Consider the following 72,089-nt stretch of genomic DNA (forward strand, 5'->3'; position numbering starts at 1 on the left):
CCCGAGCCCAGGTGACTAGCCACCAATGGGCTCCTTCCTATGCCCAGAGTCCCTCCCCTCTCTGCTCCTGCACCACTGGGATATTCCTCCCCCCCTCCCACTCCAGCCAGGGACAGACGCTATCGTACCTGCACATTTATCTGGTGGGAGTACCGTTGATCTGTCCCCCGGAAATGGGATGTATGTGGTGCATGCAGCTAACTGAGTTCTAGTCCACACTCCATCCTTACCCGGGAGTGGAATACCACACCTCTGGTTCGAGGTGCAATACCCCTGTAGCAGCCGAGCCCTCGGGGTGCTACATTTGTATCTGCATAAGGCGTAGAATGTCCCTCATTGTACTGCCAGCAGGCCCCTAGTCTACGTACTACCACTGAATTTTGGCCTGCTGTTGTCTGTTGTCCTGTAGCCGTTGTTGGAAAGGGATGGTGTTTCTGTGACAGCATTAATCGCAACCATACGTCTGTAGCTTTTACCCCCCAGCCTAGCTGTGGTTGCAGGGCCAACCGCCTCCGGAACTCTTCATCGTAGCGCCACCATGCTGAACCGTCGTGGGCTTTGTACAAGTTATACACCGTATCCTGGTATATGAATAGTTCCGAGTAGCGTTCCGGATGCTTTTGGCCCATGATGCAACCCAGCACAGAAAACGCCTGTAACCAGTTACTCATCGTCATTGCAACCTTTTGTCTGTTTCTGTCGAATGGTCTGTCGGCTATCCTTTTCTCTTTGTCTATAGTATGTTGGTCAGCAGTTACAAGTGACCAAATGTCGATGTAGTCATTATTCCATATTTTAATTCTGGTTTCCTCGTCTATGTGTGAGCCCAATGGGCTTATCCCTCAAAAGAATGCGTCCTTGTGTACGCTGGCTAATGGTGGAGTTGTTTTAGTAGAATTATGTATAGCGCCTGGTGGCACGGATAGTTGTTTGACTATGGCCTTAAGGGCCGCTATTAAGTTGGTGTTACTATTTCCCATTTCAGTTATACTTATATTACACACACCCATTCCTGCGGCTGGAGGAGGGACTCCGATGTGTGGAGGGACTCTGACACCTGTCTCGCTCGGGGTGAGCGGCGTGCCTCTGCTCGTAGACCTGCGTGAAATCGTTGTATCGTGCAGACTGTAAGCTCTGGAGGGTGCCATTGTATCGTTTCTGTCCCTCGGAGGACGGGATCGGTGCAAGCGGCTGTTGGGGCTCGACGATGCGCTCGACATCTCTGATGCAGAGGATGGTGAGCGCCACCTTGAGGACTGCGACCTGTGACCCCTCCTGTGGGATGCCGATCTCCGCTTTGCTTGTGACGACCGCTTCCTTCGCCGGTGACTTGTGTGCGATGGCATAGATCTGTCGTCGGAGGAACTACAGCGACTTCGCCTAGAGTGAGTACGCCTGGAGTCTCTGTGTCCCTGAGGGTGTATGGGGGGGTTCTGCGCAGTTTACATGTGTCCCGCCGGGACATGTCGGTGCTATTTGTGGCCAGGGCGATGCTATAGCAGTGTCAAGCGCGTGCGTCGCTGCGCTATTATAGGGGTATATGGGGAGGCGAGGATGGTCGCTGAAGTGTTTAGGGTCCGTATCGTGTCCATCAGGGGGGTATTGATACTGTGACTGTGCGCTGGATGGGCTGCGGTGATTACAGGGCCGCAATGTCCCCTGGATGTGTAGTGTCACGTGTTCTGTTTTGGGAACTTTTTCTTTTATTTTTAATAGGAGTTTTTCTGTGGGGGATTGTTGGAGGGGAGGCAGAGCACAGCCCCCGGCAGAGGATTCCTATCCGGAGCTCTGCTCTGCCACAGCCCCTGCTGTGTGTTGAGGGGGCGGGGAATGGTTACTAAGTGGCCCGCAGCTTCTTCTGTGAGGCTGCGGGGTGCTGTGCCTAAAGCGCTCTGGAGGACGGGAGTGCCTGCTGGACCTCCGCCCTCCAGGGCGCTCCTCGGCAGGATGCGGGACGGGAGTGTTAACAGGGGTGGGGAACAACAGGCTCTATGCTGTCTCCAGCGCCGGCGGCAGGCAGGAGACCTGAATCCCCTCTGAGCCCGCCGCCGACATGGAAGACAGCCGGCATTCATTTATTAGTGCAGCGGAGCCCTGCGCCCGCTGTGAGTGAGGCGCAGGGTCCACCGCAGCACTAGCTTCAGCTTCCTGCTCCGCCCCGCAGCTTTCTGGACTGGGGTGCGTGACCTGCGGGGTCACGTGGGGCGGACATGCGCCCCGCACATGCGCATCGAGCGCTTCCTGCCCTCCAGCTCCGCCTCCCCCAACATGCCTCTCCGGCCTAGTGGAGTCGCGCCCGCAGCACTACCGCAGCCACCTGCCGTCCCGCGCCGGGTTGAGTGGCCCGATGAACACTGTAAAGTTGTGCAGATGCGGCGGTCGGGTGAGGACGGGGATCGGGACCAGGCCGCGGAAGTAATGCAGCCCCCCGTTCCAGATGACCCGACCGCCGTGGAGGGGACCGTTGTATCGTGGGCAATTGGAGTGGGTGAGTATGCCCAAGTGGTGAGGGGACTGGGACTGGGGAATATGATGTTCCCATAAGGGGTTGAGGGCCAGGGGCAGGGTGATCTGGGGATTTAGAGCTTGGGCCAGGGGGATGAGCGCTGAGCCCCGATATGAGAGCCTGTAACCAGCGCTCGCCCCCCTGTGCAAACCCAGCCTGGAGGGCCTCAGCAATCTGACCTGATCCTGAAATCTCCATGAAGTTCGACTCCGGGACCAGCAAAGAAAGGAAGTAACGTGGGATGTCCCGGTGTTTATGTATCCATGGGACGGCTTGTAGCAGCCGTCCCTTTCGCTTCATTGGATCCTTCTGGGGGCTTCAGGATCACTGGTCAGTAAGGGGCAGCGAAGGGGGGGTCACCAATCGCCACGGCCCAGGGAGGGGCCACCACAGTCAGTGACTCCCTCCTTATTTAGTATGGAGTCTACCATTATGTCATCAAGATGGGTTTGTTGTGATCTACCTGCCAGATGAGTAAAAATGGGAGCATTAGTCAACCCAAATGCCATCACAAGGTTTTCATAGTGCCCCTCAGGAGTATTTAAGGCCGTCTTCCACTCATCTCCTCAATGTGAATGAGATTATAAGCCCCCCTGAGGTCTAGTTTCATCAAATTGTAGGAGCCAAATGGTTTTCTAAAGAGGTCTGGGATGAGAGGGAGAGGATATGCATCCCAGACCGTAATCTGATTAAACTCGCAAAAATCAAGGCAGGGGCGCAACCCCTAGTTTGTTTGTTTTTTGACAAAGAAAAACCCCACTGCAATGGGAGATGAAGAACGTCTTATATGGCCCTTTGGTAGACTTTCAGTGATCTAATTTTTCATGGCCTGCCTCTCTGAACCAGAGATATTATATAACCTGCTTTTTTGGCAGCTTGGCCCCAGGAATAATATTACCGATGCAATCATAAGGATGATGGGGAGGAAGTTCTTGACACCCCTGTTCAGAAAACACATTCCTGAAATCAGACCCACCGTGGCTATCCGAGTGACCAAGCAGTGTTCTTGGCAATACTCGCTCCATTTTACCACCTCCCGAGTCTGCCAGTCTACGGCTAAGTGCCCACGATGCAGAAGTGCTCCGGATTTTTCCTGAGCGTTTCTGCATCTCCCTGGCAGAAAAAAATGCATGCGGATTTTACATGTGTTTTTCCTGCCAGGGACAAGCGTAAGTGAAGTGTTTTTTCACATGCATTTCCGCATGCGGGTTGTCAAGCGCTTTCTAAGCGATTTTAGCATCACTTGGAAAGTGCTTGACAACTTGGTCACACTATATAAATACGTGCAACCGGCATGGATTTATATAGTGTGACCAAGTTAATAGTTGAAGAAAAAAGATTAAAAATGGTAAAAAAAAAACAAAAAACAAAAACATTTTACTTACCTTCTGATGGCCCCTGGTCTCTTGTATGGCTCACGGTGGTGTGAAAGGACCTTCCATGACGTCATTTAGTCATGTGACAGGTCACGCGACCGCCGACGAGCCGTACAAGAGACTGGACGCAGCGGAGAAAAGACCGGGGGCCATCAGAAGGTAAGAATAATGTATTTTTTTCTTGTCTTTTTTTTTTTTTTTTACAGGTACCATGGTACCCGGGTCTTGAGGAGAGTCTCTTCTTCTCCAGACCCGGGTACCATCCACACGTTGAATCGCTTAATATCCGCATGTGCACATGTAGTCATGCGGATATTAAGCCATTCAATGGAGGCGAAAACGTTGCGATTACGCAAAATAATTGGTAGTGCTGCGGATTTTTCCGCACTGATAATGCGCAGCGGAAATTTCCGCAGCATGTGCACAGCACATGGGGATTATCATTGGGGAACATTGCAGACCTTCTACCAAGCGTTTAAGCGTTTCTGCAATGGAATTGCCGCTGCGGAAACGCTTAAAAGATGCATAGTGGGCACACAACCTACCACAGGATTGTGCAGCGTAAACCAAGGTAGTCCAAGGACCACAGGAGAGGGCAAGCCCTCTAGCACATAACAGTCAATAAATTTAGAGTGCAAGGCCCCTACCTGCAGATGTAGCACACGAGCGACAAGAGTAAAATACCCCTAGCTCAAGGGTGCAGAGTCAATGGCGATTATGGGTGTTGAGCCAGAAAATTTATGAGGTTTGAGGTCCTGATCGAACCTAGCGTCGATCAAAATAAACCCCGCCCCAATGTCCAGAAAGGCAGAAATTACCACCATACTTTTGCCAAGATGGATCTTGGACGGTAAAAAAAAAAATTGTGACCTACCCACAGAGGAAATAAGTACACCCCCGAGTTGCCAATTCACCCCGCAACTCGCGGGCGCCTTAGTTTTCCGGTGGGTGTTTAGGAATTTAGGAAAGACACACACACACACGTGCAACATCCCCCCAGAATACCCAGAACATGCCCCCACCAGCCCCACAGACCACCCAAAGCAAGCAGCATCCCCCAGAGCCCAGCACTGACCTCCTCCTGAAGCTTCACCGTATCACTTTCTGCATGAATCTCTGGCGTCTGGTGCTAAACTAGAACACGCCCATAATGCAGTCAGGACACGCCCCCGCAAACTACGTCATACCTGGAAGGAGCCCATACATTCTAGCGTTTACCAGGGAGGAGGCTGCAGAGCGAGTTGTGGGTGGTGAGGCTGCTGAGTATTGGGGAGACATGGCGGATGACTGCGCGCCCCACACTGAGCTCCCGGGGGGGGCAGTCTCAGTCCGGGGGGGGGGCACCCTGGCTTCCTGTGGATGTGGTTAGTCCCCTGCAGCAATGGTCGGTGACGGGTCAGAGCCGGGGATTACAGGGAGCCGCAGCCTCTCACCTGTCAGCAGTTGGACTATAAACCAGGTTTCCAGTCACTGACAGTATGGCTGGAGCTGCGCCCATTATGCACTGTTAGAACTTGGCGATGTCTGCCATGTTTGGAGGTTCCTGGATTCTGTATTTTTCTGCACAGGGTTTGTCCATGAGAAAAAGGAACACAGAGCGCCAGTCCTGGCCCCAGGTTGTGTCTGGTACTACAGCTCCGGTCTAGTGACGTGACAGGTGCTGAGCTGTAATGCCACACACAGCCTGTACCCAGGGGTGGCGCTGTAATCCAACAGCTCTGGCTTTCTACTCTGGGACAACTTCTGTAAGGCTGAATTCACACATCTGTGCTCCACGGAGCGAGCTCAGATCTGACAACCGCTGGGTCACCAGTGCTGATCTGTGATTACCTCCTAGGAATAGATGTGGCACTGATCAGGTCCGGAGAGCCGGGCCGGGTCCTCGGATCCCACCACGGATGTGTGAATTCCTCCTTAAGTTAATATCTTAGTGTTAGAGTTCTCCTTTAGAATTTGTGTTCACATGAGAGTAATTTATTATAGTTTATTGTGTAACTTTCGAAAAACGTATCGATTACTAATCCTGAGTTACAGCCAGTGATAGTCTAGAGCTGCGTTCAGAGATCTGCAGGCTTCTGAGCTGAAATCTCCCAGCAGTCCTTGCTGAGATTACTATTGTTAGCGTTGCAATGTTAAGGCAGGTGCAGATAGCAGTGTTTTCGGTCGGAGTGCGATCTGACAAAACATTGAATCGCACTGTGACCAGTGTTTGTCCAAGGAGAAAAATCGCACATGTGCACGGCCCCATAGACAGTCTGTCCGAGGACAAAAATCACTATGCTTGAGTTTCATCTAATATTCGGATCACGTTCGGCCATGCAAGTTAATGAGTCCTTCGAAAAGATCGCACTGCACTCAGATGACATCTGAGTGCAGTCCCATTTTTCACGGATTGACGGAACGAAGAAGATGGAGAATTTTTTTTGACCTATGTCTTGTATCTTGTTTTGTGTCACTTTATGTACAGTTCTGGCCAAAAGTCTTGTGACTGATACAAATTTTGGTGTTCACTTCAGTGTTTTTAGATCTTTTAGTCAGATGTTTCTGTGGTTACTGTAGTACAATTATCAGCATTTTATAAGTTTTACACTTTTATTGACAAATACATCAAGTTTATGGAAAGATTCAATATTCAGTGTTGACCCTTATTTTTCAAGACTCGTTCCCTTCGCCTTGGCAGCTGGATATCGGCTGCTGGGCCAAATCCTGACTGACGATGGACAATTTTTGTCTAATCAGTGCTAGGAGCTCACTACATACATTTCTGTTTGTCCACCCGCTTTTTGAGGAGTGACCACAATCGAATTGAGATCTGGAGAGTTTACTGGCCATGAACCCAAAATGTCAATGTTACCCAGACACTTAGTTGTCACTTTTGCCTTGTGACATATTCTCCGTCATGCTGATATATGCATTGTTAATCACCAAAAATGCTCCTGCAGTGTTCTTAGGCAAAATTGTGAGTGAGCCCACTCCCTTTTGATGATGGATAACTCCACACATGACTCGTCTCGGGTGCTTTACTGTTGGCATAACACAGGACTCAAAGTAGCACTCAGCTTTTCTTCTCCGGACATTCATTCTTCCATATGTCCCTAACAGTTTGAAGGGGGCCTTCATCAGGGAAATAACTTTACCCCAGTCCTCTGTAATCCAATCACTGTAGTTTACTGCATTTTATAATCCTGTTCTTCATCTTTTTCATGGAGAAAAGTGGTTTCTTTGCTGCCCTACTTGACACCAGCACAGCCTCCAAAATCCTTCTCCTCACGGTGTGTACAGATGCACTGACGCCCGCCTGCTGCCATTCTTGAGCAAGCTCTGCACTGGTGTTGAACCAACTCCATAGCTGAATCCTATGTAGGAAGTGATACAGGGACTTGCTGGACTTTTTTCGGAGTCCTGAAGTCTCCACAGCAAATTAACCTCCCCCTATTAAGTTATTATTTTTTATAGTGCCATTTATTACATGGAGCTTTACATGTGAAAAGGGATATACATAGCAAAAAACAAGTACAATAATCTTGAACAAAAACGAATCACCGACTGGTACAGGAGTCTACAATGAATGGGTGAGGATACAGTAGGTGAGGGTAGAGCTGGTCGTGCAGTGGTATGATGGAGCGGTGGTTACAGCAGATTGTAGGCTTGTCAGAAGAAGTGGATCTTCAGCTTCCTTTTGAAGGTTTCCACGGTTGGCAACAGTCTGATATATTGGGGTAGAGAGTTCTAGAGTAGGGGGATGCATGGGAGAAATCTTGCGTGCGATTGTGGGAAGAGGAGATAAGAGGGGAGTAGAGAAGGAGATCTTGTGAGGATTGGAGGTTGCGTGCAGGTAAGTACCAGGACACTAAGTCACAGTTATATGGAGGAGACAGGTTGTGGATGGCTTGGTATGTCATGGTTAGGGTTTTCAACTGGAGTCTCTGGATAATGGGGAGCCAGTGAAGGGATTGACAGAGGGGAGAGGCCAGGGAATAGTGGGGGGGACAGGTGGATTAGTCGGGCAGCAGAGTACAGTTATCTGACAGGAGAAAACAAACTCCTTTGCCATGCTTGCCGATGGGGCGAGGGGTGTGGGAAAGGTGGAATCCAACGTATGAAAGTGCAGCTGGAGAGGCCATGTCAGAGGGGGTGAGTCAGGTACCATTGATGCCAAGGAAGGAAAGTTTGTTAGTAATGAAAAGTTTGTTGCAGACGGAGAGAGCATTCCATAGAGCTCCTGTTAGTGGGATTGGGGAAGCTGGGGATGGGCAATGGGTATAGGGTTAGAAATGTTGCGGAAATTTGATAGATTGTGGATGAGAGGTAGAAGTGACTGTGGGGATGTGGTGAGGAGGGCCATGATTTGGAGAGATATCGCCAGCAGTGAGGAGCAGAAGGAGCGAGCGTGAGGTGGCTGTCTGTGTTTAGAGACAGAGGATTGTATGTTGAGGAACAGATCTGAGGAGGAGGTGAGATGGAGGGAGAGATGACCAGTTCATTACTAGGTGTAGGGATTAGAAGGGTTAGTAGAACGTGTAGGACTATAGGGGTGAGAGTGAAAACAAAGAGAAACATTTTTTACTCTGGCTGTGCAGTTACCTTCAGGTATCTTCTGGTTCATTTCTGGTCTAACTCAGTGCAGCACACTGTAAGGTGGCTGCCAGACAGGTCGTGGATGGGAGGTATGTGTCCCCGAAGTACCAAACTTCGGTGATGTAGGACATGGAGAAGCAGGCTCCAGAACACATAGTGCTGGGAGGGAGTTAATGGGCCCGGATTAAAGGGCCGTGTTTTAAGAGCAGCTGAAAGAGTTGGGGGGAAACAGCTGCTCACTCACCTCCAGTCCAGGTCTTGGAAGGCTGATTTAAGACAGCTGCGCCTGTCTCAGTGGTGCTGTGTGTTGTGCAAGGTGAGCAAACCTTGCATGTGCTGCTCAGTCTGCTGGAGGCCGAGAAAAGCACTACATTTAAACGGCTGATGCCGTGCTGTATGGACTGGTTATTTTTAGTTTTGTTCTGTTATAGCAGTGTTTCCCAAACCTCATCCTTACGGACCCCCATAGGTCATGTTTTCAGAATCTCCTTAGTATTACACAGGTGAGAGAATTCCTGATGCCTTGATGATACTTCAGTCACCTGTGTAATACTAAGGAAATCCTGAAAATACGACCTGTGGGGTCTGTGAGGATGGGGTTTGGGAAACACTGCGTTATACCTTTTGTGTATCTGTTGTATGGTGGCAGAAGGTGCCAAGCCCCCCCCCTGCTTTGGGCAGAGGGGGGGTGTGTAAGGTTGCTGCCGGACAGGTCGTGGACGGGAGGTATGTGTCCCCGAAGTGCCAAGCTTTGGTGATGTAGGACCCGGAGAAGCAGGCTCCAGCACACATAGTGTAGTGATAGGGTTTTGTGGTTAAGTAATTTCTTTGGGAAAAAATTAATATGCATTTTTTTTTTTTTTAACAATTCATCTGATCATTCTTCATAACAATCTACAGTTAATGCAAATTGACACTATAAAAACTGAAGCAGCAAACTTTATGAAAGCCAGAATGTGTTTCAGTCTCCAAACTTGACGACTGTGTATTATTGTGTTACCTCTTTTGTATATTATTGTGTCACCTCTTATCTTGTGTATCGCTTCTCTTTTCAGTTTGTTAGCCACATGCTGCCAGGCGAGAGCTTGTGGGCACAATCATGCGGCTGGTGATTCTTGATGACTATGCCCTGGCCAGCGAATGGGCAGCAAAATACCTAAGTAATCGCATCGCCCAGTTCAATCCTGGACCTGACCATTACTTCACACTTGGGCTACCCACAGGTAATGTGCCTTTTATCTATCTTTATCCAGTTTTCCACGAGTTGGTTCAAGCATTTTAGTTGTGGATTGAACTATTTTTGCACATGTGAATTACGAGAAGTCCTCAGGAGTAAGTCAGATGTGTACGGCAAAGCTTCATAGAGGAGGGAGACTCCAAGTTCACTGCTGAACATCTGCTCTCTCCATGTTTCGTTGCGATCTACCAGTGTCTCCGTAAGATTTGGCCATTCTCTACTGTTATATGCAAGAGTGTGCCAATTTTCCAAAGAAACAAGGAGACTGAGTAGCTCAACAGCCTCTTGCCACTGATCGGCAAACAAATTTGGAGAAAATAATTGGACAAAGCCTGAAGGACGCGGTAATGCAGGGTTGTGTTCTGGGGGATCGATGAAGACATAAGAAGCATGATCTGTGCTGAACAGTATGGATGGTAATCCAAAGCCTCCATAACCAAGCTTGGCATGGAAGGCACTCGGGAAATAGGAGTGTGAGTTGGGGGTCTCCCAGTGGTAATACAGTTGGAATCACTGCCTTATTAATACAACGGGGAACTGTTTTTATTTTAATTAACAATTTAAAGGGGTTGTCCGCACCCTACACTGATTTAATCCTAAATCTCTATTTAATTTAATAATCTACCGTATTTTTCAGACTATAAGACGCACTTTTTTCCTCCAAAATTTTGGTGGAAAATGGGGGGTGCATCTTATAGTCCGAATGTTGGGGGGGGGTGTGTATATATATATATATATATATATATATATATATGTGGGGTGTGGGGGTAGCGGTGGAGGAGCGGGGCACAGGAGGCAGCGGCCGCCCGCTGCAGCCTACACTGTCCCCGCTGCTACAGCAAATTAATATTCACTGCTCCCCACGCCCATGGGGCATGGGGAGCACTGAATATTCATGCTCCTTAATAGCAGCACACAGTGTAGCCGCGCTGCGGCTCCTGCTGCTGCCGGAATCGCCTGTGCCCGCTGTTAAAGGGCTTGAATATTCAACCTCTCTCCACGCCCATGGGCGTGGGGAGGGGGTGAATATTCATGTCCTTTAATAAGCGGGCACACGCTATAGCCCGGCAGCAGCAGGAGCCGCAGCGCGGCTAAGCTGTGTGCCGGCTATGAAGGAGAGTGAAGTCACTGCTCCCCGCACACACAGACCCGGCATGGGAGTGACTTCCGGGAGCTGATCTTTCCATGTCAGCCGCGCATGGCAGTGACGTCATGCGCGGCTGTAAAATAATACTCTTTCTGTATTATTTTTTCTACTGAGGACTTCTCAAAGTATCAATATCACGATATTCTTATAAAAAAATGTATCTATTTATTCTTGGATTGTCCATTAAAAAGAATCAGATTGCAGCAGGTACATACAATAATTAGTTATAAAGTAATTGTCCATTTGTCCATAATTAGCTTAATTGTTGAGATTCACCCATCTTTCCTTGGATCCTGGCTGGTAAATCATGTCTTTATCCAGCACGTGTCCAGGCCTACATGTCAGATACTTCTCAGCATGAAGATTCTGTGTCTTGTGGGGTGGGAAGAGCAAGAGAGCCCCCCTTTCTATACCATGGGCTTTTATAGCCAGTCGTATGGACACCTGTTCTACATATGGTGGTGAACCAAAAATACACACACAAATAGCGCATGTCAACTAGACACGATGGCTGAGGCATAGAACTCAGATTTAAGAAAAATGATTATCGATTATTAATTATTTAACATTCCCCCCTTTTTGAGGATAAAAAGGACTGAAAAATCCTCAAAAGAAGACAGGTTTATCATTAGGATAACAATCATTTTTTCTTTCCTTCTTCCTTGGCAATATCATTAAATTTCCATAATAATAATAATAATAATATCAATATCTGATTATTGTTATATAATGATGTGAATTCATGTTATGGTAAGCCGTGACTAATATTCATTTAATATGTATAATTATACTTCCCTATATCTAAATTGAAGTAATCGTGGGTCCAATCGTCATCGTCTGATGTCATCGGGTCGTCGTCTCGTCTTCTTCTTGGTTCTTTTATAACACAGTCTTTAGATGAAAACTCCTTTGAAATAAATTATAGCGTGTAGATATTGTACAGTCCATAATTGTATTCATCATTGTGCAGTCCATAAACTGTACTCTTTATTAGAAAGATCATGTGTGTCAACTGATAAGAAAACAAAGTCTATGGATGAAATGTAGCTTTAATATCTGTGCGATGTCACCTGGACTGACGTTGGATATTCTGGAATCTTCCCCGTGTCATCTGCACTGGTCTCATGTCACTTTTGGAACAGATGTGACATCTTTGGTCAGTAAAGCAAGGGTTAACTTGACACTTCCCTGCTTTATATAGCCCCATAACCAGTACTCAGTCCTTTATATACAGGACACATATGCCAGGTATTACCTGCTCACCAGCTTTCATTGAAGCGTTGCAGGTGATAAGAAACCACTGGAACGTGATGAAACTTGAACACAACACAGTTCATATAGGATCATCGTCCTCTGCCGTCCCGGTGATCAGTGGTGTGAATTGTATCTGACACAGTCTATCATCACTCAGCATTCACACCTGTTACCTTCTGAGACCTCCGGATATCGGTTGCGTCTTCTTGTAACCTCTGAGAGTCTCTTTGATTTATAAATATGAAAAGTCATTATTAAGATAGAATTCATAATTGCGATGTCTTGATTGAAGTCTTCATTCCCTAATCTGATACCAAATCTGGCAACTTTCCTAACCTATAATATCACAGGGTACCATAGCAATCAATGATATCCATCTAATTATTATCAAAACATTAAAATAAATTATGTTTGGAATAATAAACAATAATAGATAATAATTCATTATTAATCAAGTTCTTCATGTGATAGAACATTTTTATGTCATAGGTGTAATTGCCTTTTCCAACCCATAGGTGTCAGTGTGTTTTGAAACAACAAGTGTTTATATCTTTATTAAACCAATAATACCAAAGAATGTATACTGCTGAACTAAAATGAATAAATATATGAATGTAAGAATGAATGAATGAATTGTTGTGTTTACTCAGAAAATGTAAACATTTTTCTTATATTAATTCATATCATCATTATATTTAATGAAGCAATATTCTTTGTACTAGACATTACCCCATTAAATATTAATGTGTTTTCTCAGTTGAAATATTGAACTGAATTAAAATCAAAAATTGAAAATTAAAACTGAAAAATGGAAAAATAAGAAAATAAGTAAGAATAAAAATGTAAAAATGAAAATAAAAATAAGGCCTTCATATGTTAATGACAAATGAAGAGTAATTATATTCTCCATAAAAAATACCTTTATATTTCCATTATCTGGATGATTTCATATTTGTCATAACCTTGTATCACCAAAAAATTATTAAACTATGCAACTTTGCATGTAATACCCTTCTTAATTATACCATTGTACCTTATAACTTTTTGACAGTTAGGGTGATTAATGAGTGGAACAGGCTGCCACGAGAGGTGGTGAGTTCCCCTTCAATGGACGTCTTCAAACAGAGGCTGGACAGACATCTGTCTGAGATGATTTAGTGAATCCTGCTTTGAGCAGGGGGTTGGACCAGATGACCCAGGAGGTCCCTTCCAACTCTACCATTCTATGATTCTATGATTCTATGATTCTATTATTGTTTCTTCTTTATTAAAATGTGTGAAAAAATAAGTATTGATCAAAAGTGATTATGTAATCAGGATCAAAAACACATTTTCCCCTTTAATACCAAAAAATATTATTTTATAAAATGTATGTATATATCAGAACCAAATTAAAAATAATTATTCTTCTATGAACATTTTGCATAAATTTCATATCGATGAGTAGCATAGATTTGTCTACAGAGAGGTGTGCACCTATTTAGGTAACCATTAAAAATAATATCATAGTTATTCAAGAATATTATCATGTGGAAAATTATTCTAAATATAAATTTGCTTTGTAAACCATTTTGATGTGTGGTTGCCCTTATCCACTATTAGTTAAATCAAGAAATAATAATTATTAAAGAAATATAGAAGTATATATATATGTAGATAATACCTAATTATGTATTATAATTTTTTTTCAGAATTAAATATATTTTTGTACCTTCACATAAAGAAACATTTTTTTTTTCCAAACATACAAACGTACGAGGCCTCTGTCACATCAATCACACTTAGCAGCTGCTGATTTACTCATCTGTCACCTTCACTCTGACATTCACAGATCTGTTCAACTCAAACATTCCACATATGAAGTTTTAGATATATATATATATTTAACCCAAAATTGTTGTATCCCAATTTATTAATGCGCATTGTCATATCAATTAAATATCTTAATATTCTTTGAATATTCCCCAAGTACATATTATATAATATGAGAGTAAGTTGCTGAAATTTCAGATACTTGAAAAAAAAACCTCTTGTTTGGCTATGTGCACACGATGCAGAAATGAAGCAGAAAATTTCTGCATCATTTCTGCATCTCCCTGGCAGAAAAAACGCATGCAGAAATGCGTTTTTCCTGCAGAATACATGCGGATCCACATGCAGATTCACATGCGTTTCCGCATGCAGATTGACAAGCGCTTTACTGGTGATTTTAGCATCTCTTGGAAAGTGCTTGACAACTAGGTCACACTATATAAATCCATGCAAACAGCATGGATTTATACAGTGTGACCCTAGAGAGTGTATATACTTACCTCCGATGGCCCGCGCTGTCCTGCTCACTCCGTTCTCCCGGCTGCCGGCAACTTTGAATTGAAAGACCTGCCGACGTCAGCGTCACGTGACCCGTCACATGACTCTGACGTCACCGCAGGTCCTACAACTCACTGCAAGTGCCGGGAAGCAAGCAGGAGCGCTGCGCGGGCCGACAGATGGTAAGTATATATATATTTTTTATTTTATTCTTGTTTTTACAGCTTTTTTAATGGTACCTGGGTGTGGATGAGACTCTCCTCTCCTCCACACCCGGGTACCATCCGCATATTAGAACGCACCAATTACGCAAGTACAGATGCAGTCTTGCGGAATTGGCGCGTTCTAATGCAAGTCAATGGCGGCGAAAACGCCGCGTTTCCGCAAAATTAAATGACATGCTGCGGATTTTTGAGCGCAGCGTTTACGCTGCGGAAAAATCCGCATCATGGGCACAGCACATGCGGATTTCAATTGGGGAACATTGCTTCCCTTCTACCATGCGTTTTTCATGCGTTTCCGCGGCGTTTACGCAACTGCAAAAACGCTGCGGAAACACATGAAATACGCATCGTGTGAACTCAGCCTTATAGATTCTTTTTTCACTGGCTGCCCGGTCTTAAGTTACATCAGCTGAAAATAGAATGAATAGGATCTATACTATTAGCTCAAAGTTCAAAGGCCGCAGCTGTCACACGTCATGCTGTAAAGCTACTTTAATTTGCACGAACACTTCATGCACAGAAAATATTAATTAATTAATGTTACACATAAATCATGCAATTTTCAGCTTCCTGTGTGAATAAAGAAATAAATCCATTTTAGAGTTGTTTGATCAAATCCTGCTTTGGAATGAAAACTCTAAGGAAATATAAGAAAATAAAATTAAATATCAAATTCATACAGAAACAGAATTATTTAAATATCTTATACATATATTGGTTGGTTCTAATGTAATTCAAAATATTGTTACTTAAATTTATATATGAAGTTCTAATTTATTAATTAATATATATATATATTTTATAAACATATATATAAATACAATTATACACAATCTCTACTTAGACAAGTGTATATATATATACATACATGAACTACTACCGTGTTTCCCCGAAAGTAAGGCCCTGTCTTACATTAATTTTACCCCCAAAAGTCCCACCCTGCCTTACTTTCGGGGGAGGCCTTACATTGGGAAAAAAAATGACGACAATTTTTTTTAACAATAAAATTAACATTTATTAACAGTCCGGCAACCCTCCCCATCCTCCCCCCTGCAGCATCCCCATACAGTGGTTCTGCCCCCCACTCTGCCACCACACATACTGACACATACGGTACCGGTACAGCCCCACACGGCACCCACACACATATCGTACCGGTACCGTACACACACTGACACATACAGCCCCATACGGCACCCATACACATACCGTACACATACCGTACACACACACACACACACACAGACACACACACACACACACACACAGAGAGAGTTTCGGAACTTACCGTTACTTTCCTTCTGTTTCGATCTCCTCTGCGGTGCCGGGCTGACGATTCGGATGCCGGGGAAGCTGGACCAATCGGAGCGAGCCTGTAGGCGGTGACGTCGCAGCTGATTCGGCCAATCAGCTGCGAGCTGGCTGACTGGCCAATCACAGCTCGGGCTGGTGGCCAGCAGGGACTACGGTACGGAGCCTGTGACGAACAGGCTGATCGGCCAATCAGCCTTACATTCCCCGCCCCCCCCGCCGCTACCCTGCCTTACAATCGGGGGGTGCCCTACATTGGCGGACCCCCCGAAACCCCCCACCCTGCCTTACTTTCGGGGGGGCCTTACTTTCGGGGAAACACGGTAGAAACTATGTAACTACAATTTTACTGTATAAGATTATAAATAAATATTGAGACATTGTAACACTTCTATGCTACATTATAATTACAGTTTTTCCTTAGCCACTCCCTAAACCAAATCTTCTGTCTCTCTCAAATATCTCCAGGAACGCCCTATTTAGGAAAGACATTTTTCTATCCTTCAAAACCTCAGAGAACTGCCTGTCCTTCTGTCCACATTCCATGACGTCACTGTGAGCCGGTCGTCTCACCTGACTCTGTCCATCAGTTTCGGCCATTTTCCTTTTTAGAGAATCACAGTTCTGACTGAGAATTAACTCATTCTGTGAAGAGATGGACCTTTGCACTGGCTGATATGGCTTATAACAGATATGAAATCTCCTGCGTATTTGATAGAGTTCACTATGGGGATGACTCAGTCTAGGAGAGTTTGATATTGGCTTTTGATAAGATTTTACCTTTCCTGGTTTTATAAAATTAACTTGATTTTTTTCCTTTTCACGATTCTCATGTTTCCTAACAGAATCCAGCAACTGCACACATTTGAATAGGGATTCTTTTTGTGACGCTATAACTCTAGATACTGGATCTAGGAATTTGAATTTTTGTACAAAACTTTTTATCATATGTTGTACTTTTCCATTTTTGATGAGAGCTTTGTACAACCGTTCAAATATGGACATGAATGTATATGTACATTCCTTCCTACCAATCCTTAGTTTCTGCAGATCTTCTATGTTGGGAAAATCCTTTGTGACACAATAAATCAAATATCTTAATCTGTCCGAATCATTTTCCCATCCATTAGGAGAGTCATTTTCACAGGGCATTAAATGTAAACGTCTGGACAATGTCACAGGAATCCATATTTTAAATAATTGATTCCTCTCCTCATTGGATAAATCAAACTTATCAGAGAAGCTCTCAAATGTCTCTGAATTTCTACAGGCATGGATTTTGACATCATATTTTGGCATGATTTTGTATAATTTCAGCAAATTTTTCCTCATTTTAATTTGCAGTTGAGCCTGGGTAATTCCTGAATTCTCTGATATTTTTAGTGGCTCTTGTACGTCCGCTCCTCCTACGTCACTCACGTCTCCTCCCACATCACCTAGTATGTCGGTTTCTCGTATGTCAGTCATGTCTCCTCCCATGTCAGGTTTCTGTATGTCCATCTCTTGGTCAGACCCAAGGTCACCTTCAGTTACAGACACGTGTCTTATTTCTTGTTTATTTTCCACATTACAGTCAGAATCAGTATCACCATCTGACATTTCTACACTATTTTTCTGCTTAGAAATCTCTAACACAAGACTATGAAAAAAATCTACCAAATGTAGAATATTTCTCAATTTCTGTTTGTCTCTATTTACCAATTTAGAAGTGAACTGTAAATTCTGCAATTCACATTCTTTGTATAAACTGAGCCACAAAACTTCTATATCATCTCCTACATTAACTTTGAAATTAATATTACTTTGTTTAGCAAAAGAAGAAATTATATCCATATTTTGCTTACCTTAAGATTCCTTAGCTTCTCTTTATCAGCACATCCTGTCTTCAGTTCGTCTGATTCTTTTCCTGTGTGATTCTGTTCCTTGTTAGTACCTCAGTCTATAGATCCTTTCTGCTTCTCGTGACAAATTAGTGAATTTACTGACACGTGAACAACAGCTGTTCAGCTCGTCAGGACTTGTTCACGGAAGAAATTCACTTAATTAAAAAAAAAACGAAAAACAGGACTGGCTGGCTCACCATTGTAAAATAATACTCTTCTCTGTATTATTTTTTCTACTGAGGACTTCTCAAAGTATCAATATCACGATATTCTTATAAAAAAATGTATCGATTTATTCTTGGATTGTCCATTAAAAAGAATCAGATTGCAGCAGGTACATACAATAATTAGTTATAAAGTAATTGTCCATTTGTCCATAATTAGCTTAATGGTTGAGATTCACCCATCTTTCCTTGGATCCTGGCTGGTAAATCATGTCTTTGTCCAGCACGTGTCCAGGCCTACATGTCATCTGCTTCTCAGCATGAAGATTCTTCTTGTGGGGTGGGCAGAGCAAGAGAGCCCCCCCCTTTCTGTACCATGGGCTTTTATAGCCAGTCGTATGGCACACCTGTTCTACATATGGTAGTGAACCAAAAATACACACACAAATAGCGCATGTCAACTAGACACGATGGCTGAGGCATAGAACTCAGATTTAAGAAAAATGATTATCGATTATTAATTATTTAACATTCCAAATGAATTTCCATAATTAACCATTTAACAATGATAGGGCAGCTTCAGATGGAATGGCTCCCCACAGGTGGAGCAGGCCTCAGGGCAGTGTAGAATAAATGGAGGTGCGCTGGGCGTTGTAGTGCAGGGAGGCAAATGGCACCGGCGAAAGAAAGGAGCGGAGGCAGCTCAGTGCAGTCATCCAAGATTTACTCACAGTTCTTAGACAGTCCACAGGTGCACTGTACTGGTGCAAGCCTCCCGCGTCGCGCCGCGTTCACCGGGCAGGGGTTCCATCTTTCCTCAGGCAGTTTGGGTGTACCTGGCAGAACCCCACTTTCTTATGTACCTCTCTAGACTGACTTCACGCTGGGTCTTACTCCCTCCTGCCCTGCGCTTCCCACTGTGAATCCTGTTCGGGTGGCTGCGAGGTCCGCCCTGTCCGTCGGAGTTGCACAGACCTGCTTGACCTTACTCGGATTGAAGTGGGGGTTTGGCTCCTGGCTATAGAAGTCAGAAGCCTCAGGTTTTTCCAGCCGAGGCCTGAAGCTGCATGACTGGGCCAGGGGCCGGTCCCCTTCTTGCAGCCTAGATCCTCCTGACACTTGGCAGGTTCGGGGTGTACGGGTGGCGCCTGCACTCGCCGTACTCCCCTAGGATCCCTTCTACAGAACAGAGCTTACTCCCTGCTCCCCTCCTGGGCCTCAGTCCTGGGCCCTTGAAGTGGAGCGGAGCTCCTACAGAGACTCTGCTCCCAGACTGTTCCTCTGAACCACACTCCTCAACTTCCTGCTCTTGTTAAGATGTCTACCTTTTTATATATCTACTGTATGAGTGCTCCCATAAACTACTTCCTTCACCCACACCCACTACTGGTTCCCCCTAACTTTGGGTTCCCCCCACCCCAGCCAGGGTCAGGGCTCAGCAGAAAACTACATTGCGTCTTGCCCCTCCTGCTGGCCTGGGGTAGTGTAGTGTTGGATGTAGGTGTTGGGGTTCCATGCAGCACTCCCTCCTTACCTGAGAGAAGGGAGACACCACACCTCTGGGTGAGGAGCAGTACCTCTGTGGCGACCAAACCCTCAGGGGCGCCACACTGCTACATGGATGACTATGGAGATGCATTATACTTTATGGATGACTATGGGGCTGCATTATAGTACATGGATGATTATGGGCTGTGCATTATAATTTATGGATGACTATAGGGTGCATTATGTTTTATGGATGACTATGGGGTGCATTATATTTTATGGATGACTATGGGGGTGCATTATAGTACATGGATGACTATGGGCTGTGCATTATACGTTATGAATGACTATGGATTGTGCAATATCCTTATTGAAAAAAAACACCATCCTTATTGAAAAAATGACCAAGTATGCAATGGACCAGGCAACTGTTAGGTGGATTCATAACTGGCTTAGTGATCGGACTCAAAGGGTGGTTGTAAATGGCTTCACATCCAGCTGGATGAATGTCTCAAGTGGGGTACCACAGGGCTCCGTCCTGGGACCTGTATTGTTCAACATCTTTATCAATGATTTAGATGAAGGAATTGAGGGTAAACTGATTAAATTTGCTGATGACACAAAGCTAGGAGGGATAGCTAATACTAGAGAAGAGAGAGGGAAGATTCAAAAAGACCTAAATAAACTGGAGCAGTGGGCAGCAACCAACAGAATGGTTTTTAACAGGGAAAAATACAAAGTACTACATCTGGGCAATAAAAATGAAAAAAGCATATACAGAATGGGAGGAATAGAGCTAAGCAACAGTACATGTGAAAAAGACTTAGGTATACTAATAGATCATAGACTGAACATGAGTCAACAGTGTGATGCAGCAGCAAAAAAGGCAAATACAATTCTGGGATGTATTAACAGAAGCATACAGTCTAGATCACGTGAAGTCATTATCGGTCTTTACTCCTCTTTGGTCAGACCTCATCTGGAATACTGTGTACAGTTTTGGGCACCACATTTTAAAAAAGACATAGACAAACTGGAGCAAGTTCAGAGAAGAGCGACCAGAATGGTGACTGGTCTGCAAACCATGTCCTATGAGGAACGGTTGCAGGATTTGGGAATGTTTAGCTTGCAAAAAAGAAGACTGAGAGGAGACTTAATAGCTGTCTACAAATATGTCAAGGGCTGTCACATTGTAGAAGGATCATCTTTATTCTCATTTGCACAAGGAAAGACTAGAAGCAATGGGATGAAACTAAATGGGAGGAGACACAGATTAGATATTAGAAAAAACTTTTTGACAGTTAGGGTGATTAATGAGTGGAACAGGCTGCCAGGAGAGGTGTTGAGTTCCCCTTCAATGGACGTCTTCAAACAGAGGCTGGACAGAAATCTGTCTGAGATGATTTAGTGAATCCTGCTTTGAGCAGGGGGTTGGACCAGATGACCCAGGAGGTCCCCTCCAACTCTACCATTCTATGATTCTATGATTCTATATAATTTATGGATGACTATGGGGTGCACTATACTACATGGATGACTATGGGCTGTACATTATACTTTATGGAGGACTAATGGCTGTGTATTATATTATATGAAGGATATGGGCTGTGTATTATGCTAATATGGATGACTATGGGCTGTGCAGTGTATTATATGGAGGACTATGGGATGTATTATACAATATAAAGGACTATGAGATGTCCATTATACTTCTTCTTTGGAGCCCCGTGACTTTTATGTACGCCCCTGATGAGCATAGTTTATTTTCTTCTATACATTAAAGAACAGTAGCAGAATGGGGAAAATGTACCAGGATGAGGGATATACTGTATATTCCAGAATGGGCCCGGGATAAGGGACATATACCAGAATGGGCGATATAAATACCAGGATGGGGCCAGGATGAGGGACATATATACCAGGATGAGTGATATACAGTATATACCAGGATGGAGGACGCGCATATATATATATATATATATATATATATATATAATATAATATAATATAATATAATATAATATAATAATTTATTCAAGATAGAAGGGGGACCCGGTCCAGATCTTGCACTTGGGCCCATACGACTCTAGTTACGCCACTGCATGCAGCTATAACCAGTCAGTCAAATGGGTACATACAGTACTGTGCAATATTTTTAAACAGGTATGGAAAACTGCTGCAAAACAACATCAAAGCATCAGGTACACTTGCATACAGTTTTGTGAAGGACCTCAACAAGGAGACTGTTCCCAATATCTTGGCTCACTAAAAAATAACCACAGATCTTCTGTGGATGTAGGCTTGGACAAAAATACTTCTGTCTCTCTATGTAATCCAAGACTGACTTGATGATTTTGAGATCAGTGTTCTGTGGGGGCCATATCATCACTTCCAGGTTCGTTGTTCTTTTTTATACTGTAGATAGTACTTAGTCACATTGGCTTTATGTTTGGAGTCATTGTCCTACTTGTTAGGAATTGTGGTTCTGTGCTCCCACCTGAGAATGGATCAAGTCCAGTGCTACGCTACTCCGGTTTGCAGGGGCCACCATTGTCCTGACTCTGCAGGCGAAGCTACTACGCATGCAGGAAAACCGCCTCAATCTTATGGAGCATCGCGCTCTGGAGTAGTAGGATTTGTGAGGACGCGGGATGCCGTATCTCCCGCTGATATAATGCCCGGTTAACATGGGATGCTGTGTTCCCCTGATTGCCAGGCAACACACGATACTGCGGTGTCTGGCACTAGGCAGTGGTGGGATTGGGTCCAAGCTGCTGTGCAAGTTAGCAGGGAGTGGTTGTCTTGGGATGATTGAGAGGTATTCAACACCTGATCATTAGGCGGGCTATTTAAACCTGTTCCCTGCTCAGTCCTTTGCTGTTTATTACAGTTTCAATGTGCTGTGGTGGTGAGGGGTGCTATCATTATTAGCTGTTATCTTTCCAGTGTTTTGTCTTAGGAGTCCTCTCTTTCCCTTTTAATTTTTACTAGGTGTTCTTATAGAGGTACCCACCTGGTTCTTGACTAGGCACCGGCCGTGTCACCAGACCCCAGCTGGCTGGCGACAGTGGGCCTGGGAAGGCTCTGCCAAAGTCCCCCTTCCATCACTGGGAGCTGAGTGAAAAGTGTTCCCGGTCCTAAAGAGCTCACCTAGCTGGGCAGCTTGCGCCAAGTGCGTCTGTCCCTGCGGATTTGCTGGTTTGGTGCCAGTCTTCCTGGGTCTTTCTGCGTTAGCGCATAACACTGCTGAATAATAAATTTAGAGCCAGTCAGACGCTTAACTGATGGTATTGCATGATGGATAATTATTAGTGTTGAGCGAGTATGTTCTGTTAACCCTTTCGGCAAGTATGCTTGGGCCGAGCACCGAGTAGTTACAGCTGCTCGGTGTTATGTTTAAATCACTCCCGTGTGCATGATTTGCGACTGTTTGACAGCTTTAGTACATGTAAGGAATGTCTATTTATTACACATTCCTCACATGTATTAAAGTTGTCATACTCGCCAAAAGTGTTAACAGGACATACTCGCTCAACACTAATAATTATCTGCTATATTTCTCTGCATTGAAGACACCATTCATGATGACCAAATCCCCAACTCCATTTGTTGAACTGGAGTTCCAAATATGCTAGGTCCCTCTGTAATGGTGTAGAACAGGGGTCCTCAAACTACGGCCCGCGGGCCACATGCGGCCCGCGGAGGACTTTTATCCGGCCCGCCGGGCTGTGGGCAGAGGAGAGCGGTGTCAGCGCCCGCCCTTCCTCCCGCTTGCTCAGAGCCCCGGCAGCCCGATACTTACCTCTCCCCGTGCCTCCGCAGATCCGCTGTCTTCCTGGTCTGCGCTCCCTGTGACGTCTCAGGTCAGAGGGTGCGGTGACGTCTTTACACCGCGCCCTCCCCTGAGCCGTCACAGGGAGCGCAGTGCGGGACGTCACTGCCGCGACACTGGAGTCCGGACCTGAGCAGCGGCAGCAGGCAAGGAGGGAGGTGAGTATTGGATTTTTTTTTTAATGTATGGAGGCATGGGACATAATATTAGGGGTGACATCCTGCCTGTGGCATTATATGGGTGGGTGACATCCTGCCTGTGGCATTATATGGGGGGGGGTGACATCCTGAACGGGGCATTATATGGGGGGGGTGACATCCTGAACGGGGCATTATATGGGGGGGGGGTGACATGCTGCATGGGGCATTATATGGGGGGGTGACATGCTGCATGGGGCATTATATGGGGGGGTGACATCCTGAATGGGGCATTATATGGGGGGGTGACATCCTGAATGGGGCATTATATGGGGGGGTGACATGCTGCATGGGGCATTATATGGGGGGTGACATCCAGCATGGGGCATTATATGGGGGAGTGACATCCTGAATGGGGCATTATAAAGACAGGGGGGTGATATCTTGCACGGGGCATTATATGGTGGGAGAAAGGGAAATCCTGCATGGGGCATAATAAGGGGGGAACAGCCTGCATAGGGCATTATAAGGGGGAAACAGCCTGCCTATTGAGGACCTATGCTGCCTATTGGGGACATTTACCTGCCTATTGGGGACCTATGCTGCCTATTTGGGAACATTTACCTGCCTATTTGGGACATTTACCTGCCTATTGGGGACCTATGTTGCCTATTGGAAACATTTACCTGCCTATTTGGGACATTTACCTGCCTATTGGGGACCTATGCTGGCTATTGGGAACATTTACCTGCCTATTGGGGACATTTACCTGCCTATTGGGGACCTATGCTGCCTATTGGGTACATTTACCTGCCTGTTTGGGACATTTACCTGCCTATTGGGGACCTATGCTGGCTATTGGGAACATTTACCTGCCTATTGGGGACATTTACCTGCCTATTGGGGACCTATGCTGCCTATTGGGTACATTTACCTGCCTGTTTGGGACATTTACCTGCCTATTGGGGACCTATGCTGCCTATTGGAATCATTTACCTGCCTATTTGGGACATTTACCTGCCTATTGGGGACCTATGCTGCCTATTGGGAACATTTACCTGCCTATTGGGGACATTTACCTGCCTATTGGGGACCTATGCTGGCTATTGGGTACATTTACCTGCCTATTGGGGACCTATGCTGCCTATTGGGGATATTTACCTGCCTATTGGGGATATTTACCTGCCTATTGAGGACCTATGCTGCCTATTGGGGACATTTACCTGCCTATTGGGGACCTATGCTGCTTATTGGGGATATTTACCTGCCTATTGGGGACCTATGCTGCCTATTGGGGACATTTACCTGCCTATTGGGGACCTATGCTGCTTATTGGGGATATTTACCTGCCTATTGAGGACCTATGCTGCCTATTGGGGACATTTACATGCCTATTGAGGACCTATGCTGCCTATTGGGCACAGTTACCTACCTATTGAAATACCGGTTGATTTAACTTTACTTGTTCTTCATTTAAATATTGTATTTGTTCCTGTATTGTTTTTTAACTACAAAATAAGATATGTGCAGTGTGCATAGTAATTTGTTCATAGTTTTTTTTAAAAACTATATTCCGGCCCTCCAATGGTCTGAGGGACCGTGAACTGGCCCCCTGTTTAAAAAGTTTGAGGACCCCTGGTGTAAAAGATGTCTGAACACCCTCTCTGAAGACTCCTGACTGTATAGTTAGTGTGACCTGTGGTTTTATGTGTTTTATCCTTATGTAGGCTCCAGTTTTCCTCTGTACAGGGGTGGACATGGTTAACTGTAGGGCCAGCCCATAGTTTGGGGAGGAGTAAGTGGGCACCAGGAGTTAGTTCCTGTTTTAATAGAGAGTCTGAGTAGAGCTGCAGAGAAGAAAGGACAACTTCAATCGGATCTAGCCATAATTTTGCGTTTGCGAAGAGCAAATGTGACACCCCAGGGGTCTGGTTGCCACAGTGATAGAGATATTACGTCTGAGAGCAGGTGGGAGGTCTCTTGGTCAGGGATCCTATGCATGCCACACCTCCTGCCCAGTCCTGGGAGGGGAAGAACTTCCCCTATATAAACCTGGGGCTGAGGCAGGGTTAGTGAGTAGAGAAGAAGCAGAGAAAAGAAGCAAATATAGGAAGAAACAACAGGAGCTCTGTGGGAGCAGTGTACAAGGAGTCAGGGGCTGGCAGCTGCAGAGCTCGCCCTGACCGAGAAGATTTCTTACCGGACCCGGAGTCCGAGGCTGTGGGGACTAACTCCTGCCCAGCAGCAGAATCCGTCAGGCAGGGGATTCCAGGTCCTCTGGCCAAGAAACCTGAAGGCACGGTCACACGCATGGGACCAGCACCGCCATCGTGGAGCGGAAGCTACTAGAAGGCCCCGAGTCACCGGCCATACGGGTGAGCACCACACGGCACACTCAGGGACGTGGGCTACTTTTACCCGCCTCTAGCAAGGTAGCCAGAAGAGTACAGTTAGTTTGGGAGGCCTACAACTCCGCCTGGCCAGGGGAGATCCCATCTGCTCAAGGACTGACCAGGCCCCAATCGCTAGCCAGTACTCCGGGAGGGTCTATCTTTGTCACCAGTAAAGACCCTGAACTACACAGTACCGTCTCCGAGTGGTTCCTGCTACCCCCATCATCCACGTCGGCTGCCCTGAGGCCATACCCCTCCCGTTGGGGGTTATACTATCACGCTGCACAATCCTACCACCGGCCTCAGCGGTCTGCCCTGCAGCAGCAGCTCCCTGGCTGCACTCAACGGGTGGCGTAGTCATCTAACATCTACTGCTAAAACATCGCCGCTTAGTCTGACTCCCTGGGCACGGACCGGATCACCGCCACGAGACTACAACCCTCAACAGATCCGGCTCCGGGTAAGCTCCCGCGTGCGCAACGCTGCGCGACACAGGCCCAGGGGCGCGTCAACTTTGGCGTAGTCGGCAGGATCTCGTGCCCGCAACCACCGGGTACTGCGTGCCTGAAAAAGAGACTTTTCAAACTTACCTTCCGGCGCCATCTTCAGCCTTCTTCCCGCCATCGGTGAAGTTTCCCGCCATCCGGCGCCATCTTCTGCCTTCTTCCCGCCATCCGTGGAGTTTTCCCGCCATTGGACGCCATCTTGAGGACGCCGCGCGGGAAGAAGAGGGGGCGTGGACTCCGAAAGCGCGCGAGAACTGAAGCCCCGCCTCACGTCCGGACGTTGCGTAAGGTCCTGGAAGGAGCCCAGCAGACGCCGACGTCACAAGAGCGCGACGGAAGGTCCTCAACCCTGACGATCCACTGCGGAGCCGCGGCCTACGGAAGAGGATCATCGCAAGGTAGGCCACGGTCCACTAGGGGGGAGGAAGATGTCGGATACGGAGGAGAGCTTCACTGCCTCAACCCCTGCCAGCGCTACCGCTGCTGCAGTTATGCCCTTCACCATGCCCTATATCCCGGGAGCAGCTTGGCTACCCCAGTACTCAGGGGAGTCACATACCCTGCATGACTTTAGAGAAAAGCTGGATAGCCTCTTCCAGGTGTACCCCCTCACAGAAGAGCAAAAAGTGAGCATCCTGGTGGCCCAACTAACCGGGGCAGCCAAAAGGGAAGTAAAATCCTGGCCACCTGGGAGGAATACTGTCGCAGGGATACTAACCCGGCTGAAGGACACCTTTGATACCCGCACCTCAGCCGAGATTAAGCTTAGATTCTACGGGTGCAAGCAGCGAGCGCATGAGAGTATAAGGGACTATGCACTAAACCTACAAGAGGCCCTGAGGGCCATTAAGCAGACCGACCCTGATGGAGTGGGAAACGAGGACAGGCTGTTGACCGAACAGTTTATAGAGGGACTATATTGTAATACCCACCGAACCCAGTTGCGGGCAATGGCCTTACAGGATCCCCATCTGGGCTTTGCACAGTTCAAGGACAGAGCCATCCGGGTGCTCCGAGAACCGGCACCGGGTGGCGTTGTGACCCACAGGCGCCCTGCTATCACTTACCACCAGGAGGCGGCGCCCTTGTCGGCGGGGCCTGTGGGAGCTGATGCGCAGGCTTTGGACAATGACCCGGCTCCAGACCTACACCATCAGGTCCAAGAGCTAGCTAAGAGCGTTGCTGCGCTAACCCGAACTGTGCAGTCTTTACAGGCTTCCACCCCAGGGAAGATCCAGCTGGCATCCGGACCGGAGGACATCCCGTGGCGTCGACCAAGGAGGACCCCACCGGCCAGAGGAAGACCCAGTGACCGATACAGCGAGGACGGACGACCCATCTGCCGCCGCTGCAATCAACCCGGACATATGGCAAGGTACTGTTCTTTAAACGGGCACAACCTGGGGTAGAGGGCCAACCCCCAGGAAAAAGATCACCAGGCCCATCGAACTGGCGCGACAGATATGTGGGAGGACGTCCAGTCTTGCCTGTGGTACTGGATGGCATTCCCATGAGTGCCCTACTGGACACCGGGTCACAGGTCACCACCATCCCGTACGTGCTCTTTAAGCAGTACTGGAATGACTCGGATATTACCCGCTACCCTGACGACGACTTGAGTATCATCGCCAGCAATGGCCAGCCCGTGCCACAGATCGGATTTAAAGAGGTGACCATCAAAATCGGAAGAGTCGAACTGGCAGCACAGGGACTGATCATTGTAGATATTGACAAACATGAGGGTCACCCAAAAATAACTCTGGGAACTAATGTAATTGAAAATTGTCTTGCAGAGGTGATTTTCCTTCTACAGCAGGTTGCCAAGAACGCCAGCGCCGGCGAGCAGCGGGTGCTCCAGAAAGAGATCCGGGCACTGATGCGACGGCAACAGGTGGAACTCTCCGGCGGTGAGATTGGTAGTGTAAGAATGTGTGACCCTTTTCCTATTGCCATGCCCCCAAAAAGTGAAATGATGATTTGGTGCCGGGCAGCTATTGGTCTGAGAGGTAGGGATTACCAGGCAATGGTAGAACCAGTTTACTCAGACAGTAGGCCCACCATTTTGACAGCCCGGGGGGTGGTTGATGTACGCCATGGGAGGGTGCCCGTTCGCATAATAAATATCGGGGAGAGGGAAGTGTACCTGCCCCGGTATGCCACGCTAGCCAAATTATATACCATTAACCAAAATTCTATACAATCTGTGGAACCCTTGCCTCCATCTCACCCGGAGGAAGGTAACGGCTCTAAGAAAAACATGGAGGACTGGTGTCAGCAACTACATCTAGGTACTGACTCCACTCCCTCACACCAGAAACAAGGAGTCTATCGGGTGGTTCAAGAGTACGAGAGAGTGTTCAGTAAACACCCGTTAGACTTCGGGCGAGTCAAGGGGGTAGAACACCACATCCCCACGGGAGACCATCCTCCTATAAAAGAGACGTATCGACCCGTACCCCCTGCCCACTACCAACACGCTAAGGGGATGCTTAGAGACATGAAGGAGGCTGGGGTGATCAGGGATAGCTGTAGCCCCTGGGCAGCTCCACTAGTCTTAGTCCGAAAGAAAGACAACACCATGAGGATGTGTGTAGATTACCGGAAAATCAACCGTATCACACACAAGGATGCGTACCCCTTACCAAGGATAGAGGAGTCATTGGCTGCTTTAAGATCTGCTAACTTCTTCTCTACCTTGGATCTCACTAGCGGGTACTGGCAGGTTCCTGTAGCAGAGGCGGACCGGGAGAAGACTGCATTCACCACCCCGATGGGACTTAGTGAGTTCACCTGCATGCCGTTCGGACTCTGCAACGCACCAGGAACCTTCCAACGATTAATGGAGTGCTGTCTGGGCCACAGAAACTTCGAGACGGTCCTGTTGTACCTGGACGATGTCATCGTATATTCTAAGACTTATGAGGACCACCTGAAACACCTGGCGGAGGTGTTCGAAGCTCTGGCGAGTTACGGCCTAAAGGTGAAACCCTCCAAGTGTCACCTCCTGAAACCAAAGGTGCAGTACCTGGGACACGTGGTGAGCGCTGACGGAGTGGCTCCCGACCCTGATAAGATCACCGCAATTAAGGAATGGCCAAGCCCCTCCAGCGTAAAAGAAGTGCGGCAGTTCCTCGGGTTGGTAGGCTACTACCGAAGGTTTATTCCCGGTTTCACCAGAAAGGCAGCACCTATGCAGGACCTCCTGATAGGCCAGTCCCGGAAGGCCAAGAACCAGAAGCCGCCCTTCAAATGGGAGGAGCTGGAAGAAGAGTCCTTCCGCCAGCTGAAGATGGCCCTCACGGGGGATGAAATCCTGGCGTACCCGGATTATAGCCAGCCCTTTATCCTCTACACCGACGCCAGTAACATCGGGCTAGGAGCCGTACTGTCCCAGATTCAGCAGGGGAAAGAACGAGTAATCGCCTACGCCAGCCGAAAACTGCGACCCACCGAAAGGAACCCCGAGAATTACAGCTCATTTAAGCTAGAGTTCCTGGCCGTGGTATGGGCAGTCACCGAGCGCTTTAAGCATTACCTCGCTTCTTCCCGGTTCACCGTGTACACGGATAACAACCCGTTGACACACCTGGACACGGCAAGACTCGGTGCCCTGGAGCAGAGGTGGATGGCCCGTCTGTCCAACTACGAGTTCACAATCAAATACCGGGCAGGACGCTCCAATACCAACACGGACGCCCTGTCCAGGATGCCCAACCTGCCGGACGGAGGAGAAGATCCGGAGGGACTGGAAGAAGTTGAACTCCCTGCGTTCCACCGTCATGGGACTATCCAGTATTCCCACCGGGTAAGGAGTAAGCAGGCTGCTACGTTGAACCCCTTACCCCACTACAACTGGGCGGAAACGCAAGACAGCGACCCTGCCGTCCGACTGGTGAAGGAGATGCTGACTCGGCCGGAGGCTCGCCTTGAATCAGACGCTCCGGAGGAAGCCAAACAACTATGGGCAGAGAAGAGTCGACTGTTCCTTTACAAAGGGATGTTGTGCCGCAGAATGGTTAACTCCCGGACGCATGAATTACTCTGGCAAGTAGTGGTGCCACGAAGAGACGCAGCCATGGTGATGGAGGCATACCACGACGGAGCTGGACACTTCGGGTGGAAGAAGCTGGAGTTCCTGCTGCGCGAGCGGTTCCACTGGGTAGGCATGAGGGGAACCATCGAGAAGTGGTGCAGAGACTGTGGCCCGTGCAACCTGAGAAGGAAGGACCGTGCCAGCCAGAAGACTCCCCTGCAGTCCATCGTCACCCGGCAACCGTTGGAACTGGTAGCCTTGGATCATGTAAAGCTGACCCCAAGCAGAAGTGGCTACGTCTACGCGTTAACCATCGTGGATCATTACTCCCGGTTCTTGGTTGTCGTCCCCGTCAAGGACTTAACGGCTCAAACAGCAGCTAGAGCCTTCCAGCAGCACTTCTGCCGTCCACACGGGTACCCGGACCAAGTGCTGACGGACCAGGGACCTGCCTTTGAAGCGGAGGTCTTCCAGGAATTTTGCAATCTGTATGGCTGCCGGAAGATAAGGACGACACCCTACCATCCGCAAACTAATGGACTTTGTGAAAAAATGAACCAGGTGGTAATGGATCTTCTAAAAACGTTGCCTCTGGAAGAACGCAGTCTGTGGCCTGAGAAGTTGCCCGATCTGGTGGACCTATACAACCACATCCCGGTAGGTTCCACCAACTGTACCCCGGCTTACCTAATGAGGGCGAGACCTGGTAAGTTACCTGTTGACCTGGAAATGGGAGTCCTGACACCCGAGGACACTTCACCAGAACCGGAAAGTACAGGAGAGCGTGGAGCGAAGTCTCTGTCAGGCTAGGGAAAGACAAGAGAAAACTTACAACCAATATGCTCCCGCCGTTCCCCTGGTACCCGGAGAGCAGGTCTTAAAGAGGAAAAGACGGCTCCACAAGTTGGACGACCAGTGGGAGAAGGACCCGTACACCGTACTGCCCTCAAGCCACGATAACCCGAAGGTCTGTACCATCAGTAAAGACGGAGGGGAAACCACAGCCATTGTATCCCGGGACCACCTGAAGAAGTGTCCCGAACAACTGAGGAACCCTGAAGAGGAACAAGAAGACCATCGACCCGTAGAGGAAAGGGAAGATATGGTTAGTACTGTGCTCGGGGACTTCCCTCGGTCTTGGACTCAAGTCAATGGTGCAGTTGTGGTACCCGTACTCACCTTCCTCCAACCGTCATCCCAAGCACCTACGGAGCAACGGGTAGAGCTGGAAGAACAGCCGGTCCAGGAGGCAGAAGACCCCACACCCGCAGACCAGGAGGATCAATCCTCTGCTTGCAGTGAGCCTGCCATATCCCTAGTGAGCCAGGGAACTCGTAGACAGCTGCCCAGTTTACCCTTGACAGCTCCTACACCCTGTAGTTCGGGGCCAGACAGTCAGCTCCGTAGGTCCACCAGAGCCACTAGAGGCCAGTTACCCGCACGCTGGAGGATTTAAAGTGTATAAATTGTTTTATTTATGTTTACCTGTGTATTGTTGCTTGTGTATAATTTTGTGTTTCTAGTTATTTTTAGGAGTCCTTGGTGGATCTTCCGGGAATCCTTGTACAATTAGTTGGAGCGTAACCCAGGATGGACTAGAGACTGTTAAGGACTCGGGGCAAGACAGACCCCTACCTGGTTACGTCTCCCTGTTTTGGTGAAATGGACACCTTTGTTTTCTTCAAAACTGCACCCGGTTGCGGACACGCCGTAACCATCTTTATGTGTTTTTCTTATTGTATTATTATTGTTTATACCTTGTTATGTTTTTCTAAAAATATGTTTAGTCCCGGAGTACTAAATTTCACTAGGGGGGAATGTGACACCCCAGGGGTCTGGTTGCCACAGTGATAGAGATATTACGTCTGAGAGCAGGTGGGAGGTCTCTTGGTCAGGGATCCTATGCATGCCACACCTCCTGCCCAGTCCTGGGAGGGGAAGAACTTCCCCTATATAAACCTGGGGCTGAGGCAGGGTTAGTGAGTAGAGAAGAAGCAGAGAAAAGAAGCAAATATAGGAAGAAACAACAGGAGCTCTGTGGGAGCAGTGTACAAGGAGTCAGGGGCTGGCAGCTGCAGAGCTCGCCCTGACTGAGAAGATTTCTTACCGGACCCGGAGTCCGAGGCTGTGGGGACTAACTCCTGCCCAGCAGCAGAATCCGTCAGGCAGGGGATTCCAGGTCCTCTGGCCAAGAAACCTGAAGGCACGGTCACACGCATGGGACCAGCACCGCCATCGTGGAGCGGAAGCTACTAGAAGGCCCCGAGTCACCGGCCATACGGGTGAGCACCACACGGCACACTCAGGGACGTGGGCTACTTTTACCCGCCTCTAGCAAGGTAGCCAGAAGAGTACAGTTAGTTTGGGAGGCCTACAACTCCGCCTGGCCAGGGGAGATCCCATCTGCTCAAGGACTGACCAGGCCCCAATCGCTAGCCAGTACTCCGGGAGGGTCTATCTTTGTCACCAGTAAAGACCCTGAACTACACAGTACCGTCTCCGAGTGGTTCCTGCTACCCCCATCATCCACGTCGGCTGCCCTGAGGCCATACCCCTCCCGTTGGGGGTTATACTATCACGCTGCACAATCCTACCACCGGCCTCAGCGGTCTGCCCTGCAGCAGCAGCTCCCTGGCTGCACTCAACGGGTGGCGTAGTCATCTAACATCTACTGCTAAAACATCGCCGCTTAGTCTGACTCCCTGGGCACGGACCGGATCACCGCCACGAGACTACAACCCTCAACAGATCCGGCTCCGGGTAAGCTCCCGCGTGCGCAACGCTGCGCGACACAGGCCCAGGGGCGCGTCACAGACATACTAGGGAATACATTTCAGCATTCAAGTAACAGTGGCAGCAGTACTCCATACCAAAGGCAAGTTGGGGCACCCACTGAAAAATAAATCATTTTAAAGCTAGTCTCAGTGTTAGCCAGACCTGGAGGTCTTTGTGAAGAAATATGGGATCAGTCAGGCTGGTACAATGGTCACAGCGCAATACATCGACCCATGTAGCCCTGTACTGGGAATATGAAGGCCCTCGGTGGAGCTTGTTGTTCATTTGCAAAGTTCTACACAAGTATTGCGCCACCGTCCTCAACCATCAAATGTGAACCTCTGTCATACTATACAGATGAAAGTTTAAAGCATTATTCCTGCTACCCATTGTACATTTTTTCCAGACCTAGTAAATGAGAGTTTATTTTCGGAAACATGTCTGTCTTCTTCTTTGCGGAGTTAAAGAGTCCCAGTGTCTCACCAACTGTGGCAGAACATAGTCTGAAGGTGCCATCAGCTGAATCCGTAATATGTGCACACAACGAGGAACCCCTTGTCTCGTCCCTTACACCTTCACCATACTTCATTGTTGCTTGCAGACCCTCTATATTGTTCCACTCTCCAGCCCTTTGACAAACTAACTGTCTTCTGTGAACGGCAAATATTTCACATTTTTGCTCATTAGTCCATAGCCAAGGCTGACATTTTTCGGCACCCTTGTTTCTATGACTAAGATATTGTTTTTGATTACAACTCTTCCTTGAAGACCACTTCTGGCCAGAACTTTGGATGGGATGGGAGCATTTTTGTGCCAGCTCTGTGCTCAGGCTTGGACTGGCCGACAGGAGAATCCTCCAGTGGACCCCTGTGCAGAGTGGCCACCACCCTTTTATATGAGCAGTACTTGGCACAATAAACTTTACTCACTATGTGCAGACAAAGGTAGCATCTTATTCATTTACCAATCTACCCAGTTCATGGTTATATAAATTTGTGATTGAGGATAATGTCACATTTGCATGTAGTTGAGAAGTGGGGCCCTAAAGTTGGACAGTGGGGGTCTCTGGCACCAGTCAGACACTGCTTGTGTCTCTTGTATTCGGTGTCTCTGTGTCCCGGTCTTCAGTCTTCAAGCAGGTAGTTTGTTGTGTAGGACATACACTATTTTAGTGCCCTTCCCCCATCACAGAGATTGGTCTCCATAAGGATGTGTGCCCACGATGCATTTTTAAACTTTTCCGCAGCAGCAAAAACGCTGCAGAAACGCTTAAAAAACGCATGGTAGAAGGCCTGCCATGGTCCCCAATGATAATCCGCATGTGCTGTGCACATGCTGCGGAAATTTCCACTGCGGATTATCATTGCGGAAAAGAACGCAGCACTACCAATTATTTTGCGGAAGTGCTGCGTTTTCGCCGCCATTTACTTGCATTAGATCGCATGGATTACGCATCACTGTATATGTAGATGCGCATTCCATGCGTTCTAATGTGTGGATCGTACCCAGGTCTAGAGAAGAGGAGACTCTCCTCCGGACCCTTGTACCATAGAAAATTGTAAAAAAAAATGAATAAAATAAGTATATATTTATTTTTTACCTTCTGGCGGCCCCCGATGAGCTCCTCCTCTCATGCCGGCAGTTCGATGGACTGAAGGAATTGCGCTGACGTCATAGTCATGTGACGGGTCACGCGACACTGACGTCGGCAGGTCCTTCAGTGTAACATGATCTGCCGGCAGCCGGGACGGTGAAGCTAGACACCGGGGGCCATCAGAAGGTAAGTAAATATTTATTTTTTGACATTCTCTTGGGTCACACTATATAAAGCCATGCTGGTTGCATGGATTTATATAGTGTGACCAAGTTGTCAAGCACTTTCCAAGTGATGCTAAAATCGCTTGGAAAGCACTTGTCAACCCGCATGCGGAAATGCATGTGAAGAACGCTTCACATCCGCATGTCCCTGGCAGGAAAAACGCATGTACAATCCGCATGTACAATCCGCACGTACAATCCACATGCGTTTTTTCTGCCAGGGGAGATGCAGAAACGCTCAGGAAAAATCCGGAGCATTTCTGCATCGTGGGCACATTGTTAGAACCCTCCTGTTAGTTTTTGCTATCTTGTGTTTTGCAGTCACGTGACGATCTACCTATATATTCCAGCTCCTCCCTTCTGGCTTTGCTGGACTTCAGTGTTGTTTGACTGTTTTGCTAGCCTGGTGCTTCTGTGCCTTTCTCTGTTTGCTTGGTCCTCTTGGACCTCTAGTACTTTTTGTCAGTTTGTCTTTTGTGTTCTACAACAATTTCTGTTTAGGAGGTGTCCCATTTTTGTCCCAGTCCTTAGTTCTTTAGGGACCCCTACCTTAATTCTATAGGTCTTCGTTCAGACTAGCCGAGGACGAAGGTGGGTCTGTTCACTAGGAACAGGCAGCCCGCTACATCGTAGGGATTCAGCTTAGTCTTACTGTAGGGACAGCTTTCCCCTATCTTTCCTTAGTTCTTCTTGCAGATCACAACAGTAAGTCCAGCCCAAAAAAAAAACTAAAAGGAAAGAAATTCAGGGATCAGTATGGTTTCCGTCCAGGAGTTGGCTCAACGCGTGCAAGGATTGTCTCTGGAGGTGGCCGAGCTTCAGCAACACGTGAGTAGCTGTCCTGGAGCGCATTTTGTGGAACCAAAGGTAGGACTGCCTGATGTTTTTTATGGTAAACAGCAAGATTTTTTTCCTTTAAAAATGCTTATTTGTTATATTTTCGTTTGAGACCAAGTTCCTCTGGGAATGAATCACAGCGCATTAGTTTTATTATGTCACTTTTGCGCAAAGAACCACAGGGTTGGGCCTTTTCCCTCCAGCCTAATGATCCGTGTTTAAATTCTGTTGAAGAATTTTTTTCTGCTATGGGGCTATTATATGACGATCCTGATCGAATCTCATCTGCTGAATCAGAACTTAGACGTTTGAATCAGGGGTCTGATGATGTTGAAAATTATTTCACACACATCAGGAGATGGGCTTCAGAAGTTAAGTGGAATGATTCGGCGCTTAGATGTTTATTTCTTGCTGGTCTGAGTGAAAGGGTTAAGGATTTGCTAATTGCATTCCCTGCACCTGAGACTCTGCAGGAGGCTATGCAGTTAGCTGTTCGTATAGACAGGAGACTGAGGTGCAGGCTCAATGACGTAAAGACTCCTGTAATGTCAGGTCCTAGTCCCCAGAAAATCTGCACTGACGGCGGGGAACCGATGGAGGTTGGGGAGATGTCACTCCACTCTCAGGAAAAAGACTGGAGATTCGCTGAGGGATTGTGTCTTTATTGTGGTAAAGGTGACCATTTGATTAAGTATTGTGAGCGTCATTTAAGTAAAGAAAAAAAAAGGTCAGTTACGCCCGTATAGCTTGTTTATGCTCTGCAAGAGTATTTCTTTCTGGGAGTACTACTCTGCAGGGAGATTTGATTGAATTTCAGGTATTTGTGGATTGTGGTTCAGCACTTAATGTGATTGATAAAGGGTTTTTGGAAAACCTTAAATTGAAATCCAAACCTTTGGCATCACTTATTTCTGTGGTTGCAATTGATAACACTCCTTTGAACTGTATTACTCACAAGGTTGCAGTATTTTCTCGCACTATCAATGGAGTTCACCAAGAAATTTTGGACTTGGTTGTTTTGGATAATTTACCCTCTCCAGTTGTTCTAGGATTGCCTTGGTTAAAACTGCACAATCCTTTATTGGACTGGTCTACTAATGTGATTAAGTTTTGGAGTCCGAAGTGCTATGATAAATGTTGTAATGGTCGCTCTGCGGCTGTGGAAAAAGTGGAATTACCTGTACCTATTCAAGATTTTTGGAGGAGTCGCAAGTTTTACCTCCTCATAGGGATTATGATTGCGCCATTGAGTTTGTTCTGGGTGCTACTCTTCCCAAAAGTCGCTTGTTTAAACTGACTATCCCTGAAAGAAAGGCCTTGGAGGAGTACAAAGAGACTAGCCTGGTTGCTAGTCACATTAGACCTTCTAAGTCGCCTGTGGCAGTCGGATTCTTCTTTGTTAAAAAAAAGGACGGCGGTTTATGTCCATGTCTGGATTTTCGTGAAATAAGATTACCGTACGCAATTCCTACCCGTTACCGTTAATTCCTGACTTGTTTAACCAGTTAGTGGGAGACAAGTGGTTCTCCAAAATTGATCTCCAGGGGGCATACAATTTGTTACGTGTGAAGGAGGGTGATGAATGGAAAACTGCTTTTAACACTCCGGTAGGTCATTTTGAAAATCTGGTGATGCCTTTTGGTCTTACCAATGCACCTGCATTTTTTCAGAACCCTATTAATGACATCCTGAGACCTCTGATTGGTAAGAATGTGGTTGTGTATTTGGATGACATTTTGATTTATTCACCAGATCTGGAGTCCCATTGGCAGAGTGTACGTGAAGTTTTGCAGTTATTGGGTGATATTTCACTCTTTGCTAATCTGGAGAAATGTGAGTTTGCTGTGCAGAAAATTTGTTTTTTGGGCTACATTGTCTCCAGCGATTGCTTTGAGATGGACCCTGTGAAGGTTCAGGCTGTGCAGGAATGGCCTAGGCCTATTGGTTTGAAATCTATACAGAGATTTTTGGGTTTTGCCAATTATTACAGGAAATTCATTAAGAATTTTTCTGTAATTGTTAAACCTCTAACCGATCTCACCAGGAAAGGTGCGAATACGGCCCAGTGGACTACTGAGGCCATTGAAGTTTTTGAGTATCTCAAAGAGAGGTTCAGTTCTGCCCCTATCCTTATGCAGCCTGATGAGACCAAGCCTTTTTTGGTCGAGGTCGATGCTTCATCGGTGGGGGTCGGAGCAGTTTTGTCTCAGGAGAACAAGGGTGGAGTACATCCTTGTGCCTTCTTTTCGAAAATTTTTTCGGAAACCGAACTGAATTATGATGTTGGAAATCGGGAGCTGCTGGCTATTAAACTCGCGTTTGAACATTGGCGTCATTTTTTGGAAGGCGCTAGATTTCCTATTCAGGTTTTCACAGATCATAAGAATTTGATTTATCTGGATGCTGCCAAGCGCTTGAATGCCCGTCAAGCTAGGTGGGCACTTTTTTTTTCTCGGTTTCATTTTTCTGTTACCTATTTCCCTGGTACTAAGAATGTTAAAGCCAATGCTTTATCTCGCAGCTTCTCTCCTACGGTCGGTGCCGAGGAGGAGGAGAGCATTTTACAGAAAGGAGTTGTGGTGGCGGCTTTGGACTCTGTTTTGGAGAATGGGATTCTGAAAGCTCAAGATGATGCTCCATCTAACACTCCCCATGGGAGGTTGTTCGTGCCTGGAGCCTTTAGGAGAGATTTGTTTGTGGAGTGTCATGAGTCTCTGTTGGCAGGTCATCCAGGAATTTCGGAGACTAAGAGACTGATCAGTCGCAGTTTTTGGTGGCCTGGATGGCAGAAGGAAGTCATCAAGTGAGTGTGTCAGTGTACTGTGTGCGCTAGGTCAAAGGCTTCACATACTCCTGCTGCGGGGTTGCTTTGCCTTCTGGATGTTCCTAGTGCGCCTTGGACGCATCTCACTATGGATTTTATTACTGATCTTCCTGTGTCCGAGGGTTTTACTGTCATCTGGGTGGTCGTGGACCGTTTTAGTAAGATGTGTCATTTGGTTCCATTCATTAAGTTGCCCTGCGCCAAGACACTCGCTAAGGCATTTGTTAAGGAGATTGTCAAGCTCCATGGTGTTCCCACGGATATTTTTTCTGATAGAGGACCTCAGTTTGTGGCTTGCTTTTGGCGTGCTTTTTGTGCAGGTTGGGAGTCCATTTGTCATTTTCTTCTGGTTATCATCCTGAGTCTAATGGACAGACTGAAAGAAAGAACCAGGATGTTGAGCAGTTTTTGCGTTGCTTTGTGGCGGACAATCAAGAGGTGTGGTCGGAGTTTCTGCTTCTCGCAGAATTTGCTCTTAACAGTCATACATCCTCCTCTGCTGGGTGTTCTCCTTTTTTTTTGTTGTACTGGGAGACATCCGTCTTTTGGTTCTTTCTCCAAATTGGGGTCGGCGGTGCCGGAGGAGGAGAATTTTTCCGGTGATTTAGAGAGAGTTTGGACTAATGTACGTTGTAACCTTCAAGAGGCTAACAAAAAGTCCAAGAAGTATTTTGACAGGAAACGTAAAGAGGTTTTGTTTACTGTGGGTGACATGGTTTGGTTGTCCTTGAAGAACCTGCGTTTGAGGATTCCCTCTAAAAAACTGGGTCCTAAGTTTGTGGGTCCATTTAAAGTGCTTCAGGTTGTTAACCCACCTGCTGTTAGGTTGGATGTCCCTACTTCCTGGAAGATTAATCCTGTATTTCATGTTTCCTTCTTGAAAAAGGCTGACGTATCTAATAGGGACGCCACTGTCACAGTTCCTCCTGTGGTGGAAGACGGCGAATATGAAATTTCTCGTATTTTGAATTCTAGATGGCATAGAGGGAAATTACAGTATCTTGTCTCCTGGAAGGGTTTCGGTCCCGAAGACTACTCCTGGGTAAGGACGGATGATGTCTCTGCTCCTAGGCTAGTTAAAGCTTTCCACAGGAGGTTTCCTCAAAGGCCTGGGCCTGGAGGATCAGGAGGATCCTCATAGAAGAGGGGGTTCTGTTAGAACCCTCCTGTTAGTTTTTGCTATCTTGTGTTTTGTGGCCACGTGACCACCTGCCTATATATTCCAGCTCTGCCCTTCTGGCTTTGCTGGACTTCAGTGTTGTTTGACTGTTTTGCTAGCCTGGTGCTTCGGTGCCTAGCTCTGTCAGTTTGCTTGGTCCTCTTGGACCTCTAGTACTTTTTGTCAATTTGTCTTTTGTGTTCTACAACAATTTCTGTTTAGGAAGTGTCCCATTTTTGTCCCAGTCCTTAGTTCTTTAGGAGCCCTTCCTTAATTCTATAGGTCTTCGTTCAGACTAGCCGAAGAAAAAAGTGGGTCTGTTCACTAGGAACAGGCAGCCCGCTACATCGTAGGGATTCAGCTTAGTCTTACTGTAGGGACAGCTTTCCCCTATCTTTCCTTATTTCTTCTTGCAGATCATAACACACATAGCCTTACTTTGTTATTTAGATAGACAGATAGATAGAGGGCTGCCACCAGGAATTTCAGGGCCCAATATTGGCAACATTTTCAAGCTCCCTTGAGACTCCGCCCAGGCTCCACCCCAGCTCCACCTCCACCCCTCGAAACTTCCACAGTCCCACCACCAAATATTGGAAAAACTCCACTTCTGCACCACGCCCTCACCAATCACAGATTTACAGTTCCCACTCAACCATATATCACATACATAGCCAGCAACTTTTGTTTTGGCCAAAAGATTTTTTTAATCAACCACCACGACAAGTTAGACTCTTTTGGCTGGGCCCTACTTTACTCTAACCTATTAAACCTTTCTTAAAATATCCAATACTCTTTTTAGGTATATTTTTATTTCTTTTTCTTTAAAGGAATGTGTCACATACATTTTTTAAAATGACTAATAATATCACATTCAAGGAACAAAAACCATCACACCATAGCCGGACCACAATTTACCATCACATAGTCACCAAATAATACCACATACAAGGTATACTGCCACACCATGACCAGACCACATATTACCACCACATAGTGATCAAATAATAGCACATACAAGGAAAAAATACCGCCACACCATGGCCAGACCACATATTACCACCACATAGTGATCAAATAATACCACATACAAGGAAAAAATACCGCCACACCATGGCCAGACCACATATTACCACCAAATGGTCACCAAATAATACCACATATACACTGTGTGCAGAATTATTAGGCAAATAAGTATTTTGATCACATGATAATTTTTATACATGTTGTCCTACTCCAAGCTGCATAGGCTTGAGAGCCAACTACCAATTAAGTAAATCTGGTGATGTGCATCTCTGTAATGAGGAGAGGTGTTGACTAATGACATCAACACCCTATATAAGGTGTGCTTAATTATTAGGCAACTTCCTTTCCTTTGGCAAAATGGGTCAGAAGAGAGATTTGACGGGCTCTGAAAAGTCCAAAATTGTGAGATGTCTTGCAGAGGGATGCAGCAATCTTGAAATTTCCATACTTTTGAAGCGTGATCACCGAACAATCAAGCGTTTCATGGCAAATAGCCAACAGGGTCGCAAGAAGCGTGTTGGCCAAAAAAGGCGCAAAATAACTGCCCATGAATTGACGAAAATCAAGCGTGAAGCTGCCAAGATGCCATTCGCCACCAGCTTTGCCATATTTCAGAGCTGCAACGTTACTGGAGTATCAAAAAGCACAAGGTGTGCGATACTCAGGGACATGGCCAAGGTAAGGAAGGCTGAAAAACGACCACCTTTGAACAAGAAACATAAGATAAAATGTCAAGAATGGGCCAAGAAATATCTTAAGACTGATTTTTCAAAGGTTTTATGGACTGATGAAATGAGAGTGACTCTTGATGGGCCAGATGGATGGGCCAGAGGCTGGATCAGTAAAGGGCAGAGAGCTCCACTTCGACTCAGACGCCAGCAAGGTGGAGGTGGGGTACTGGTATGGGCTGATATAATCAAAGATGAACTTATGGGACCTTTTCGGGTTGAGGATGGAGTGAAGCTCAACTCTCAGACCTACTGCCACTTTCTGGAAGACAACTTCTTCAAGCAGTGGTACAGGAAGAAGTCGGTATCGTTAAAAAAAAACATGATTTAAATGCAGGACAATGCTCCCTCACATGCATCCAACTACTCCACAGCGTGGCTGGCCAGTAAAGGTCTAAAAGAAGAAAAAATAATGACATGGCCCCCTTGTTCATCTGATCTGAACCCCATAGAGAACCTGTGGTCCATCATAAAATGTGAGATCTACAGGGAGTGAAAACAGTACACCTCTCGGAACAGTGTCTGGGAGGCTGTGGTGGCTGCTGCACGCAATGTTGATCGAAAACATATCAAGCAACAGACAGAATCTATGGATGGAAGGCTGTTGAGTGTCATCATAAAGAAAGGTGGCTATAATGATCACTAATTTTTTTGGTTTTTGTTTTTGCATGTCAGAAATGTTTATTTCTAAATTTTGTGCACTGATATTGGTTTACCTGGTGAAAATAAACAACTGACATAGGATTATATTTGGTTTTTATTAAGTTGCCTAATAATTCTGCACAGTAATAGTTACCTGCACACACAGATATCCTCCTAAGATAGCCAAATCTAAAAAAAAAACACTCCAACTTCCAAAAATATTAAGCTTGGATATTTATGAGTCTTTTGGGTTGATTGAGAACATAGTTGTTGATCAATAATAAAAATAATCCTCTAAAATACAACTTGCCTAATAATTCTGCACACAGTGTAAGGGACAAATACCGCCACACCATGACCGGACCACATATTACCACCACATAGTGACCAAATAATACAATACTGATCATTAATAAAAAAAAAAAAAAATACTAATATTACCATAAGTGCCATTATACACAGGAGCTCTCTACATAGTAGACGGTGTACAGTGATCACCAGTGACATTATACACAGGAGCTCTGTATATAGTGTCAGTGTACAGGTAATACAGTGATCACCAGTGACATTATACATAGGAGCTGTGTATATAGTGTACAGGTAATACAGTGATCACCAGTGACATTATACACAGGAGCTCTGTATATAGTGTCAGTGTACAGGTAATACAGTGATCACCAGTGACATTATACATAGGAGCTGTGTATATAGTGTACAGGTAATACAGTGATCACCAGTGACATTATGCACAGGAGCTCTCCATATAGTGTATAGTGTACAGGTAATACAGTGATCACCAGTGACATACACAGGAGCTCTGCACATTAGTATATAGTGTCATTGTACAGAGAACACACTGACTCACAAGTGACGTCTCTAGTTGAAGTCCTTCATCTTCGCTTTTTTTCACTTTCATCCAGCGCAGACCGACCTCACTTCTTCCAGCCAGGACTCGTCTCTGCATAAAATAGCACACAGTTATCTAGAGCACATTCCCCAATTTCTACATTACGCAGCTGAATACAGATGTGCACCCACCATTAATATATAATTAGTTATTATGCAACCCACCATTCCAAATACAAATTGTAATCCACCACGGCCCCCCCCACTAACTGTAAATAGCCACTTTCTCCACCCAATAAATATATAAATTAAATAGCACCTGTACTCTTTCCCAATTCATTACCAGTCACACTCCTGCATCCTCAACACCCCCCACTCTGTACCTTCCGCTCCCCCAATTCATTATATTTACATGAACCCCTCCACTCCAATTCATTATGTCATGTTCATGCTCTCTCCCAACCTGTATTCATAATCATTTATTCTCCCCCACTCCCAATTCATCATTTGCTCTCCCCCACTCCCAATTCATTATTTGCTCTCCCCCACTCCCAATTCACCATTAGCTCTCCCCACCCCCCATTCAACATTTGCTCTCCCCACTCCAAATTCACCATTAGCTCTCCCCACTCCAAATTCACCACTAGCTCTCCCCACCCCCCACTCCCAATTCACCATTTGCTCCCCCCACCCTCCACTCCCAATTCACCATTTGCTCTCCCCACCCGCACTCCTAATTCACCATCTGCTCTCTACCCCCACTTCCAATTCAACGTTTGCTCTCCCCACCCCCCACTCACTATTTGCTCCATTCACCATTAGTTCTCCCCACCCCCTATTCCCAATTCACCATTTGCTCTTCCCACCCCCAATTCATCATGTGCACTCCACACTCCCAATTCACCATTAGCTCTCACTACCGCTCCCTCCCAATTGACCATTTTCTCTCCCCACTCCCAATTTACCATTAGCTCTCCCCACCCCCACTCCCAATGCACCATTTGCTCTCCCCACCCACCACTCCCAATTCACCGTTTGCTCTCCCCACCCCCAATTCACCATTTGCTCTCCCCACCCCCACTTCATCATTTGCTCTCCCCACCCCCAATTCACCATGTGCTCTCCACACTCCCAATTCACAATTTGCTCTCCCCACTCACCTCTCTCAATTAATCATTTGCTCTCCCCAACCACTCCCAATTCATCATTTGCTCTCCTCACCCCCCCATTCAGCATATGCTCTCCCCACCCCCCACTTCCAATTCACCATGTACTCTCCCCACCCCCCAGATCATTATCTGCTCTCCCCACCCCCAATTCACCATGTGCTCTCCCCATCCCCCACTCGCAATTCACCATTTGCTCTCTCCACCCCCCACCTTCAATTCATAATTTGCTCTCCCCACCCACCATGTGCTCTCCCCACCCCCAATTAATAATGTGCTCTATCCACTCCTCACTCCCAATTCACCATGTGCTCTCCCCACCCCCCACTCCCAGTTCACCATGTGCTCTCCCCACCCCTTAATTCCAGTTCACCTTGTGCTCTCCTCACCCCCCACTTCCAATTCTCCATGTGCTCTCCCCACCCCGACTCTCAGTTCATCATGAGCTCTCCCCACCCCCACTCCAAAATCATCATTTGCTCTCCCCACCCCCAATTCACCATGTGCTCTCTCCCCCCCCACTCCCAATTCATCATGTGCTCTCCCCTTCCCCCACTCCCTATTCTCCAAGTGCTTTCCCCAACCTCCACTCCCAGTTCATCATGAGCTCTCCCCCAAGACCATTTAATTAATTCTATTAAAAATAAATAAATTGATACTTACCTCTCATATAATCCCCTGCAGCTGCACTTCTGTACTGGCATCTTGGCCCTCTATGCAGACGCGTACGCGATGATGTCATTGCGTACGCACCTTCACCAGCACGTCCCATAAGAGGCGGAGGGACTGCACGGCCGTTCAGGTTTTATGGCGGTGAGAGCTCCAAGGGTCCCGGCACACGATACCCCAGTGTCGGCATATAAGTAAGCAAAAAAGATGGTAGCACTTAATAGAAAATTACATAAAAAATGGTGTATTTATTGGCCCGTGTGAACAGGTGCCAATGTTTCGGCTCAAAAGCAAGTGGATTTTTAATGCAACCAAACAAGCCTCATCAGGTCTAAGAAATGTATTTATTTTAATAAAATAAACAGTTTGTATTGTGGAGTCTGCTCCACTTCAGAATTATTACATATATTGGGAATAACTCTTTAACCCCTTCCCACTTAAGGTACTTTTTACTTTCCTGACCAAGCCAAATTTTTTAAACTAATATGTGCCATTTTATGTGGTAATAATTTTTTTCTTGACACATTGTAGTTTACGTTCGTGGTAAATTTAGGTCAATATGATAGACATTTATATAAAAAATATCGGAAATTTGATAAATATTTAGAAAAAGTCTCATTTTTGTACTTTGAATTTTGTATGCCAATGAAATGTCCCATCCCTCAGTTTTTCAGGACCATCTACGCATTTGAAAAGATTTTGAGGGACCTATATGTCATGTATACACCTCAAAATATTCAAAACCGTATTCAGAAATTTTGTATAACCCACAGGGCTTCATGCAAAGTTAAATGAAAAATTACTTTTTATTATTATTATTAGCATGTGAAGGTATTTGCAAAGGGGGGTAGCAGAGGAATAGTGAGGCGAGAGATGAACCAGTCGAGCAGCAGAGTTGGGGATGGACTGGAGGGGTGCGAGAGTGTTAGCAGGTAGGCCACAGAGGAGGGTGTTGCAGTAGTCGAGGCGGGAGATGATGAGGGCATGAACAAGCAGTTTAATAGATTGAGGGTTGAGGAAAGGATGGATTCTGGGAATACTTTTGAGCTGGAGGCCACAGGAGGTGGCAAGAGCTTGGATGTGGGGTTTGAAGGACAGGGCAGAGTCAGGGGTTACTCCGGGGACCGGGGAAAGTGTGATGTCATTTATTGTGATAGAAAGATCAGGTGGGGAAGATATGCGAGATGAAGGAAAGATGATGAGTTCAGTGTGCGGAAACAGTTGGCTTATACTCGAGTATATACGGTATATACTTTAAACTGTAAAGTGTTAGTAACAAGGCAAATCAACAGTAGAACTAATAACAGTAAGCTTGGGATAGCAGAGAAAGTCTTTCACTATTTAACGTTAATGTTCTCTTCACAAAGGTGGTGTGCCCAGTCGTGTGAGTTTCCATGTAAGTTCTCTATGAAGCTCTGGCCCTAGCGGGGATCACTGGGTTTTCCGGCTAGGCCGCAAGTCTCTCTCTGATGTTCACTACTAGGACCAACCCTTCTCAATCAATATGTTTCCACAAAGTAAAATAATAGGAGCTATACTCACCTCCGGTGCTGGCACCATTCCAGCTGGATCACTGAGGGGCTCCCGCAGGAACTGAGCAGTCAATGTCTGTGATCCTAGCTGTTATCTTTAATTAACGCCTTTGATGCCGCAACCTATAGTATCAGTGGCATCTAGGTTGTCAAATAAAGGTAGGGGGCTCTTTTAGTCAACCAACTCACACAATGGCCCCCACAGTTGTAATTGTAAATCATGCCTCGCAGCATCGTGCAATAAAGCTCAACCAGGTTCACATTCTGTAAAGGGACTAAAGTAAAAAAAGGAAAAACCAAAACGGTTTATAGAAAAAAATAACAAATCCCAGGTCCCGTTCTTTGATGTGGACTTGGGAACTGAGCCGACAAATGATGGCTGCATTATTCAGCCATCATCTGCCTCTAACAGATGCGAGTGGAGGGAAGCGACCGTTAACCTGTTATATGCCGCTAACTATCTGTGATGGCAGAATTTACAGCGACTGGTCCAGGTGGGGCACACTGTTCTAACTGTCCCTGCATCATGATTGTGGGGTGCCAAAGGGTTGTCATGACAGCTTGAGGTTTTCTGAACACCCCAGTGCTTGTCATGACAATACTCTGTAGTATCGGTGTCTCTGCGCCTTGACAGGCAGAGACGCCGTCCCTCTTACCGCCGCGCTCCCCTCCCGGCGTCCTCCGGCGCTCCTGCTTCTGCCGGCGCGCAGCTTCCCGGGCATTGTGCTTAGGGCGCCCTCTTAAAGGGGCCGCGCACGCCGTCCTAAGGAGTCCCCGGCCAATGACCGGAGGACCTCTCATATAAAAGGCACCTCCTCCAAGATGGAGGTGCCCATGCAAGGTTGTAGCTTTGTGTGTTAAACTCTGCTTCAGCCCTCAGGTCCTGCTGCCAGCCTGACTACCAGTCCAGCCCGCCAGCTTGACTACAAGTCCAGCCCGCCAGCCTGACTACAAGTCCAGCCCGCCAACCTGACTACAAGTCCAGCCCGCCAGCCTGACTACTAGTCCAGTCCGCCAGCTTGTCTACTCTCCAGCCCGACAGTCTGTCTACAGTCAAGTCCGCCAGTCTGTCTATGGGCCTTGCCCGCCTGCTTACCTGGAAGCACCTGCCTGTTACCTACCGTGCCTACCAGTCAGCCTATCTGGAGGCTCCTGCTTGTTATCTGCCGTGTCTGCCAGTCTGCCTACCCGGATCACCCGTCAGCCTGCCTGCCGTGCTCATCTGCTGTACCGGTCAGTTCCTGCCTTCTGACCCGTGGGAGTCACCTGCTCTCATACAAGGTTGGTCCCAGAGTAGCACCTGGTCTCTCTGCTCGGTCTTCCCTGGTCACGGAGTCGATTGAGCCGCCGTATGACCTTGGTCAGTCCGAGTTGACAGCTACTTACGCCCCTCTGGTCCCTCCTTGCACCGCAGCACAGAGGTTCCACCACCCGGATCCGTAACATACTCCTTTGAACACATGCCTGTGGAGAGTAGGAGACTGTGATTTTTGCTACATACTGAAGCAGGGCTGCCACCAGGAATTTCAGCACCCCATACTGGCAACATTTCCGGGCACCCTTGAGACTCCACACCAGCCCCGCCTCCACCCCTCAAACTTTCCACCGTCCCACCTCCCACTCTTGGAAAAACTCTGCTTCTGCACCTCGGTTTCACCAATCACATATAAACAGTTCCCATCGAACACCATATCACATACACAGCCATCAGCTTTTGTTTTGGCCAAAAGATTTTTTAAGCCTGCCACCACGACAAGGTAGACTCTTTTGGCAGGGCCCTACTCTACTCTAACCTATTAAACATTTCTTAAACTATCCAATATTCTTTTTAGGTATATTTTGCTTATTTTTCTTTAAGGGAATGAGTGACGTACATTTTTTAAACTAATTGAAACCAGATTGTGATAATTTTTTTATAATCTGTATTTCTGACTTCAGATTATTGTATCCTGTTTTCTGTACATTTATGGAAATCTGCTGTCTTGCCTGTTTGGAGATATGAACAATAGACATATGGATGTATATATATCACAAGACAAAATATGGGAGTCTAATTCCTAGGGAGAGTTTTCTATACATGTTCTCATGTTTAGTGACATGCAGATGTCATTGTGCAGGAAAGGGGAAGAGGTGAGCTGTGACACGACCTAATGTGAATGGTGGATTCTGTTATCTCTCATTGTAATCCTGCTGGCTATGATAATGAGGTGACTGCTGAAAAGGAATCTCTTCTGGACGTGTTATTCTATTAGAAAAGCAATTTCTGTTTATTTATTATTTATGATATAAGGGGTGACAAACTTTAAAGTAAATTCTTCCAAAAAGTTAAACTATGATTAAAAGGATTGGCAATTTTCTGGTTATTCTTTACCAATGTGTTTGAGATGATGATAAGGCACTTAGTATTATGGTCTTTCTTGAACTTCGGCACTAAATACGAAATATGGGAAATAGACTATATTTCTATGTTGAATTTCTGCATTAAGGGCCTTTTAATCATCTCACACACACATTGGTTAAGAATAACCAGAGCATGGTCAATGCCCTTAACATAAAAGTTTTGTAAAACATTCCCACTAAACATTTCGCTAATTAAATCTATTTTTCATAAGAGTCATTTAGTTAAATCCTTTGGTCAATTATGTAAAGTGCAAAATTATAATGTAACAAAACAAAGACAAAACGTATAACCAATTAATACAATGAAAATAAGGTCATTTTGTGATGTCAGAAAACATATTAAAACAACAAACAGTTTTGCACACGATCTAAGGAAATGAACCATAATAATAAAGATGTATTTCCATAAATTCAAGAACAACAAACAATAGTGCGCTCTATCCTAAAAACTGAGCCCTAATATTAAATGGGTATTCCCATCTGGGGTACGGATAGTGCATCGCAGGGTCAGTCAGGTGCAGGTCTCAGAACTGAAACATTACTATCCGATCTGTTACATCTGTCTAATGCTAGGACTTTGGGTCAGTAATCCCGCAGTCAGGCTAGGACACTCATCCATAATACAGGGGAACATACATGGCAATAACACACTAATGTAAAACTGGCTACATGTAGAAGATGTGAAGATGCAAATTTACATGTATGGAACAGGCAGTCGTTTTACCTGCTGGTTAGAAAAATCCTTAATCAGGTCTTTAATATTCAGGTGTCTGGCGAGCTCATGCTCAATTGACAGAAGGGCTCGGCTGTTTAACCGTTGTTCCATCATTGTAGAATGCAGATAGTTCTTGAGAGTTTGCTAATGCTATCTCTCCTTCTGCTACTCAAAGTGGTTGGGTGATAAAAATTCTTGCAATACACACCTCTCCAAATCTTGAAGCTCGAATTTGTAGATGGCGTTTAGTAAAGCCAGTGGACCCATGTTTTCTGTAAATGTAGCTTCATAAACTTTCCGAAGACGTTGCTACTCAGAAAGTAACGGTGATGTGAGATCTACCTGCCTTCCCATGGGTTGTTCCATCTCTTGCTATTATTTTGAATTATTTGGTTCTTTCCTAGAATGGGTGGTTAAGTATGAAACAGGTTCCTCCGCTATAATCCATTATCTTGACGATTCTCTTTTTGTGGGACCACCAGATTCCAGGTCCTGTCAATTTTTGCTGGACAATTTTATTTTTTTCGCGTCGTATTTTGGCGTTCCCTTATCCAGTGGAAAAACTTTTGCTACTACTTCGCTATCCTTTTTAGGAATTGAGATTGATTCCGTTGCCATGGTTTTTCGCCTTCCCTCAGAAAAAAATTCAAAATTGCTGTCCCAGATTGAAGGATTTTGTTCTGTCCTCAAAGTAACACTATGTCAAATGCAGTCCATGCTAGGCCTCCTTAACTTTGCTTGCACAGTAATGCCTATGGGGAGAATTTTTCCAGACGTTTATCCCTCTCGACCAAAAGCATCAAGCTTCCCCATCATAGAATTCGGATAAAACCTCCTTTGAAAGCAGACTTGCTGGTTGGGAAGGAGTTCCTCTTGTCCTATAATGGATATACATTCTTTTAGTCATCGGAATTGACTAATGAGGATCTCTCCCTTTTTTCCGATGCCGCTGGATCTACTGGTTTCAGTGTCATTTTTGGAGACCAATGGTGTGCCGAACCTTGGCCGGAATCTTGGCGCACTGAGGGCTGGGTTAAAAACCTTACTTGGTTAGAGTTATTTCCTATCATCACAGCCATTTCTTTATGGGGCCCATCCCTCAGGGATAAACGGATCTGTTATTGGACTGACAATATGAGTATTGTACACGCCATAAATCACTTGTCATCCTCATCTCCCCTGGTTATCAAATTACTCAGATTCCTGGTATTAAAATGCTTACGTTTAAACATCTGGTTTTAAGCCCGCCATGTTCCGGGTACAAATAATGTCATTGCTGATTCTCTTTCTCGTTTCGATTGGCAGAAATTCCGGGAATGTTTCCCCGCAGCCAAACCAGAGGGGCATCCATGCCCATCCCTCATGTGGGAGGTGGTAGAGAAAGATTGATGGAGTTGGTGAGATCTTCAGTGGCCTCATCTACATGGCGTTCTTACGGTAAGGCATGGAATGAGTGGCATAACCTATTTGGGGATAGATCAGCAGCAGCATCCGACGCTGCCCGTCTGGAGGTCACAATCGAATATTTACTTTACTTGCGTAGCATGGGTGTTTCAGGAGCCGTTGCACAGAACCGCCTATCTGATCTCGGTGTTTATTTTCGCCTCTTAGGTTGGAACGATGTTACTAAGGTTTTCATCATTCGGCAGGCTATTATGGGTTGGAGGAGGGAGCACACTCGTCAGGAGAACAGACGGCCCATTTCTTTCAGTTTACTTACCCGCCTAATCAACCCACTCCCGCTGTCCGCTCTTCTCCTTTCAAGTCTGCTCTACTCTCTGCCGCTTTTTGACTCGCGTTTTTTGGTTTGGTGCTTTGCGCATTAGTGAATTGGTGTCCCCATCCAAGCGCACTTCAGGAGGACTCCAGTATGATGGTATCACTCCCTGTGACCGAGGTCTCCGTATCCACTTTCGGAAATCGAAAATTGACCCGTCCGGTATTTGTTCATGGGTTCCCCTTCTTACCATCCCCGGTCCTATTTGTCCTTTAACCCTTGTTAATAATTACTTATCATTCTGGCGATCTGGTGACTCCTTTTTCTCACATGAGGATGGTTCTCCTCTTACGGTTTTTCAATTTCAATCTAGTTTTTTTGGAAATGTTTAGCTTTCGTAGGCCTTCCTCTCAAGGTATTTGGTACGTACTCCTTTAGGATAGCAGCTGCTACCGAAGCAGCCCGTGCTGGTTTGCCTAACTCCGAGATCCAGCACATTGGTAGATGGCGTTCCTCCTGTTTTGCAAGATACATCAGACCGAATTTATTGCTTCACTAACTTTATTATCTCTTCATAGATGGTGTAAAACACACAGTGAGGATACTGGGCCACTCTTACATCTTCTGGGCATCCCAAAGAGCAGAACGTCGACCAGGTGGCAGAGGTCTTGGGTTCCACGGCATCAACGTTTTTTTGAGAGGAATAAGAGGCTTGACCTGGCCTCAGGTTCTTCCCGAGGTGGTGCGGATAGCTCAGACTGCTTCCTCTCCCTTAATTCTAGTCCTGCATGCGGGCAGGAATGATCTCTGCTCCTTTCACCTAGCGGAACTCCTCACAATCATGCGCTCCGACGTGGATAAATTCCACAGACTTTTTCCAGAGCTTACTCTGATTTGGTCAGAGGTCATGTCACGTGTTGCATGGCAGGGCGCGAGAGATGCGGCGGCAGTTGAACGTTCTGTGCGCACGCTTAATGCCCGCTTGTCCCGCTTTATCCGTTTTAAGGCCGGAGTGGTCATGAGGCATCACCAACTTGAGGGAGACAATTCCAGTCTTATGCTACCCGATGGAGTCCATCTGACGGAAATAGGGCTGGATATTTTTCTCTCCGGTCTCCAGGATAGCATAGAACAAGCTTTTTACCAAATGGGTGGGGGGCGGAGCGCAGTATAAATACTCCGCTCCTCCTTAGCGGTCATTTTCTCCATCTTGATGTTTTTTTCCGGGACGAAGTCTGACTTGCGCTGGGAGTCCAGCTGTGGCATATGGATTTGCACCCGTTTCAGCTGGCCAATAGTGCCTTAACCGAGTTTTATACCGGTTAAATACTGAGCATGTCCTTTTTGGCTGTGACCGACTTCTACCCATTAAAAGGAGTTTTGGTTAAGATCTGTGTGTTGTCGTTATTCCATGGGACTTTTTGAGGAAATATTGTTGTTGGGTCTCAGCAGTCTGCAGGGCACGTCAATCTTTAATTGAATGCCCCTTGACTGCTGTGCCCTGCTGAAGGGGTTAAATTGTGTGTCCCATGTTCTTTTTCTCCTCTCCTCCTGGCTTTCACCCAATAATCCTCTTCTTCCTCCCTCTTCCCCTCTTTATAAGTCCAGACCCTGTGTGAAGCCCAGCTGTGCTTGGTATCACAGATCCTAGAAGGGTGTATTGACGGATTCCTCCACAAGAGGCCCCCATAACCATTCACACATCTCCACCTTCCACCTCAGACCACCAGAGGGAGCTGTTAGGGATATATAAAGAAGGGAAGGTGGAGCCAGGCAGTCAGTTCCTGCAGAGTGAGACACAGAAACAGGGCAGTCTGCAGTGGAGCTCAGTGACTCCGCAATTCCTCTGGAGAGTTCAGTTAGTGCAAGCCTGAATACAGAGTTGAGCCCGGTTGAGTCGTAGCTCAGAATAGTGAGCTTAGGTGTGCCGGCGCCATAAGATCGGTGAAGCGCGGCAAGCTGCCGTTAGTGCGAGTAGCCTATTGAGGGCCCGAGTAGGCCGAAGGCGAGTAGAGAGAGTTAGTACATAGGGGGCAGAGGAGCTTAACTAGCTCACCCCGAAGAAGAATTTACCGGACACCGGGTCCGAAGCTTACCGGGATATCCACGACCCAGTAAGATATAACCGGAATCCCTGGAGAACTACAAGTCCCAGGATCGCTAAAGGGCTGATACGTACCAGAGCCAGGAGACACATAGGCCCCGTAGGTCGGGAGAGTGCACTCCAAGAGAAGGCCCTACCACAAGGACAGCCAGCGCAGGACAGAGACAAAGTTAGGCCTAGCTTCAGGCAGGTCAGAAACTTACTAAGCAGAGGCAAGGAACAGGAGGCCCAAAACCCGCTCATTGGGGAGGATCCGGACATACACCCTTCACCCTACATTGCTCCGGGGAGTGCCTGAATTTCCATCAGTAAAAGGTACTGAAGTGACTATTGTGTCTGTCCTTGTTCTTGCTCTGACGCGGCTGAGTCTCTCTGTCCTGCATACCCCGTCATACACTGCCCTGAGGCCTAGCTCCATCTGTGGGAGCTATACCATCCAGCTGCCTTATCATTGGCCTCAGTGGACTGCGCAGCGCTGGTGATCCTCACCAGAAGCCACAGGTGGCGTCACGAACTTTTATAAACTTAACATCTATCAACGCCTTTTTAAAGAGAGACCCCAGAGTACGGGCCCGGGAGCCGACCACCGCGACCTCCTTAAGGCTAAAGGCCCGGGTAACCGAGTCTTCCCCCATCCCCTGGGCTAGTCATCTCCAACTGGCGTCACGAACAGGATTACGTGCCCGCTGCAACGACAGAGTGTTGTGCCCGTTGCCACCGGGTACTGTGCGCCTTTATTCTGAACTGTGTACGTAAAGTTGTGGTGAAGGTTGCCGCCATTGTTGGGCCGTTGAGCAAGAAGAAGGGCGTAACCGCGGGAAAATAAGGGGCGTACCTTCAAAAGAGCGCTAAGCCCCGGACACGCCCCACGCCTTGACGTCAAAGCTAGAAGCGCCAGTTCCTGTAAGGAGCATCGCTGAACGCTCTGACGTAGGACGCAAGGTCCTGAAGACAACCGTCACCTGCGGAGCTGCGGCCTACCGGAAGAAAAAAAACAGAAGGTAGGCCACGGTTAACTAGGGGGGTGCCAAGATGTCCGACAAGCAGCAGAACGCCAACCTACCGGTCAACGTCCCTGAAGTTCAGCCCGATGATGAGCAGGCCGAAGCCGCCGCTCCACCAGCAGCGCCTGTAACACCCGTAATTCCTATGACTTTACCGTACATTCCTGGAGCAAAGTGGCTCCCCCAGTACAACGGCAAACCAAATACCCTGTCTGGATTCAAACGGAAGATATGTGGTATCTTGGACATGTACTCCATGACCGGCAAACAAAGAGCCGCCGTTGTATTAGGACAGCTGACCGGTGCTGCGGAGCGGGAAGTGGAAACCTGATCGGCCGCAGACCAGGAGTCAGTGTCCGCAATATTTCAAAAACTACAGACTGTCTTTGAGGACCTTACTGAGGCGGACCTCCAGATGAGGTTTTACAGCTGTTCCCAACAACCAGAGGACAATGTTCGGGACTACGCCTGGCGTCTACAGGGGGCCCTGCGGGCTCTAAACCAGGTTAGTCCAACCAGCGTTGAAAATGAGAACAAAATGCTGAAGGAACAGTTTGTCCGGGGACTGAGGTCTCCAGAGGAGAGCAGGACTGTGCGTTGGTGGTCCCTGGATCATCCAGAAGCTACCTTTGACAATCTTAAGGACATGGCTATAAAAGGACTGCAGCCCCTGGAAACAAATGCCATCCAACGTTACCAGGGTGGGGCGACCCCAGTACCTGCAACACCCACCTTTTCCCCGGTGGCTGCTGAAGCTAAAGTTCCAGCAACGTCCCCTAAAGAACTGGACAGTCTGCGCTCTGAGGTGCGTCAGTTGAGTAAAACCCTGACCACTGTGCTGAGTGCTCTGCAGTTGCGGACGGAGCCTGAGGAAGGAGGGAAGATCCTGTTAGCCGATAGCCCTGAGAATGTCCCCTGGATGCGAAGGAGGAGGAGACCAACACCACCCTCGCCGAGGATCAGTGACTAGCGCCGTCCACCAAAGGACCCAGCCTGCTACCGCTGCCGCAAGACCGGACACATCGCCCAGAATTGTCCTTTAAACGAGAAAACCCTGGGTCCGAGGGCCGACACCCAGGAGTAGACTCACCAGGCCCATCAGACTGGTACAACAGGTTCGTCGGAGGAAGACCTTTCCTGTCCATTGTACTGGACGGGATCCCGACGCATGCCCTGCTGGACACAGGATCTCAGGTAATCATCATGCCTGAAGTCCTCTACAAGAGGTTCTGGTCCATGGACGACCTACGTCCGCCAGCTCCAAATCTGTCTGTGTATGCCTCAAATGGACTCCTCCTTAACCTACTCGGGGTTAAGAATGTGACTGTAAAGGTGGGGAGAGTGGAGCTGAAGGACCAGGGACTAATTGTAGTGGAGAATAACCCTGATGACAGCAACCCGTATATGGTATTGGGCACTAACGTTGTTGGTAACTGTTTGGGAGAAGTTGTGTTCTTGCTCCAACAGATCGCCGACACTGCCAGACCGAGAGAGAGGAGGGCACTGCAGAGGGAGATCCGCGTCCTGATGTATCAACAGCAAGTAAAGTTAACAGATGGTGAAATCAGTAACGTGCGGGTAACAGACCCCATACCCATTGTCGTTTCCCCAATGAGTGAAATGCTCATCTGATGAAGAGCTGCCATAGGTCTTAGAGGACAGAGCTACCAGGCGGTAGTAGAACCCCTATGCTCTGAGCACAGACCCACGCTCTTAACTGCCAGGGGAGTGGTAGATGTACGTAATGGGAGGGTGCCCGTCCATCTTCTCAACTTAGGGGAAGATGAGGTCAAACTGCCACGTTATGCCACTGTTGCCAAATTACATGCTGTCAACAACAACTGCATCCATGAGGCGGAGTCCTTAACTTCACCAGAAGAAGTGGAGGATAATGACCCTGCAACCCAGGTGGAGGATTGGTGTCAACCGCTCCCTGTTGGGTCGGACACCACTCCTACCCACCAAAAACAGGGTGTACACTGGGTGGTTCAAGAGTACTCGCAGGTGTTCAGTAAACATCCACTAGACTTCGGAAGGGTTAAGGGGGTTCAACATCATACCCCCACAGGCAACCATTCCCCAATCAAAGAACGTTATAGGCCTATACCCCCAGCTCACTACCAGAAGGAAAAAGAAATGCTGCATGACATGAGGAAGGCGGGAGTGATAAGGGATAGTTGTAGTCCCTGGGCAGCTCCCCTAGTGCTGGTTAGGAACAAGGACGGGAGCATGAGAATGTGTGTAGATTACCGTCAAGTAAATCGCATTACACATAAAGATGCATACCCTTTACCACGCATAGAGGAGTCCCTAGCTGCCTTAAAGTCTGCAAATTACTTTTCCACCCTTGACTTCACTAGTGGGTACTGGCAAGTAGCTGTGGCTGAGGAGGATCGGGAGAAGACGGCCTTCACCACCCCGATGGGACTCTGCGAGTTCAACAGTATGCCGTTTGGACTCTGCAATGCCCCCGGAACGTTCCAGAGATTGATGGAGTGCTGCCTGGGACACCGCAACTTCGAGACTGTGTTACTTTACCTGGACGATGTAATTGTGTACTCCAGAACGTACGAGGACCACTTGAAACACCTGGCAGAGGTATTTGAGTCACTGTCCCGGTATGGGATGAAGTTGAAGCCCTCAAAGTGCAACCTACTCTAGAGAAAGGTACAGTACTTGGGGCACATTGTCAGTCCGGAAGGGGAAGCACCAGACCCGGAGAAAGTCACAGCCATCCAGAAGTGGCCAGAGCCGAAGAACCTCAAGGAGGTGCGTCAGTTCTTGGGACTAGTAGGATACTACCGGAGGTTCGTAAAGGACTACACTAAGAGAGCAGCTCCTCTGCAAGACCTCCTGGTAGGACAGTCCCCCAAAGGCAAAAAACCCCCATTCCACTGGGGTAAGGAGCAAGCCGAGTCGTTTCAGGAGATGAAGGAGATCCTGACAGGTGATGAGATCCTAGTCTACCCTGACTACAGCCAACCGTTCCTACTGTATACAGATGCCAGCAACGAAGGCCTGGGTGCTGTTCTAAGTCAGAAGCAGAATGGGCAGGAGAAGGTGATCGCATACGCAAGTAGGAAGCTCCACCCGACTGAGAGGAACCCAGAGAACTATAGCAGCTTCAAGTTGGAGTTCCTGGACTTGGTCTGGGCCATCACTGAAAGATTCAAGCACTATCTGGCTTCCAGCAAGTTCACTGCCTTTACTGATAACAACCCCTTGACCCATCTTGAAACAGCTAAGTTGAGAGCTCCGGAACAACGATGGATGGCTCGGCTGTCAAACTACCAATTTACAATCAAATACCGGGCGGGCCGCAAGAACGCCAAAGCCGATGCCCTGTCTAGGATGCCTCACCAGTCAGACACAGAAGAAGAAGTGGATGACCTGGAAGAGATTGAGCTACCTGCCCTTCATCGAAGTGGGATGATCCATGAGCAACGAGCCTCCAGGAATCAGCGTGGAAAAACGTTAAACCCCCTGTCTCAGCACAGCTGGAAAGAGACCCAGGATAGCGACCGGGTTGTCAGCCGCATCAAACAGCTGATAACTCAAGAAGGTGCCTCCCTGGAGAAAGATGCGTCTCTGCAAGCAAAGCAGCTGTGGAATGAGCGAAGTCGGCTGTTTATCTACCATGAGAAGCTGTGCCGGAGGTGCGTCAATCCAAAGACTCATGAGATGGTATGGCAGATAGTAGTCCCTAAGACAGACATCCAGATGGTATTAGAGGCTTACCACGATCAGGCGGGGCACTTTGGTTGGAAAAAGCTAGAGACCCTGCTGAAATGTCGATTCTACTGGGTAGAAATGCGCAGCTCCATTGAGAGGTGGTGCTGGGACTGTGGACCCTGCGGCCTAAGAAGGAAAGACTTCAGCAGCCAGAAGGCACCCCTGCAACCCATCAAGACGACTCGACCCCTGGAGATCGTGGCCCTGGACCATGTTGAGCTCTCCCCCAGCAGGTCAGGGTACTCCTATGCTCTGACTATGGTGGATCACTACTCACGTTTCTTGGTGGTCGCCCCCGTCAAAGACCTGACGGCAGAGACAGCAGCAAAGACGTTCCAAGCGTATTTCTGCAGACCCCATGGTTACCCTGAGCAGGTGCTGACGGACCAGGGCCCGGCCTTTGAGGCTGAGCTGTTTAAGGAGTTCTGCCATCTCTACGGGTGTAAAAATATAAGAGCTACACCGTATCACCCGCAAACAAACGGTCTCTGCGAAAAGATGAACAACATTATCATCGACCTGCTAAAGACCATACCACTTGAGGAGAGAAACCAGTGGCCAGACCTACTACCTGACCTAGTGGATCTGTAGAATCATATACCAGTGAGTTCCACCAACTGCACTTCGGCATATCTCATGCGGGCAAGGCCAGGAAAGCAGCCCATGGATCTGGAGCTTGGTGTTGTTGAACCTGAAGCTGATATGACCACTGAGGACTGGGACAAAACCAGACAAGAGCAGTACAGAAGGGTACAAGCTTGTGTCAAGGACAGTCTTACTCGGGTGAGAGAAAAGCAGGAAGTTTAATACAACAAAAACGCACCCGCAGAACCTTTCACACCAGGTGAAACAGTGTTAAAAAGAAAAAGAAGTAACCACAAACTTGATGACCAGTGGGAAAAAGACCCCTACACTGTGTTACCGTCACGGTTTAACAACAAAAAGACATGCATAATTAGTCGTGATGGAGGAAGAACATCTGCCACAGTGTCCAGGGACCACCTAAAGTTGTGTCCAGACTTACAGAAACACCAAGAAAAAGTGCCTCTCACAACCCAGGAAGAACCTAAAGAAGCAGTGACCCACACTGACCTAGGAGACTTCCCAGCGGATTGGCCTCAAATAGGAGGTGCAGTAATTATTCCAGTACTCCAATTCTATGAACAGCCAGCAAACCCTCCACAGCAAGTTAAACCTGTAAGTGCTGTAGAAGAGCCAGCTCAAGAAGTATCCCCGGATGAAGGATCCCCGGCAGGAGCAGAGCAACAGGGCCCAGCCAATGGTAGACTTGCCAGTCCAAGAGAGAGGTTAAGGCAGTTTTACAACATGGTTACATGTAGAACTGGTAGAGTAACTGAGGATACAGACACTGACACTCCACCAACCACAGCACTACGCAGGTCAATATGTAGTACAAGAGGTAAACCTCCTGTTAGGTACACTCAGTAGATAGTTAAAAATCTCTGAAAATATATATAGTTACCCCTGGGGTATTGTATATTAAATTGTAATGTACTGCATGTGACGCGCCCCTGGGCCTGTGTCGCTCTGCGTTGCGCACGCGGGAGCTTACCCGGAGCCGGATCTGTGGAGGGTTGTAGTCTCGTGGCAGTGACCCGGTCCGTGCCCAGGGAGTCAAACTGGACGGCAATCTGTTAGCGGTAGAAAATGGTTGATGACTACGCCACCCGTTGAATGCAGCCAGGGGGCTGCTGCTGCAGGGCAGACCGCTGAGGCAGGTGGAAGGATGGTGCAGCGTGATAGTATAACCCCCAACGGGAGGGGTATGGCCTCAGGGCAGCCGACGTGGATGATGGGGGTAGCAGGAACCACTCAGAGACGGTATGGTAGCGTTCAGGGTCTTTACTGGTAACAACGATAGACCCTCCCGGAGTACTTGCTAGCGAACGGGGCCTGGTCAGTCCTTGAGCAGATGGGATCTCCCCTGGCCAGGCGTAGTTGTAGGCCTCCCAAGCTGACTGTACTCTTCTGGCTACCTTGCTAGAAGCTGATGTAAGTAGCCCACGTCCCTGAGTGTACCGTGTGGTGCTCACCCGTATGGCCGGTGACTCGGGGCCTTCTAATGGCTTCCGCTCCACGATGGCGGTGCTGGTCCCACGCGTGTGACCGGGCCTTCGGGCTTCTGGGCCAGGGGACCTGAAATCCCCTGCCTGACGGATTCTGCTGCTGGGTAGAAGTTAGTCCCCACAGCCTCGGACTCCGGGTCCGGTAAAGAATCTTCTTAGTCAGGGCGAGCTCTTTAGCTGCCAGCCCCTGACTCCTTGTGACTCTGCTGCTTCCTATGCTGCTCTTGTCTCTCCTCTTCCTGGACTCCCCCACTCTGCCTCAGCCCCGGGTTTATACAGGGGAAGTTCTTCCCCTCCCAAGGCTGGGCAGGAGGTGTGGCATGCACAGGATCCCTGACCAAAGGACCTCCCACCTGCTCTCAGACGTAATATCTCTATCACTGTGACAACCAGACCCCTGGGGTGTCACACTCCCCCCTAGTAAAATTTAGTACTCCGGGACTAAACACTTTTTAGAAAAATATAACAAGGTATATCAAAGAACAATAAAATACAATAAGGAAACACAATAAGATGGTCACGGATGTCCGCAACCGGGTGCAGTCTTTGAAGAAAAGCAAAGGTGTCCATTTCACCAACACAGGGAGACGTAACCAGGTAGGGGTCTGTCCTACCCCGAGTCCTTAACAGTCTCTAGTCCATCCTGGGTTACGCTCCAACTATATACAAAGGATTCCCGGTAAATCCACCGAAGACTCCTAAAAACAACTAGAAAACACAAAATTACACACAAGCAACAATAAACAGGTAAACATTGTAAAACAACTTAAACATTTAGATCCTCCAACGTGCGGGTAACTGGCCTCTAGTGGCCCTAGTGGACCTACGGAGCTGACTGTCTGGCCCTGAACTACAGGGTGTAGGAGCTGTCAAGGGTAAACTGGGCAGCTGTCTACCGGCTCTTTGTCTCACTAGGGGTACGGCAGGCTCACTATAAGCAGAGGGTGGATTCTCCTGTTCCGCTTGGGTGGAGTCTTCTGCCTCCTGGACCGGCTGCTCTTCCAGCTCTACCCGTTGCTCCGTAGGTTCTTGGGATGATGGTTGGAGGAAGGTGAGTACGGGTACCACAACTGCACCATTGACTTGAGTCCAAGACCGAGGGAAGTCCCCGAGCACGGTACTAACCATATCTTCCCTTTCTTCCACGGGTCGATGGTCTTCCTGTTCCTCCTCAGGGTTCCTCAGTTGTTCGGGGCACTTCTTCAGGTGGTCCCGGGATACAATGGCTGTGGTTTCCCCTCCGTCTTTACTGATGGTACAGACCTTCGGGTTCTCGTGGCTTGAGGGCTGTATGGTGTACGGGTCCTTCTCCCACTGGTCGTCCAACTTGTGGAGCCGTCTCTTCCTCTTCAAGACCTGCTCTCCGGGTACCAGGGGAACAGCGGGAGCATACTGGTTGTAAGTCTTCTCTTGTCTTTCCCTAGCCTGACAGAGACTTCGCTCCACGCTCTCCTGTACTTTCCGGTACTGCTGCTGCCTCTCTGTGTCCCAGTCTGTTTCTGGTGAAGTGTCCTCGGGCGTCAGGACTCCCATTTCCAGGTCAACAGGTAACTTACCAGGTCTTGCCCTCATTAGGTAAGCCGGGGTACAGTTGGTGGAACCTACCGGGATGTGGTTGTATAGGTCCACCAGATCGGGCAACTTCTCAGGCCACAGACTGCGTTCTTCCAGGGGCAACGTTTTTAGAAGATCCATTACCACCTGGTTCATTTTCTCACAAAGTCCATTAGTTTGCGGATGGTAGGGTGTCGTCCTTATCTTCCGGCAGCCATACAGATTGCAGAATTCCTGGAAGACCTCCGCTTCAAAGGCAGGTCCCTGGTCCGTCAGCACTTGGTCCGGGTACCCGTGTGGACGGCAAAAGTGCTGCTGGAAGGCTCTAGCTGCTGTTCGAGCCGTTAAGTCCTTGACGGGGACGACAACCAGAAACCGGGAGTAATGATCCACGATGGTTAACGCGTAGACGTAGCCACTTCTGCTGGGGGTCAGTTTTACATGATCCAAGGCTACCAGTTCCAACGGTTGCCGGGTGACGATGGACTGCAGGGGAGTCTTCTGGCTGGCCCGGTCCTTCCTTCTCAGATTGCACGGGCCACAGTCTCTGCACCACTTCTCGATGGTTCCCCTCATGCCTACCCAGTGGAACCGCTCGCGCAGCAGGAACTCCAGCTTTTTCCACCCGAAGTGTCCAGCTCCGTCGTGGTATGCCTCCATCACCATGGCTGCGTCTCTTCGTGGCACCACTACTTGCCAGAGTAGTTCATGCGTCCTGGAGTTAACCATTCTGCGGCACAACTTCCCCTTGTAAAGGAACAGTCGACTCTTCTCTGCCCATAGTTGTTTGGCTTCCTCTGGAGCGTCTGATTCCAGGCTAGCCTCCGGGCGAGTCAGCATCTCCTTCACCAGTCGGACGGCAGGGTCGCTGTCTTGCGTTTCCGCCCAGTTGTAGTGAGGTAAGGGGTTCAACGTAGCAGCCTGCTTACTCCTTACCTGGTGGGAATACTGGATAGTCCCATGACGGTGGAACGCAGGGAGTTCAACTTCTTCCAGTCCCTCCGGATCTTCTCCTCCGTCCGGCAGGTTGGGCATCCTGGACAGGGCGTCCGCGTTGGTATTGGAGCGCCCTGCCCGGTATTTAATTGTGAACTCGTAGTTGGACAGACGGGCCATCCACCTCTGCTCCAGGGCACCGAGTCTTGCCGTGTCCAGGTGTGTCAGCGGGTTGTTATCCGTGTATACGGTGAACCGGGAAGAAGCGAGGTAATGCCTAAAGCGCTCGGTGACTGCCCATACCACGGCCAGGAACTCTAGCTTAAATGAGCTGTAATTTTCGGGGTTCCTTTCAGTGGGTCGCAGTTTTCGGCTGGCATAGGAGATTACTCGTTCTCTCCCCTGCTGAATCTGGGACAGTACGGCTCCTAGCCCGATGTTACTGGCGTCGGTGTAGAGGATGAAGGGCCGGCTATAGTCCGGGTACGCCAAGATTTCATCCCCCGTGAGGGCCATCTTCAGCTGGCGGAAGGACTCTTCTTCTAGCTTTTCCCATTTGAAGGGCGGCTTCTGGTTCTTGGCCTTCCGGGACTGGCCTATCAGGAGGTCCTGCATAGGTGCTGCCTTTTTGGTGAAACCGGGAATAAACCTTCGGTAGTAGCCTACCAACCCTAGGAACTGCCGCACTTCTTTTACGCTGGAGGGGCTTGGCCATCCCTTAATTGCGGTGATCTTATCGGGGTCGGGAGCCACTCCGTCAGCGCTCACCACGTGTCCCAGGTATTGCACCTTTGGTTTCAGGAGGTGACACTTGGAGGGTTTCACCTTTAGGCCGTAACTCGCCAGAGCTTCGAACACCTCCGCCAGGTGTTTCAGGTGGTCCTCATAAGTTTTGGAGTATACGATGACATCGTCCAGGTACAACAGGACCGTTTCGAAGTTTCTGTGGCCCAGACAGCACTCCATTAATCGTTGGAAGGTTCCTGGGGCGTTGCAGAGTCCGAACGGCATGCAGGTGAACTCGCTAAGTCCCATCGGGGTGGTGAATGCGGTCTTCTCCCGGTCCGCCTCTGCTACAGGAACCTGCCAGTACCCGCTAGTGAGATCCAAGGTAGAGAAGAAGTTAGCAGATCTTAAAGCAGCCAATGACTCCTCTATCCTTGGTAAGGGGTACGCATCCTTGTGTGTGATACGGTTGATTTTCCGGTAATCTACACACATCCTCATGGTGTTGTCTTTCTTTTTGACTAAAACTAGTGGGGCTGCCCAGGGGCTACAGCTATCCCGGATTACCCCAGCCTCCTTCATGTCTCTAAGCATCCCCTTGGCGTGTTGGTAATGTGCAGGGGGTACGGGTCGATACCTCTCTTTTATGGGAGGATGATCTCCCGTGGGGATGCGGTGTTCTACCCCCTTGACTCGCCCGAAGTCTAACGGGTGTTTACTAAACACTCTCTCATACTCTTGAACCACCCGATAGACTCCTTGTTTCTGGTGTGAGGGAGTGGAGTCAGTACCCAGATGTAGTTGCTGACACCAGTCCTCCATGTCTTTCTTAGAGCCGTTACCTTCCTCCGGGTGAGATGGAGGCAAGGGTTCCACAGATTGTATAGAATTTTGATTAGTGGTATATAATTTGGCTAGCGTGGCATACCGGGGCAGGTACACTTCCCTCTCCCCGATATTTATTATGCGAACGGGCACCCTCCCATGGCGTACATTGACCACCCCCCGTGCTGTCAAAATGGTGGGCCTACTGTCTGAGTAAACTGGTTCTACCATTGCCTGGTAATCTCTACCTCTCAGACCAATAGCTGCCCGGCACCAAATCATCATTTCACTTTTTGGGGGCATGGCAATAGGAAAAGGGTCACACATTCTTACGCTACCAATCTCACCGCCGGAGAGTTCCACTTGTTGCCGTTGCATCAGTGCCCGGATCTCTTTCTGGAGCACCCGCTGCTCGCCGGAGCTGGCATTCTTGGCAACCTGCTGTAAAAGGAAAATCACCTCTGCAAGACAATTTTCAATTACATTAGTTCCTAGAGTTATTTTTGGATGACTCTCATGTTTGTCAATATCTACAATGATCAGTCCCTGTGCGGCCAGTTCGACTCTACCAATTTTGATGGTCACCTCTTTAAATCCGATCTGTGGCACGGGCTGACCATTGCTGGCGATGATACTCAAGTCGTCGTCAGGGTAGCGGGTAATATCCGAGTCATTCCAGTACTGCTTGAAGAGCACGTACGGGATGGTGGTGACCTGTGACCCGGTGTCCAGTAGGGCACTCATGGGAATGCCATCCAGTACCACAGGCAAGACTGGACGTCCTCCCACATATCTGTCGCGCCAGTTCGATGGGCCTGGTGATCTTTTTCCTGGGGGTTGGCCCTGTACCCCAGGTTGTGCCCGTTTAAAGAACAGTACCTTTCCATATGTCCGGGTTGATTGCAGCGGCGGCAGATGGGTCGTCCGTCCTCGCTGTATCGGTCACTGGGTCTTCCTCTGGCCGGTGGGGTCCTCCTTGGTCGACGCCACGGGATGTCCTCCGGTCCGGATGCCAGCTGGATCTTCCCTGGAGTGGAAACCTGTAAAGACTGCACAGTTCGGGTTAGCGCAGCAACGCTTTTAGCTAGCTCTTGGACCTGATGGTGTAGGTCTGGAGCCGGGTCATTGTCCAAAGCCTGCGCATCAGCTCCCACAGGCCCTGCTGACAAGGGCGCCGCCTCCTGGTAGTAAGTGGTAGTGGGGCGTCTGTGGGTCACAACGCCACCTGGTGCCGGTTCTCGGAGCACCCGGATGGCTCTGTCCTTGAACTGTGCAAATTCTAGATGAGGGTCCTGTAAGGCCATTGCCCGCAACTGGGTGCGGTGGGCATTGCAATATAAACCCTCTATAAATTGTTCGGTCAACAGCCTGTCCTCGTTTCCCACTCCATTAGGGTCGGTCTGCTTAATGGCCCTCAGGGCCTCTTGTAGGTTGAGTGCATAGTCCCTTATACTCTCATGCGCTCGCTGCTTGCACCCGTAGAATCTAAGTTTAATCTCGGCTGAGGTGCGGGTATCAAAGGTGTCCTTCAGCCGGGTTAGTATCCCTGCAACAGTCTTCCTCCCAGGTGGCCAGGATTTTACTTCCCTTTTGGCTGCCCCAGTTAGTTGGGCCACCAGGATGCTCACTTTTTGCTCTTCTGTGAGGGGGTACACCTGGAAGAGGCTATCCAGCTTTTCTCTAAAGTCATGCAGGGTATGTGACTCCCCTGAGTACTGGGGTAGCCAAGCTGCTCCCGGGATATAGGGCATGGTGAAGGGCATAACTGCAACAGCGGTAGCGCTGGCGGGGGTTGAGGCAATGGAGCCCTCCTCCGTATCCGACATCTTCCTCCCCCCTAGTGGACCGTGGCCTACCTTGCGATGATCCTGTTCCGTAGGCCGCGGCTCCGCAGTGGATCGTCAGGGTTGAGGACCTTCCGTCGCGCTCCTGTGACGTCGGCGTCTGCTGGGCTCCTTCCAGGACCTTACGCAACGTCCGGACGTGAGGCGGGGCTTCAGTTCTCGCGCGCTTTCGGAGTCCACGCCCCTCTTCTTCCCGCGCGGCGTCCTCAAGATGGCGTCCAATGGCGGGAAAACTCCACGGATGGCGGGAAGAAGGCTGAAGATGGCGCCGGATGGCGGGAAACTTCACCGATGGCGGGAAGAAGGCTGAAGATGGCGCCGGATGGCGGGAATCTTCACCGATGGCGGGAATCTTCACCACTGGTAAGTTTGAACAGTCTTTGCTTTTCAGGCACGCAGTACCCGGTGGTTGCGGGCACGTGATCCTGCCGACTACGCCAAAGTTGACGCGCCCCTGGGCCTGTGTCGCGCTGCGTTGCGCACGCGGGAGCTTACCCGGAGCCGGATCTGTGGAGGGTTGTAGTCTCGTGGCGGTGACCCGGTCCGTGCCCAGGGAGTCAAACTGGACGGCAATCTGTTAGCGGTAGAAAATGGTTGATGACTACGCCACCCGTTGAATGCAGCCAGGGGGCTGCTGCTGCAGGGCAGACCGCTGAGGCAGGTGGAAGGATGGTGCAGCGTGATAGTATAACCCCCAACGGGAGGGGTATGGCCTCAGGGCAGCCGACGTGGATGATGGGGGTAGCAGGAACCACTCAGAGACGGTATGGTAGCGTTCAGGGTCTTTACTGGTAACAACGATAGACCCTCCCGGAGTACTTGCTAGCGAACGGGGCCTGGTCAGTCCTTGAGCAGATGGGATCTCCCCTGGCCAGGCGTAGTTGTAGGCCTCCCAAGCTGACTGTACTCTTCTGGCTACCTTGCTAGAAGCTGATGTAAGTAGCCCACGTCCCTGAGTGTACCGTGTGGTGCTCACCCGTATGGCCGGTGACTCGGGGCCTTCTAATGGCTTCCGCTCCACGATGGCGGTGCTGGTCCCACGCGTGTGACCGGGCCTTCGGGCTTCTGGGCCAGGGGACCTGAAATCCCCTGCCTGACGGATTCTGCTGCTGGGTAGAAGTTAGTCCCCACAGCCTCGGACTCCGGGTCCGGTAAAGAATCTTCTTAGTCAGGGCGAGCTCTTTAGCTGCCAGCCCCTGACTCCTTGTGACTCTGCTGCTTCCTATGCTGCTCTTGTCTCTCCTCTTCCTGGACTCCCCCACTCTGCCTCAGCCCCGGGTTTATACAGGGGAAGTTCTTCCCCTCCCAAGGCTGGGCAGGAGGTGTGGCATGCACAGGATCCCTGACCAAAGGACCTCCCACCTGCTCTCAGACGTAATATCTCTATCACTGTGACAACCAGACCCCTGGGGTGTCACACATGACTGTTTATTTTTATGCATGCTTATCCATTTGTGCTTTTTTCTCATTAATTCTTTATTTGCCTAAGAACTTCGTGGCTGAGGACTGTGTGCAGCCCAAAAACTCTTACTATATATAATAGCGCTCCCTGGCGTGCCCTTTAGGTGACCTCAGAAGCAAAACCTGTTTGGAGTGGCTCTTTTGGAGGTCCAACTCGGGATCTTCATGCCCTGCAGCTACCCCAGGGCCAACGTAGAAGGTTTAGGACAGGTCCCTCAAAACTACCAAAGTACTCTACCTTGTGAGATGGACATCCTTGCTGGGAACCTCACCACAGGAGACTTGGATTCTGAGGACACTCTGTAATTGTTTTGTTATGCAACGTTTAAGATTCGTGCCTCCCATAAAGGGAATATTGTTCATGTATTGCTTAAGTTTACTATTGTTATTGTTTTATAAAATGTACTTCAGCTCGGGAGTGCTGAGATTAACTAGGGGGGAATGTGAAGCCCAGCTGTGCTTGGTATGACAGATCCTAGAAGGGTGTATTGACGGATTCCTCCACAAGAGGCCCCCATAACCATTCACACATCTCCACCTTCCATCTCAGACCACCAGAGGGAGCCCGTTAGGGATATATAAAGAAGGGAAGGTGGAGCCAGGCAGTCAGTTCCTGCAGAGTGAGACACAGAAACAGGTCAGTCTGCAGTGGAGCTCAGTGACTCAGCAATTCCTCTGGAGAGTTCAGTTAGTGCAAGCCTGAATACAGAGTTGAGCCCGGTTGAGTCGTAGCTCAGAATAGTGAGCTTAGGTGTGCCGGCGCCATAAGATCAGTGAAGCGCGGCAAGCTGCCGTTAGTGTGAGTAGCCTATTGAGGGCCCGAGTAGGCCGAAGGCGAGAGGAGAGAGTTAGTACATAGGGGGCAGAGGAGCTTAACTAGCTCACCCCGAAGAAGAAATTACCGGACACCGGGTCCGAAGCTTACCGGGATATCCCCGACCCAGTAAGATATAACCGGAATCCCTGGAGAACTACAAGTCCCAGGATCGCTAAAGTGCTGATACGTACCAGAGCCAGGAGACACATAGGCCCCGTAGGTCGGGAGCGTGCACTCCAAGAGAAGGCCCTACCACAAGGACAGCCAGCGCAGGACAGAGACAAAGTTAGGCCTAGCTCCAGGCAGGTCAGAAACTTACTACGCAGAGGCAAGGAACAGGAGGCCCAAAACCCGCTCATTGGGGAGGATCCGGACATACACTCTTCACCCTACAGTGCTCCGGGGAGTGCCTGAATTTCCATCAGTAAAAGGTACTGAAGTGACTATCGTGTCTGTCCCTGTTCTTGCTCTGACGCGGCTGAGTCTCCTTGTCCTGCATACCCCGTCATACACTGCCCTGAGGCCTAGCTCCACCTGTGGGGAGCTATACCATCCAGCTGCCTTATCATCGGCCTCAGTGGACTGCGCAGCGCTGGTGATCCTCACCAGAAGCCACAGGTTGCGTCACGAACTTTTATAAACTTAACATCTATCAACGCCTTTTTAAAGAGAGACCCCAGAGTACGGGCCCGGGAGCCGACCACCGCGACCTCCTTAAGGCTAAAGGCCCGGGTAACCGAGTCTTCCCCCATCCCCTGGGCTAGTCACCTGCCTCTTCCTGCCTCTCTCCACACAAGCATGGGACCCGCAGTCTGCGTTTCCCACCACCCCTCCCCTTTTTTCCCATGTACAGTGTGTTTTGTTGGTATTATTTGGTTGTTCTGTATTTAAGTCACAGCAGCAGTCATTTGCTCTATCTTGATGTTTTTCTCTAGTACGAAGTATGATATGCGCCGGGAGTCCGGCAGTGGAATATGGATTTGTACCCGTTTCAGCTGGCCAATAGTGCCTTAACCGGGTTTTATACCAGTTACGCGCTGAGCACATCCTTTTTGGCTGTGACCGACCTCTAACCATTAAAAGGAGTTTTGGTTAAATTCTGTATGTTGTCGTTATTACATGGGACTTTTTGGGGAAATTTTGTTGTTGGGTCTCAGAAGTCATCTTACTACTGTTAATGGTAAAAATGATCATAGACATGTGCAATGTTGGTTAAAAAAAAATCTGGCCTCCTCCTCCCCTTAATAGCCGGCCATCGCACACCATGTTATTTCTTCTTACCCCAAGACAGCACCAAAGACTGGAGCTGTTATGAGCAAGAGGAAATCCAATTACCGGTTAAGGTAAAATGTTCTGCACATGCCTATGAGTATCATGAAGCGCAGATGTTGTGGCGCTTATACTTGCTGCCAGAATAGGAGTAGATCTGCTGGCATCTCTGTATTTGGTGTCATATATTGGGATCCTCTGTCATTGCTATGCTTATCTTCATTATTAACTGATCATTTTTAAAAAAAAAAAAAAAAAATCCGGCCTCCTTCCTCCCCTTAATAGCCGGCCATCACACACCTCTTCCCAACACCCATGACAGCACTTTCATGAGTGTGAGGAAATCTTACTACCGGTAATGGTAAAAATGATCATAGACATGTGCAATGTTAGTTAAAAAAAAAATCCGGCCTCCTTCCTCCCCTTAATAGCCGGCCATCGCACACCATGTTATTTCTTCTTAGCCCAAGACAGCACCGAAAGATGGAGCTGTCATGAGCAAGAGGAAATCCAATTACCGGTTAGTGTAAAATGTTCTGCACATGCCTATGAGTATAGTGAAGCGCAGATGTTGTGGCGCTTATACTTACTGCCAGCGCATGATTACATTGTCTGGCTTCTTCATCTTTGGGGTCTGTGTTTTGGGTCCCTCAGTGTCGTATCCATGGTCATCTTCATTCCAGCAGTGCTTTCAGATGATCATCAAAGTGATGTCCAATCTTCAGTTCTTCAAGGTCTTCTGGAGGCTGAGGAAGACAGCTGGCTCTGATGACTATGGAGCTGGTGTCTTGTCAAGGGTTTCCAAGTTGACAAAAGAAAATCCCTTGAACATGGCCTGGTCCTTTGCTGATAGAGGTGACTTTTTGGCCTCTGCTGCTTCTAATTTCTCCAGATGGTGTGGTCGAGAACGGTGATGAGCTTTAGATGGCTATAAAACAAACAAAAAAATAATTATTACCAAAATCTCAAACGTTCTGGAGAAGGATGATATGAAATGATCTGGACCATCAGACCAGGACCAGCAGCTCTGGATGATGTTGATTTTCCAATGTTAGGCTGTGTGCCCACGATGCGTTTTTAATGCGTTTCTGCAGCGTTTTTGCAGCGCGGAAACGCATTAAAAACGCATGGTAGAAGGGCAGCAATGATAATCCGCATGTGCTGTGCACATGCTGTGGAAATATCCGCTGAGGATTATCATTACGGAAAAAAACGCAGCACTACCAATTATTTTGCGGAAATGCTGCGTTTATCGCCGCCATTGACTTGCATTAGAACGCGCCAATTCCGCAAGACTGCATCTGTACTTGCGTAATTGGTGCGTTCTAATGTGTGGATGGTACCCAGGACTAGAGGAGAGGAGACTCTCCTCCAGACCCAGGCACCATTAAAAAATCTGTAAAAAAAGAATAAAATAAAAAATAAATGTATATTTACCTTCCGGCAGCCCGCGCTGCGCTCCTACTTGCTTCCCGGCACTTTGCAGTGGATTGAAGGACCTGCGCTGACGTCAGAGACATGTGACGGGTCATGCGACGCTGACATCGGCAGGTCTTTCAATCCACTGCAAAGTGCCAGCACCGAGCAAAGCAAGCCAGCGCGGGCCATCGGAGGGTAAGTATACATTTGTTTTTTTTATTTTTAACCACTCTCTCGGGTCACACTATATAAATCCATGCAGTTTGCATGGATTTATATAGTGTGACCTAGTTGTCACAAGCACTTTCCAAGTGATGCTAAAATCGCTTGGAAAGCGCTTGTCAATCCGCATGCGGAAATGCATGTGAAGAACGCTTCACATCCGCATGTCCCTGGCAGGAAAAACGCATGTACAATGCGCATGTACAATCTGCATGTATGATCCACATGTACAATCCGCATGTACGATCCGCATGTACGATCCGCATGTACAATCCGCATGTACGATCCGCATGTACGATCCGCATGTACGATCCGCATGTACGATCCGCATGTACGATCCGCATGTACAATCCGCATGTACAATCCGCATGTACAATCCGCATGTACGATCCGCATGTACGATCCGCATGTACAATCCGCATGCGGAAATGTCAGTGAATAACGCTCCATTTCCGCATGTCCCCAGCAGGAAAAACGCATGTACAAGCCGCATGTACAATCCACATGTACAATCCGCATGTACAATCCGCATGTACAATCCGCATGTACGATCCGCATGTACGATCCGCATGTACGATCCGCATGCACGATCCGCATGCACGATCCACATGTACGATCCGCATGTACGATCCGCATGTACGATCCGCATGTACGATCCGCAAGTACAATCCGCATGTACGATCCGCATGTACAATCCGCGTGCGTTTTTTTCTGCCAGGGAGATGCAGAAACGCTCAGGAAAAAATCCTGAGCATTTCTGCATCGTGGGCACATAGCCTAAGTGTCAGCGCTAACTAATACTTAACAGAGGTGCAATGTGATCTGGCCATATACTTACTACAGGGATGTGTGGTGG

General features: G+C 48.0%; 1 long non-coding RNA gene across 2 annotated transcripts; it reads left to right on the forward strand.

Annotated features, from left to right (window-relative positions):
• Positions 1 to 2,359: 2,359 nt before the first annotated feature.
• LOC141226852 (uncharacterized) lies at positions 2,360 to 52,024 on the forward strand. 2 transcript variants are annotated; one of them, XR_012293970.1, is made up of 5 exons: positions 2,360 to 2,484; positions 9,516 to 9,683; positions 47,275 to 47,682; positions 50,822 to 50,953; positions 51,812 to 52,024. It is a non-coding gene; the product is annotated as an uncharacterized lncRNA (long non-coding RNA). The 2 variants fall into 2 exon arrangements; XR_012293971.1 differs by lacking the exon at positions 47,275 to 47,682.
• Positions 52,025 to 72,089: the final 20,065 nt, after the last annotated feature.

The sequence above is a fragment of the Phyllobates terribilis genome, unplaced genomic scaffold, assembly GCF_046119375.1.
Source record: "Phyllobates terribilis strain yellow unplaced genomic scaffold, ASM4611937v1 Scaffold_415__1_contigs__length_1637097, whole genome shotgun sequence".
NCBI classification, from domain to species: Eukaryota; Metazoa; Chordata; class Amphibia; order Anura; family Dendrobatidae; genus Phyllobates; species Phyllobates terribilis.